The sequence below is a fragment of the Thalassophryne amazonica genome, chromosome 6 (genome assembly GCF_902500255.1).
Source record: "Thalassophryne amazonica chromosome 6, fThaAma1.1, whole genome shotgun sequence".
Taxonomy (NCBI): domain Eukaryota; kingdom Metazoa; phylum Chordata; class Actinopteri; order Batrachoidiformes; family Batrachoididae; genus Thalassophryne; species Thalassophryne amazonica.
In genome coordinates, this window is record NC_047108.1 from 55,301,470 (window position 1) to 55,373,558 (window position 72,089).

Consider the following 72,089-nt stretch of genomic DNA (forward strand, 5'->3'; position numbering starts at 1 on the left):
ATGGTTTTATAGAGGGTGTCGGATCTGACCTGCAGAAAGCACGACTGAAAGACTGAGACTGAGTAATTAAATTGAGACTAATCAATTAACCCTCTGGGGTCCGAAGGCATTTTTTGGACAGTTCACTCGCGTGGCATAAATGTGTTTTTTATTGCTGTTAACAGCTCCCCCTGCATCCCACAATCAAGTTTTATGTCTCTTTTTTCAGGACAACCTGTGCTTTCAGAATATATATGTTTTTGTTGTGTTTTATAAGTGTAATAAAGGTTTACAATGAAAAATAGGCAAGGAAAAAATAAAGCGAAAAATAATTTCCACACACATTTATTCAAAACACACAGCAAACTATAATAAACAACTGTTTTGACACTTTATAAAGGTAATTTGAGGTCTTGTGTCAAAGACTGTACAACAAAAAGGTTCAAACAATAAACACAAATGCACATTTTGAACATTATATACAAAATGGTCTTTGCGTTTTGTTGTCCAGTAACATTCAAATGCAAACTAGTGGAGCAATCCTGATAGTTAGACACTCTTTGTTTGAGCACGTGAGATTGTCATCAGAGGCTCTCCGTCTGATCCTGCTTTCACATTTGCTGTGCGTAATGGCGCAGGGAGCATTGGAATAGTATGTACTCATTGGAGCATGGCTGGCTTGAAAGTCCGCGGAGTTAACCTTTCAGCAAAAAAAAAAAAAAAAAAAAGAGTAAGTTTCTATCTCTCATCATTAAAAAGTTATTTATAATTTAGTAAAGCTTGGTATGAGCCAACGTATATGACGGCGTCAGCCCCAGAGGGTTAATGAATGTTTAAATTAAAGTACCTATGCTTCAAATAGTTGGTGCCTTTCTTCAACGTAAAATTATCCACAAGGGATAATTTCAAATATCCTAAAACACATACTATATTCTTCCTGATTCTGCTACACCCCCATACCATCACAGATGCTGGCTTTTGAACTTTGCGCTGGTAACAATCTGGATGGTCTTTTTCCTTTTTTGTCCGGAGGACACCCATGATTTCCAAAAACAATTTGAAATGTGGACTCATCAGACTACAGCACACTTTTCCACTTTGCATCTGTCCATTTCAAATGAGCTCAGGCCCAGAGAAGGCAGGGGCATTTCTGGATGTTGTTGATGTACGGCTTTCGCTTTGCATGGTAGAGTTTTAACTTGCACTTTTTAATGCAGTGCAGCTTGAGGGATCAAAGATCACGGGCATTCAATGTTGGTTGTCAGCCTTGCCACTTATGTGTAGAAAGTTATCCAGATTCTCTGAATTTTCTGATTATATTGTGGACTGTAGATGATGGAATTAACTGAATGTTGAGAAACATTTTTCTTAAACTGTTAGACTGTTTTTTCATGCTGTTGTTCACAAAGTGGTGATCCTTGCCTCATCTTTGCTTGTGAACAGCTGAGCCTTTTGGGGATGCTCCTTTTATACCCAATCATGACACTCACAATTAGTGTCCTCGGTTCCCAAATGCTTATTGAGTGTAAGGAAAGCTGATGTAGCACACTGGTAAACATACCACTGTTCCAGCTTTTTTGAAACATGTTGCAGGCATCCATTTCAAAATTAGCAAATATTTGCAAAAAAACAATAAAGTTTGTCAGTTTGAACATTAAATATCTTGTATTTGTGGTGTATTCAATTGAATATAGGTTGAAGAGGATTTGCAAATCATTGTATTCTGTTTTTATTTACATTTCACACAATGTCCCAACTTCATTGGAATTGGGGTTGTATTATTATAAAATTTGTCTCTTCTCCAAAGAAAATAAGAGTTACATTTTTCTTTGTACCTACATTTTCTTTGTACCTACTAAGAATACATGGTGGTGCACATAGCTCACATCTGCAGTTTGCTTCATGCGCTGACCCCAGAGTAGAGTGTTCTGTTATGATAGACAATCAGTGGTGGGCACAGCTCCACTAATTTACAAACTGCTAATTAGCAAAGCTAACTTTTTCATTAGCGGATTATCTTTTCAGCTAATTTTGAAAACCATCAGTGGATTAATTAGCTTCCGCTAAATTTAGTTCCACTACCTTTCAGTTCATTAACATTTCTTGGCTGACATAGTGAGTAAGACAGATGCTCAAAAATGTTTGTAAACCCTAAAACTAAACGTTAGTCCAGGCTGTTATAAGGAACAGAACTCTATCCCTTTGCCCTCTCTCAGCAAAAGGAGGTAGGCCAGCTGTCAATGCAGCTGGATTAAAAAACAAAACATCATTTACTTTCAGCATGCAGCAACTTAAGAGAAGATTAGAAGAGTTAAATCAGAAAGTTGTTTTCACTCATGGTCACAACATAACTCTTTACCAAATTAACTACATTTCTTGAACAACAAAAAGACAACAAATATGTAACACTAACAACACTTAAAATAACGCACTACAGTAATAATAATAATAATAATAATAATAATAATAAACAAACAAACTCAGAACTCCCATAATGCATTCTGCAATGCATTATGATGGACAGTGTATGCTTTAAAAGACATGCAAGCTTTTACCTTTTATTAAGTGAAAAGACACTTATTTATGGAGTTAAATTTGTCTCATTGATACCTGCAAATGCACAGAGGGTGATCTACAAATAGTCCTTGATTTACACACGTTTTGTGATCCACAAACACAAATTTCTGATTTGTAACTTGTGTGTTGATTTTTACAAATAGATGTGTATTTCGTAAATATGTCATTTTTTTTCCATTTGTAAAAAACAAACAAAAAAAGCATTTGCAAAACTGAAAATTTTGTTTGTGAAGTGTAACTCAGCATGTTGGCCAATTTTCACACTCCCATCCAGTAGAATGCAATGTTCTATCCATTCTAACGGGACGGAGGAGGGGGGGGGGGGGGGGGGGTTGATAGGATGAGTCTGATTTGCCATAATGCTTTTTGGCGCTTGTGTCAGTTTTAACAATCAAACCTTCTTTACTCTGTCTTCTTCATTACTTTAAAAGTGTGATATTTTCACTTTGTAAAAATGACAGATTTGCTATTAATGTATTGATAAACTGTCTGGAATGAGTCTGTTTATAAATGAAACCATGAGTGAAAGTGTCTTGCATTTTATCTATACTGCCACCGTGAAAGGTAAGCCAGATATTTTTACTGCAGCCAATAGGGTGTTTGAAGACACAAACACTGCATTAAATTTACTCAGAAGCCTCTGTGGTGCTAAAAGGTGCTGATAGTATTGAAAGTTAGCGGTTAGGTGTAACTTCTGCTAATTGTTTTAGGAGTTTATTGGTTTAGTGTGATAAAAGTTAACTTTTCAGTTAGTGGATTAGTGGTCATTTAAGAAAGCTTTAGCTGTGCCCACCACTGTAGACAATGCCAGGATATATTTCACAACTACTGAAACACACACACACACGGCTGTCTAAAGAGCTTTAGATTAAAGTGTCTAGAGAATGCCAAAGCATAAAATAGTTTTGTGTGTGTACTGTATAGTCCTGCCTTACTGCTGACAGAGACAACTCTAACAAGGGTTTCATGCATTTATCCCAGAATTCTAATTAAGAAAGTGTTATGTAGATATTTGTAAATTTATATTTAGTTACTAGCATGATTTACACTGACAAGGCTTTCACCTATGTCAAGGACTCATCATCACACTTTATGATTGTTGCTATGCCAACTGCTGATGATAATTTCTCTGAAAAGCATTTCTGAGCTCCACTGGTGTAATGATGCTGTATGTTTGCATTGTATTGAAAAAGAGTGACAGAGTGTTATGAAGGCTGTAATACTTTAGAAAAGCTATCAGTGAAAATGACCAGTGATGCTGAGGTTTTGGCCCCAGGAAAAAGAAATAGTTGAGATTTTTGCTGTTGCCCTTTCTCTGTACATTACTTCAAAGAATCCAAGATGAATCTGCTGACCTTGGTCACACAAAACCAGTTTATTCTGTTCTTCAACACCAAGTGAGAACTTATATAAACTGGTTTCAATTATTTGATATTATTGCACACACCCGTAGTCATCCATAACCTTCTTCTTCCTTTTTCGGCTGCTCCCATTAGGGGTCGTCACAGCAGCTCAATCATTTCCATCTCACGCTGTTCTTTGTATCTTCCCTTGTCACACCAACCACTTGCATGTCCTCCCTCACCCCATCCATTACCTCCTCTTTGGCCTCTTGCTTCTCCACCTGGCTGGTGGCTTCACTCTTGCACATATTCTTCAGTCACAAATCACTCCTGCCACCTTTCTCCACCCACTCCACCCTGCCTCCACTCTCTTCTTCACCTCTCTACAACACTGTCTATTACTTTGGACAGTTGACCCAAGTATTTAAGCTCATCTACTTTCACCACTTCTACTCCTTGTAACGGCACTACTCCACTGGGCTCCCTCTCATTCACGCATATGTACTCAAGCTTGCGCCTACTGACTTTCATTCTCTTGCTCTCCAGAGCATATCTCTACCTTTCCAGACTCAACCTGCTATCTACTCTCACAACAGATCACAATGTCATCTGCAAACATCATAGTCTACAGAGACTCCTGTCTTTCATCCATCAACCTGTCTATCACCATTGTGACCACAAAAGGACTCAGAGCTGACCTTTGGTGTAATCCCACCTCCACCTTGAATGAGTCTGCCATTCCTACTGTGCATCTCACCGCTGTCACGCTATCCTTGTACATGTCCCACACTAACCTCACATACTTCTCTGCAGTGATGGGCATAATTCTGATAATCGATAATTATCAAAGATAAAATTTTCACTATCAGATTATCTTTATCTTTCGAAAACCATTATCGGACTAATTATCTTCCAATAAATTTTTGTCAGATACTTTTTAGACTGTTAATGTATTAAACAAAAGTGAACAGATGTGTAGTTCCATTCTCTGCAAACAGAGAAGAACTGCTTCTAGAAAAAAACTGCTCTATCCTCTGCAGGCAAGGAAGAAGTCATCACAAAAAAAAAACATTGCTTTTAATCAAATACTGATATGCGGTCAATATCACCCAAGTCATTCAGAGGCATACATTTTTAACTTATGGTTCAAATTTTAACCAAACTTATTTCGGACAAGTTATTTAAATTAACGTCACTTCTAAAATTTTATAAAGTGAAAATATCAGATATATGTTTTAGTTTTAAAGTAATGTGCTCATTTTTAAGGTTTTATTGTGGGCATGCTTTGTCCAGGTGCATTATGGGTGATAGGGTAATCTCAGTACCGTAATCTCAGTACATTGAAGACAGGAGAATGCATTTGAGACACTCTGATCAGGAAAAAAACTAAAACTAAATCTCTCGTGAATATACGAGGTCTGTTAGAAAAGTATCTGACCTTTTTATGTTTTTCAAAAACCATATGGATTTGAATCACGTGTGATTGCATCAGCCAAGCTTGAACCTTCGTGCGCATGCGTGAGTTTTTTCACGCCTGTCGGTTGCGTCATTCACCTGTGAGCAGGCTTTGTGTGAGCACTGGTCCACCCCTCTTGTTGTTTTTTTATTGCGAATAAATGTCTGAACGATTTGGAGCTTTGCTGCATCAATTTTTTTCCAGAAACTGTGAGAGACCTCCAGGTGGACACCGTTCGGAAAATTAATATGGCTTTCAGGGACGATTTTATGGGGATTACACAGATTAAGGAGTGATCCAGACAGTTTAACGACCGCCCACAACTGCTGAGAGCGCGCCACGCTCCGAGCGCCGATCAACAGGCTCAAACCCCGCTGAAACAACCAGATAATTTCCAAGGTGAAGGCTTTGTTGATCTGGGACGTTGTCTGACTTTCACAAAAAGGCAGAAGGCGTGGACATCAGCACGTTTTTGGCACATTCCACTGTTACAGGAGTTTTTTTCATGGAAAGAAAAGCAGAGGGACGCGCCACAGAGCCGTTCATGACGCAGCACAAAACCACCTCCGTGTTGGTCTCACAGGACGGCTTTCAGGTGGATTTCAGACGGCTGTCAGTCGTGTGATTATCCGAGAAATTGAGCATGAGCTGGACATGCCCCAACATGTCCTGTGAGGCTTCATCGCGGCGTTGCTTTGCTCTACTACTCTTCTCTTGGCACCCTGTCATAAGCTTTCCTGTCAAATTTGTGTGTTTTTTCCGTGTTTGCGTGGGCAAAGCAAAACAGAACGAAATCAAATCAAATCAAATCAATTTTATTTATATAGCGCCAAATCACAACAAACAGTTGCCCCAAGGCGCTTTATATTGTAAGGCAAAAGCCATACAATAATTACAGAAAAACCCCAACGGTCAAAACGACCCCCTGTGAGCAAGCACTTGGTGACAGTGGGAAGGAAAAACTCCCTTTTTACAGGAAGAAACCTTCAGCAGAACCAGGCTCAGGGAGGGGCAGTCTTCTGCTGGGACTGGTTGGGGCTGAGGGGAGAGAATCAGGAAAAAGACATGCTGTGGAAGAGAGCAGAGATCAATCACTAATGATTAAGTGCAGAGTGGTGCATACAGAGCAAAAAGAGAAAGAAACACTCAGTGCATCATGGAAACCCCCCAGCAGTCTAAGTCTATAGCAGCATAACTAAGGGATGGTTCAGCCCTAACTATAAGCTTTAGCAAAAAGGAAAGTTTTAAGCCTAATCTTAAAAGTAGAGAGGGTGTCTGTCTCCCTGATCCGAATTGGGAGCTGATTCCACAGGAGAGGAGCCTGAAAGCTGAAGGCTCTGCCTCCCATTCTGCTCTTAAAAACCCTAGGAACTACAAGTAAGCCTGCAGTCTGAGAGCGAAGCGCTCTATTGGGGTGATATGGTACTATGAGGTCCCTAAGATAAGATGGGACCTGATTATTCAAAACCTTAAAAGTAAGAAGAAGAATTTTAAATTATATTCTAGAATTAACAGGAAGCCATTGAAGAGAGGCCAATATAGTTGAAATATGCTCTCTCCTTCTAGTCCCCATCAGTATTCTAGCTGCAGCATTTTGAATTAACTGAAGGCTTTTCAGGGAACTTTTAGGACAACCTGATAATAATGAATTACAATAGTCCAGCCTAGAGGAAATAAATGCATGAATTAGTTTTTCAGCATCACTCTGAGACAAGACCTTTCTAATTTTAGAGATATTGTGCAAATGCAAAAAAGCAGTCCTACATATTTGCTTAATATACACATTGAAGGACATATCCTAACCAAAAAGGACTCCAAGATTTCTCACAGTATTACTAAAGGTCAGGGTAATGCCATCCAGAGTAAGGATCTGGTTAGACACCATGTTTCTAAGATTTGTGGGGCCAAGTACAATAACTTCAGTTTTATCTGAATTTAAAAGTAGGAAATTAGAGGTCATCCATGTCTTTATGTCTGTAAGACATTCCTGCAGTTTAACTAATTGGTGTGTGTCCTCTGGCTTCATGGATAGAAAAAGCTGGGTATCCTGGGTATACTAAGACAAAAAGGCTAGAATACAGATTAGAAATCTGAACAAACTGGCAGCAAAGTGAGGGACTGTGAGGGCTTAAATCATGGCAGGCTAATCTGGGTATGAAAAGAGGAACAGGTGTCAGGAAGGTTCTGGGAGGGGTGTGACAGAGCAAAACAAAGATAAATGCCAGAGAGTGGGGTAAGAGAAAAATGAAGCAGACCAAACCAAGAGGAGTAGGTGACAGAAAAACCCAATGGAGAAAAACATGCTCAGAGACCAACAGTGTAAAAGTGAACAAAACAAAGGGGCTAACTAAGAAAGAAAATGACAATCCTGAAAAGAGAACAACAAGAAAATGAAAGCAGTCTATTACAGGGCCATATACTATAGACAGACAAACTCATTCACAACCGCAAGCACAGCTACAGTCAATGTAAAGAAATTTTACACTGTAAATTTTACACTGTAAAAATTATCAAGGGTGGTTTAAATTCAATCACCCTGATAAATTTTAGGGCCCCTTCACACATAGGATGAATAAGTACAAATCAGGGTGAGTCACGACAGAACAGCTCATATGAGCGAACCATGAAAACATCGAGCCAACGGGCAGGCGTGAATGAACCCACTGCGAACTGCCACAGCTGGAACTCAGTGCAAGGGGTTGGTAAGGTTAGACCTTACTTGTGTGAATCGTCTTGAGGTGACTTTGTTGTGATTTGGCGCAATATAAATGAAAATAAATTGGAAAATGAGCAGCTGGAGCATGTGTAACCACATCGCGCAGCTGCTGTGAAAAAAAAAATACATGCCACCCACGGGATTAGAACTTGCAATTTACAAAAGGTCTGACTGCCAGCCAGAAACTTTACCACTGCACTACTTTCACTGTCAGGCAAAAGGTGCAGAAAAATGCCTGAAATCAACAAGGATATAATGTATTTTTTTTAAAAAAAGAGAAAAAAGCATCATGATAACTGACCAAATGGCATTTCTACTGTATGTATTTCTACTGATGCGTGACTGAAAGTGTTGTACTGACAGTCTATTTCAGCTAGGGCAGCCTGTCGATGTGCACGCTCTCCAGCCTGTCGCAAAAGCGATATATGTTTTATGTATTTACATGTGAGGACAACAAGCACACACGCATGTGTCCGTCAAAACACGGTACATGTTCTGCAGCTGTGACATCCATGACCAGAGTTGTCAACAGCTCCTGCTGTTGGCAGCCTGCCATGCCCCCTGCCCATTCAGTGCACAGAATACGGTGACACTCTGTGATCAGATGTTCGTCTCACCTGCAGGGGGTGCGCGAACCACACGCATGCACGTGTTGGGGCAGTGGGGGGGGGGATGTGCGAAACACATGCATGCATGTGTTGTGGAGGGAGCCGATGCTCTGGCACACCACATGTGTACTCGGCAACTCCACAGTCGTGGGGGCACTTAGACAAATTTCACCGCCAGCTTGAAAGTGATCGTCTACTGACTGTTGTTGTGCTAGTACCATAAATGGCCACACATTTTCTAAGTGCCAAGCAAGCGGTGTTAGATGTTCATGTGTGTCACCTCAAATTTGGCCGACACATCACATGAGAGGGATCGAATGGGCTCTCACAGGGCACAGTCTGTCTTTCAGCTGCTGGTGTGCGCAAATAGTTGTAGCAACAGGTGTACGAGGTGTTGGAGGCAGCTACGATTTTACATGTCTTGCATACGATTCATACTATGTGTGAAGGGGCCCTTACAGTATATCAGTTCAATTTAATTTATTTCATATAGTGCCAAATCACAACAAAGTTGCCTCAAGGAGCTTCACACAAGTAAGGTCTAACCTTACCAACCCCAGTTCAACTAGCCTGAATGTCTTTGGAAGCGGGGGGAACCCAGAGCTCCCAGAGGAAACCCATGTAAACATGAAAACATGTAAACTCCACACAGAAAGGCCCAGGCAGAAAGAAATCCCAAATTATTTGCAAAATCACAATAATAACAATACCAAGAAGAAGAAAAAGAAGGGTTTTGTTTTGAAATGACAAGTCAAACATTTCAAAATGTTTTTCAACATCAAATTACATTTAAAAACAAGCAGTTAAAAAAAAATACAACATTAAACAGATAAAAAGATTAAAAACATTAAAAAGATAAGATAATTATAGTGGGCGATTTTCACATCCACATAGATGCTGAGAATGACAGCCTCAACACTGCATTTAATCTATTATTAGACTCAATTGGCTTTGCTCAAAATGTAAATGAGTCCACCCACCACTTTAATCATACTTTAGATCTTGTTTTGACTTATGGTATGGAAATTGAAGACTTAACAGTATTCCCTGAAAACCCCCTTCTGTCTGATCATTTCTTAATAACATTGCAGAGTAGCTACCTAATCTCTGTGAGTGAGATAGATTATCTCGTCAATAGTTTTACATCCCCATTGAGCACAACTTTGGATGCTGTAGCTCCTCTGAAAAAGAGAGCCTTAAATCAGAAGTGCCTGACTCTGTGGAATAACTCACAAACTTGCATCTTAAAGCAGATAACCCATAAGTTGGAGAGGAAATGGCGTCTCACTAATTTAGAAGATCTTCACTTAGCCTGGAAAAAGAGTCTGTTGCTCTATAAAAAAGCCCTCCGTAAAGCTAGGACATCTTACTACTCATCACTAATTGAAGAAAATAAGAACAACCCCAGGTTTCTTTTCAGCACTGTAGCCAGGCTGACAAAGAGTCAGAGCTCTATTGAGCCAAGTATTCCTTTAACTTTAACTAGTAATGACTTCATGACTTTCTTTGCTAATAAAATTTTAACTATTAGAGAAAAAATTACTCATAACCATCCCAAAGACATATCGTTATCTTTGGCTGCTTTCAGTAATGCTGGTATTTGGTTAGACTCTTTCTCTCCGATTGTTCTGTCTGAGTTATTTTCATTAGTCACTTCCTCCAAACCATCAACATGTCTATTAGACCCCATTCCTACTAGGCTGCTCAAAGAAGCCCTACCATTAATTAATGCTTCGATCTTAAATATGATCAATCTATCTTTATTAGTTGGCTATGTGCCACAGGCTTTTAAGGTGGCAGTAATTAAACCATTACTTTAAAAGCCATCACTTGACCCAGCTATCTTAGCTAATTATAGGCCAATCTCCAACCTTCCTTTTCTCTCAAAAATTCTTGAAAGGGTAGTTGTAAAACAGCTAACTGATCATCTGCAGAGGAATGGTCTATTTGAAGAGTTTCAGTCAGGTTTCAGAATTCATCTTAGTACAGAAACAGCATTAGTGAAGGTTACAAATGATCTTCTTATGGCCTCAGACAGTGGACTCATCTCTGTTCTTGTCCTGTTATCCTCAGTGCTGCTTTTGATACTGTTGACCATAAAATTTTATTACAGAGATTAGAGCATGCCATAGGTATTAAAGGCACTGCGCTGCAGTGGTTTGAATCATATTTATCTAATAGATTACAGTTTGTTCATGTAAATGGGGAGTCTTCTTCACAGACTAAGGTTAATTATGGAGTTCCACAAGGTTCTGTGCTAGGACCAATTTTATTCACTTTATACATGCTTCCCTTAGGCAGTATTAATAGAAAGCATTGCTTAAATTTTCATTGTTACGCAGATGATACCCAGCTTTATCTATCCATGAAGTCAGAGGACACACACCAATTAGTTAAACTGCAGGAATGTCTTTCAGACATAAAGACATGAATGACCTCTAATTTCCTGCTTTTAAATTCAGATAAAACTGAAGTTATTGTACTTGGCCCCACAAATCTTAGAAACATGGTGTCTAACCAGATCCTTACTCTGGATGGCATTACCCTGACCTCTAGTAATACTGTGAGAAATCTTGGAGTCATTTTTGATCAGGATATGTCCTTCAATGTGCATATTAAGCAAATATGTAGGACTGCTTTTTTACATTTGCGCAATATCTCTAAAATTAGAAAGGTCTTGTCTCAGAGTGATGCTGAAAAACTAATTCATGCATTTATTTCCTCTAGGCTGGACTATTGTAATTCATTATTATCAGGTTGTCCTAAAGTTCCCTGAAAAGCCTTCAGTTAATTCAAAATGCTGCAGCTAGAGTACTGACGGGGACTAGAAGGAGAGAGCATATTTCACCCATATTGGCCTCTCTTCATTGGCTTCCTGTTAATTCTAGAATAGAATTTAAAATTCTTCTTCTTACTTATGAGGATTTGAATAATCAGGTCCCATCTTATCTTAGGGACCTCTTAGTAACATATCACCCCAATAGAGTGCTTCGCTCTCAGACTGCAGGCTTACTTGTAGTTCCTAGGGTTTTTAATAGTAGAATGGGAGGCAGAGCCTTCAGCTTTCAGGCTCCTCTCCTGTGGAACCAGCTCCCAATTCGGATCAGGGAGACAGACACCCTCTCTACTTTTAAGATTAAGCTTAAAACTTTCCTTTTTGCTAAAGCTTATAGTTAGGGCTGGATCAGGTGACCCTGAACCATCCCTTAGTTATGCTGCTATAGACTTAGACTGCTGGGGGGTTCCCATGATGCACTGAGTGTTTCTTTCTCTTTTTGCTCTGTATGCACCACTCTGCATTTATTCATTAGTGAGTGATCTCTGCTGTCTTCCACAGCATGTATTTTTCCTGGTTCTCTCCCTCAGCCCCAACCAGTCCCAGCAGAAGACTGCCCCTCCCTGAGCCTGGTTCTGCTGGAGGTTTCTTCCTGTTAAAAGGGAGTTTTTACTTCCCACTGTCGCCAAGTGCTTGCTCATAGAGGGTCGTTTTGACCGTTGGGGTTTTTCTGTAATTATTGTATGGCTTTTGCCTTGCAATATAAAGCGCCTTGGGGCAACTGTTGTTGTGATTTGGCGATATATAAATAAAATTGATTTGATTTGATTTAAACACAAAGATACAACAAAGTAAAGATTAAAGTGTTAGCACAAATAATATGTATATACGAGTTAAAAAACTTTTTTTTTCCTGTTGGTGAATTTATATCTCTGGATTGAAAATATTTATTACATTTTACATTCAAACATGAACCAGAATATTAACTTCAAAAAGTACATTAACTAAATCCAACTGTATCCAACACCACCATAAAAGCTCTGTGTAAAGATTCAAATCACGTCAGGGCCCACAGGCTGCTGTCATGTATTGCTGCATCCACCACACCGCAGAACTGCCTTCAGTCCTTCATGGCAACCACCCAGACAGACTACAGCTGCATCCTCATCTCTTGAAAACAGCCAGGTGAAGTAAAGCGCTACAGAGGTTCTCAACACTGAAGCGCCTGTGTGCTGCATCATGCTTAGAGGAATGTGTAACATGGCAAAATGGTCATAGATACTCCTCATCTGAGCCACCATAAGTAACTGTTTGTTTGAAACAAAGTCAGTTCACCCTATCCAAATCTCCTGCAAAGAGCCCTGCTACCAGAAACATCCAGTCTACAACTTATGCTAGGTGAAAGAAGCAGAAACTGCCCAAAAAAAAAAAAAAAAAAAAAAAAAAATGCAGGACGGCGAAAAATTCCACCTGCTGTCAGGAGGAACACACAGTCGGACAGGTATAAATGATCCTGCAGCGACGGTTTTGTGCCCCTTTTCTACTTTTTCTACTAATAGCCCAATTTCATAGCCTTAAGAGTGCGCATATCATCAATGCTTGGGCTTGTTGGATTTGTGAGAATCTACTGGTACCTTGTTGCCCATGTAAGAATAAGAAATATACTCAAAACCTGGATTAATCTTTTTAGTCACACAGCACTACTATTATTCTGAACATTACTGTAAATCAACAGAAATGTGTAAAGCACAAAATAATGTGAGTGCACAGAACATCATAAGAACAATGAATGTAATGTAATGTTCAAATGTAATGGGCCTTTCACATTGCATACTTCAGGCCAATCCGTCAATGCTTTCCTATCCATCAAGATGCGTTTTTAACGCATCCGACGCATGACGTCAGACACGTCGCTTCGGAAGCGGCAAGGGGTGTGGAGCGGCAAGGAGTGACACCGACCGAGGGAGGACTGACGACTTGGTGGGATATCGATCGAACCGTGACAGCGAGCCAATCCGCACGGAGAAGCCGGCCTTCAGGCATCATCACTGGGCAGAGCGTGGCAGGCAGCTGGGGTGATGGAGCAAACCCACTCAGTCCCAAATCTCCCACTTTTTGGATATATGCGAAGTCCCAGTTTGACCAACGGAGTTTAGTTCTGCTTTACTGAGGTGAGAATAATGTAAAAATAAAACGTGACGTTTACTGAACTGCTGTGAAGGTTTAATGATCGGCTAACGTTAGCTTAGCCTTTTAGCACAGTTGATCTGAGTGAACGCTTTAATTTCTAAATGGTTCAGTCTTTTTTATTTTTACCAAATACAGCTACAGCTTTTTTCAGACACCACAAAAGCTCAACTTTAAATAACTTATTTTTTCGGGCGTTTTTTTTTTCCCATCGTCTTTTTTCCCCGTTTTTTTTTTTCCCTTTTTATATGTAAACTGTTTAGTGTTTCTTTATATTTAAAGAAATATTTTTATTTGTCCCAGTCAGGAACATTTGCTGTGCAGACAACCTAATTTCCATTGATGAGCTGAACACCACAAAGTCCAGTCGAAAGAAAACATCTTTGCTCTTCAGCAACACCACCAGAGTTCAAAGCTGCAGAAGAGACCTTCATCTGGTCCCCAGAATTCAGCATAACCTCACCTGCTTCTAAATACAAGGCTCTTTCAACAGCAACTATTTTATTAATTTTAAAAAAGCTGTTTCATTTTATATTTTAACAATAAATTAATGGATCATTAAAAATGTCCACGAAATCAAAGTCCAAAGACATTTGCACAAGTGGAAGCTCTCCACTTATTGTGCTCAAATTCATATTTTAGAAATGACTCTGTCCTGATAACAACATTAAAGGCAATTACATATTTCCTGTTGTATTTATAATAAACATTTGTATTTATTTACAGTGTCTTTCTGGTTGAAATGAGATATAAATAATCTACCAGACTTAAAAAAAATGTACAAATTTCCATGTTATTTTGTCTAAAAATAAATGTCCTTATGTTAAACAAGAAATTATCTAATCTGAAATAACAGGTGGTTTTAATTTACAGATGAAAGGTTTCTAAAGAACCATTTATTGATTTATTTAGCTTTTTAATTACAAGTGTTCTAAACTTTTTTTTAACAGTAATCAGAAATTCTGAGGTAACAAACAACAACAAAAAACATTTCAAAGGATTTTTCTTCAGAAAACTGCTCCATAAATGAGCAGTCCTGTGGCACGTATGTTTTGCACAGATCAGTGGTTTCTGCACCGATCCATTTTGTACAGATCAGTGGTTTCTGCCACTAGTCTTCCGTGTTTTGGCCCGTCGTTCCTATTGAACAACACAAAGGTACGTCACAGCTCAGAGCATCGAAAGTTGGATTGGATTGAACTTTGACCGGGTCAGCCTGCCGACAAGCGGCAATGCGTGCTCCCGTCAGAAGCGTCGGTTTAGCTTGGCTTTTGACGCGATGCATCTGATGCATCTAAAAAGCAACACGTCTCATTGAAAATAATGCTTTTTAGACCGATTTGTGATGCATTTGATGCATCTGACATATTCAGTGTGAAAGGCCATAAGACAAAACACACACACACAAACACACACGCACACACACACACACAAATACAACCACACGTTTTAATATTTAATTCCTGTTGTAAAGAAAGAATTATCCTCCTCCTGGGCGTACACAAGGAAGTAATGAATGGATGAATTTTTCTTCCTTTTATTTTTTTACACGAATGACCTGATGTGCTCATATCATGATCAAATGAGCCAGCTCCACATGTCCCTCTGTCCAGCATGCACTGAAACATTGCTGACCACTTTCCAAAGTTGATATGTGGTTTTATTTATTACAATGTTGGGAGAGCCCGCTGATGCACGTGTCTCGTGTTGGCATCTCGTTAGGTGATATTCTGCATGGCACGATATGTGTTCCCCAGCTGTGCATAGCGATGACGTCAAGGTCAGGGGTAGCTTTGACTGGATGGTCATCTCCTTGCATGCTGAGATGTAGTTGGGGCGATCCAGTTTGTTTTTATTTTTTCCCATGTCTCATTGTTTGCAGACACATGCAGAACCACACCTTGCACATGGGTGAGTGGAGTACATGTGACAATATGTGCTCCCCAGCTTTATATTGCGCTGCTGCGGCAGTCAGCTGCAATGTGGAGTGGCGCACGCTGTAAGACCACAGCACTGGTCATGGGCAGTGGTCAGCTCCCTCCCTGCTTGATGTTGAATGTCATCCAACCCATGATGTGATTACATGTCAACCATGGTCCCCTGACAAATGCATAACTGTAGTGTGTGTCTGCATGTGTGACCATGTCAATCAATACATGATTGCCATGCGACACGCCCACCTTTCCATTGCAGCAACACACTCACATAGATGGGCTCATGGCTCCAGCCTGTGGGGCAATTGAGCTGACCATGCTGATTTTTCTGTGAGGTTGTCAGCCAGGCTGTGACATAACAGACAGACCATGTGGACGCTGTGATCGCGTGTCACGTGATGTGACTGTCCAGTCAGATGGCACACTGGCACTGTGACATGCAGGCAGGCTGGGTTCTTATTTGTATCTCTGTTGTGGTGGTGTGGGTTTGCGATATGTCATGTCTCATGATGTGTGTGTGTGTGTGGGGGGGGGGTGAGGAACACACTCACACTGCATTCATGTTTGGGGGGCACACACTCGCTTTCCATTTGCATTGGTGGTAGGGCACATGCACACTCGCATGACATTTATGTTGTGGGGGGAGCACACTCACACGCCATTTGTGTTGCTCGGTAACACACTCGTGGGGCACTTGGAAAATGTGGGGCCATTCCCAGCACAAAAGTGATTTCCTGCTCTCTAAAATTACTCATAACCATCCCAAAGACGTATCATTATCTTTGGCTGCTTTCAGTGATGCCGGTATTTGGTTAGACTCTTTCTCTCTGATTGTTCTGTCTGAGTTATTTTCATTAGTTACTTCATCCAAACCATCAACATGTCTATTAGACCCCATTCCTACCAGGCTGCTCAAGGAAGCCCTACCATTATTTAATGCTTCGATCTTAAATATGATCAATCTATCTTTATTAGTTGGCTATGTACCACAGGCTTTTAAGGTGGCAGTAATTAAACCATTACATAAAAAGCCATCACTTGACCCAGCTATCTTAGCTAATTATAGGCCAATCTCCAACCTTCCTTTTCTCTCAAAAATTCTTGAAAGGGTAGTTGTAAAACAGCTAACTGATCATCTGCAGAGGAATGGTCTATTTGAAGAGTTTCAGTCAGGTTTTAGAATTCATCATAGTACAGAAACAGCATTAGTGAAGGTTACAAATGATCTTCTTATGGCCTCAGACAGTGGACTCATCTCTGTGCTTGTTCTGTTAGACCTCAGTGCTGCTTTTCATACTGTTGACCATAAAATTTTATTACAGAGATTAGAGCATGCCATAGGTATTAAAGGCACTGCGCTGCGGTGGTTTGAATCATATTTATCTAATAGATTACAATTAATTCATGTAAATGGGGAATCGTCTTCACAGACTAAGGTTAATTATGGAGTTCCACAAGGTTCTGTGCTAGGACCAATTTTATTCACTTTATACATGCTTCCCTTAGGCAGTATTATTAGACGGCATTGCTTAAATTTTCATTGTTACGCAGATGATACTCAGCTTTATCTATCCATGAAGCCAGAGGACACATACCAATTAGCTAAACTGCAGGATTGTCTTACAGACATAAAGACATGGATGACCTCTAATTTCCTGCTTTTAAAACTGAAGTTATTGTACTTGGCCCCACAAATCTTAGAAACATGGTGTCTAACCAGATCCTTACTCTGAATGGCATTACCCTGACCTCTAGTAATACTGTGAGAAATCTTGGAGTCATTTGTGATCAGAATATGTCATTCAATGCACATATTAAACAAATATGTAGGACTGCTTTTTTTGCATTTACGCAATATCTCTAAAATTAGAAAGGTCTTGTCTCAGAGTGATGCTGAAAAACTAATTCATGCATTTATTTCCTCTAGGCTGGACTATTGTAATTCATTATTATCAGATGTCCTAAAAGTTCCCTGAAAAGCCTTCAGTTAATTCAAAATGCTGCAGCTAGAGTACTAACGGGGACTAGAAGGAGAGAGCATATCTCACCCATATTGACCTCTCTTCATTGGCTTCCTGTTAATTCTAGAATAGAATTTAAAATTCTTCTTCTTACTTATAAGGTTTTGAATAATCAGGTCCCATCTTGTCTTAGGGACCTCATAGTACCATATCACCCCAATAGAGCGCTTCGCTCTCAGACTGCAGGCTTACTTGTAGTTCCTAGGGTTTTTAAGAGCAGAATGGGAGGCAGAGCCTTCAGCTTTCAGGCTCCTCTCCTGTGGAATCAGCTCCCAATTCGGATCAGGGAGACAGACACCCTCTCTACTTTTAAGATTAGGCTTAAAACTTTCCTTTTTGCTAAAGCTTATAGTTAGGGCTAGATCAGGTGACCCTGAACCATCCCTTAGTTATGCTGCTATAGACGTAGACTGCTGGGGGGTTCCCATGATGCACTGAGTGTTTCTTTCTCTTTTTGCTCTGTATGCACCACTCTGCATTTAATCATTAGTGATTGATCTCTGCTCCCCTCCACAGCATGTCTTTTTCCTGGTTCTCTCCCTCAGCCCCAACCAGTTCCAGCAGAAGACTGCCCCTCCCTGAGCCTGGTTCTGCTGGAGGTTTCTTCCTGTTAAAAGGGAGTTTTTCCTTCCCACTGTCGCTAAGTGCTTGCTCACAGGGGGTCGTTTTGACCGTTGGGGTTTTTCCGTAATTATTGTATGGCCTTGCCTTACAATATAAAGCGCCTTGGGGCAGCTGTTTGTTGTGATTTGGCGCTTTACTCGTATAAATAAAATTGATTTGATTTGATTTGATTTGTCACAGTGCGGAGGGAAGGGGGGGGCGGTCTATGATGGTTTTAATGCTTTGCCAAAGTCGCCGGGCATCCCTAGAGTCTTGGAAGAGACTCTAGATTTTTTTTTGCTGTGTGCCCGCTTTGCATCTCTGATGGCATAGTTCAGATTGGCTCTTGCTGACCTGTTGGCTGCCTCATCCCCTGATTTGAAGGCTGCATTGCAGGCTTTCAGCTTTGCTCTTACCTTATTGGTCAGCCAGGGCTTCTGGTAAGCATGGAAGGTGATGTTTTTAGTTACACAGATGTGTTCTATGCATTTCTGTATGTACCGAGATACAGCCTCCACATACTCCTCCACGTTGATCCCTAGTTGTTCTGCGGCTGCTTCTTTGAACACAGACCAGTCGTGCAGCATGTCATCCCCCATCTGATGTTTTGTTTTTTTTCGGGAGGGGGACAATTTTAAGGTAATTTCATGACATTTTAGTTGCATAATCGTGACAACACTGTTACCACGTAATGCAAAAAATGAATTGATCCGTATAAGCTTTGGACGGCCTCTCATGGCCCAATTGATAATTGAGTTTTTCCTTCCCACTGTCGCCAAGTGCTTGCTCACAGGGGGTCGTTTTGACCGTTGGGGTTTTTTACGTAATTATTGTATGACCTTGCCTTACAATATAAAGCGCCTTGGGGCAACTGTTTGTTGTGATTTGGCGCTATATAAATAAAATTGATTGATGATTGATACCTTTGTGCTGGAAGTGCGAATGGCCCCATCTTTTTTTAAGTACCCTGCAAGTGGTCTTGGATGTTTGTGGGTGGCACCTTGACTCTGGCCAAGAGTGGGTCAAATGGGCACTCGCACAGCGTTTGCCGATTTTCGGCCACTGGTGTGAAGGCTGCCTCAATCGTGCCATTTGGCCATGGTTCAACATCGCTGATGAGTTCGTGCAGTTCCTCAGCTGCAGCACAATATGTCCAACCTGTGTATGACATGCCGTGTGAATGCTGCAAACACAATCAGATGGCAGTGTGACCTCATATTGCCCGCCGTTCGAATGGGTTTCCAGTGCGAGCAACATGCAAATATAGAGTGCAATTTAAAATGATGGTAAAATTTTGGATCATTACATTTGTCGTGTTGCTTCTTGCTGTTATTGTAGATTAGTGCAAGTAGTTACATACCTTTACCAATATTTAAACGTTGTCAAGACAAGTCTGGCAGCATGTGCTGATGTAGCGTGTCACATCTATGGAACCATCTTGTATCGTGGATGCTATCCGCCCACTAATCCTACCCTACCGTACCATAGATGATACATGTGCGTTCCCTTACCCTTCTGCGGTACACAACATCAGACCAATAGTCCAACAAACTAATTTGTGTTATCTTAAGAATGAAGTATTATTGGATAATGCTGATGCACATGAGAGCATTTGATTGGATGAAAGGGAGAGTAGAATTGAGGGCTCGTGTCAGGTGTGAATATATATATATATATATATATATTTTTTTTTTTTTTTTTTTTACTGCTTGGCACAGATGTGGCAAGAGCTGTGCTGACCGTAGATATGTTGAAAAATTACTATGTTATTAGCCTGGGGCTATTTGTCAACTGACTGGAACAGCCTGTTTTCACACCCTAGATCTGTGAGCACTCAATTAATGCAAGAATTAATATCGGCCTTGCTACTTTACAACCTATGTTAATTTTTGCAAAGCATTTGATGCAGATACATAGGCTGCTCTCTTGGACATCTTCAGAAATAGCAGGATCACCAAGAACTTGCTGGACATCATAACCAGCCTCATCACATGTTCTGTAAGTGCTGTGTACAGTGGAAGCAAAATCTCAGATTTGTTTTTCCCAGTGAATGTTGGTATTTATATGCTGATATACTTAAACTGCAGATTTTCATTTCAATTGAATGGGAAAGTATGTTCAAACTTTTACCATATATACAGTATATCTGTTCATAAAGCAAGAAACGTCTGTGTGAGTGTGAGAATGTGGCTCACATATCCCTCTGACTGTTTGTCAGATCGGCCTCAGCTTTCGGATATGACTTGAGCCTGGCACGATGATGTGCATCCTTTATTATGAAAATTTTGGGGAATAATTTTCAAAACCTTTATTTTGAAACCTTTATTTTCATTACAGGGTTGCCCACTCAGGAAATGCATTGCTTCTCAAAATGTGCAACGTTAATACATTCAGCGCACCATCTCTTCTTCTATGGTGTTTAGTGGACTAGTTTCATCGGCCAACATTATCTTAGCCTTAGCTGAACAATCAGTGTGTCCCACGATTTACCCAGGCTGACCCAGACTGACTGCAAATATGAGTAAATTAAGTAGTTTTCATTTTTTTAAATTATTTGTTTTTTTTTCTCCCCCTCTAGCTGCCACCTTATCATGGTGGGGGAGTTTGCGTACCCGGATGATCCTAAGAGCTATGCTGTCGGGGGCTTTGTGCTCCCTGTAGGGTCTCCCAAGGCAAACAGGTCCTAGGTGACGGGTCAGACTAAGGGCAGCTCAGAACCTCCATGACCAGTGAAAGATCAAGGACCGAGACGTTGCCCGGTATGGCGGAGCCGGGGTCCCACCCTGGAGCCAGGCCTGGGGTCGGGGCTCGCGCGCGAGCGCCTGGTGGTCGGGCCTTAGTCCATGGGGCCCAGCCGGGCTCAGCCCGAAGGAGCAACGTGGGCCCGCCCTCCTGTGGGTTCACCACCTGCAGAGGGGGCCATGGGGGTCGGGTGCAGAGAGGATTGGGTGGCGGTCGAGGGCGGGTGGCCCGGCGGCCCGGTCCATGCTCACAGCCCTTGGCTGTTGGGACACGGAATGTCACCTCACTGGGGGGCAAGGAGCCTGAGCTTGTGCGGGAGGTTGAGAGATACCGACTAGAGATAGTCGGGCTCACCTCCACGAACAGCATGGGATCTGGTACCCAACTCCTGGAGAGGGGCTGGACGCTTCATTTTTCTGGCGTTGCCCACGGGGAGAGGCGGAGAGCTGGGGTTGCATTGCTTATTGCTCCCCAGCTCAGTCACCATGTGTTGGAGTTCACTCCGGTGAACGAGAGGGTCGCGTCCCTACGCCTTCGGGTCGGGGACAGGTCTCTCACCGTTGTCTCGGCCTATGGGCCGAGCGGCAGTGTAGAGTACCCGACCTTCCTGGAGTCCCTGGGAGGGGTACTAGATAGCGCTCCGACTGGGGACTCCATTGTTCTCCTGGGGGATTTCAACGCCCACGTGGGCGGCGACAGTGAGACCTGGAGGGGGGTGATCGGGAAGCACGGCCTCCACTATCTGAACCCGAATGGTGTTCAGTTGTTGGACTTCTGTGCTAGTCACAGTTTGTCCATCATGAACACCATGTTCGAGCACAAGGGTGTCCATAAGTGCACGTGGCACCAGGACACCCTGAGCCGGAGGTCGATGATCGACTTTGTAGTTGTATCATCTGACCTTCGGCCACGTGTCTCGGACACTCGAGTAAAGAGAGGGGCAGAGCTGTCGACCAATCACCACCTGGTGGTGAGTTGGATCCGCTGGGAGGGGAGGAAGCCGGTCAGACCTGGCAGGCCCAAACGTATCGTGAGGGTCTGCTGGGAACAACTGGCGGAACCCTCTGTCAGGGAGGTCTTCAACTCCCACCTCCGGGAGAGCTTCTCCCAGATCCCGGGGGAGGTTGGAGACATGGAGTCCGGGTGGACCATGTTCTCCACCTCCATTGTTGATGCGGCCGCTCGTAGCTGTGGTCGCAAGGTCTCTGGTGCCTGTCGCGGTGGCAATCCCCGAACCCAGTGGTGGACACCGGAAGTAAGGGATGCCGTCAAGCTGAAGAAGGAGTCCTACTTATCTTTGTTGGTAGGTGGGACCCCAGAGGCAGCTGACAGGTACCGGCAGGCCAAGCGTGCCGCAGCCCGTGCGGTCGCAGAGGCAAAAACTCGGGTCTGGGAGGAGTTCGGGGAGGCTATGGAGGAGGACTATCGGTCAGCCTCGAAGAGATTCTGGCAAACCGTCCGATGCCTCAGGAGGCGGAAGCAGCTCTCCACCGGCACTGTTTACGGTGCGGGTGGGGAGCTGTTGACCCTGACTGGGGATGTTGTTGGGCGGTGGAAGGAGTACTTCGAGGATCTCCTCAATCCCATCGTCACGTCTTCCGAAGAGGAAGCAGAGACTGGGGACCCAGAGGCGGACTCATCCATTACCCAGGCAGAAGTCACTGAGGTGGTTAGAAAGCTCCTTGGGGGCAAGGCTCCTTGGGGTGGATGAAGTCCATCCTGAGTACCTTAAGTCTCTGGATGTTGTGGGACTGTCTTGGCTGACACACCTCTGCAACATCGCGTGGCAATCGGGGACAGTGCCTCTGGATTGGCAGACCGGGGTGGTGGTCCCTCTGTTTAAGAAGGGGGGCCGGAGGGTGTGTTCCAACTATAGGGGGATCACACTCCTCAGCCTCCCCGGTAAGGTCTATTCCAGAGTACTGGAGAGGAGAATTCGACCGATGGTCGAACCTCGGATTCAGGAGGAGCAGTGTGGTTTTCATCCTGGTCGCAGCACACTGGACCAGCTCTACACGCTCCATCAGGTGCTCGAGGGTTCATGGGAGTTCGCCCAACCAATCCACATGTGTTTTGTGGATCTGGAGAAGGCGTTCGACCGTGTCCCTCGGGGCGCCCTGTGGGGAGTGCTCCGAGAGTACGGGGTCCTTTGCTAAGGGCTATCCGGTCCCTGTACGACCGCAGCAGGAGCTTGGTTCGCATTGCCGGTAGTAAGTCAAACCTGTTTCCAGTACACGTTGGCCTCTGCCAGGGCTGCCCTTTGTCACCGGTTCTGTTCATTATTTTTATGGACAGAATTTCTAGGCGCAGCCAGGGTGTAGAGGGGGTCTGGTTTGGGAACCACAGAATCTCGTCTCTGCTGTTTGCGGACGATGTGGTTCTGTTGGCTTTGTCAAATCAGAACCTTCAGCGTGCACTGGGGCGGTTTGCAGCCAAGTGTGAGGCATCCGGGATGAAGATCAGCACCTCCAAATCCGAGGCCATGGTTCTCGACCGGAAAAAGGTGCTTTGCCCTCTTCAGGTCAGTGGAGTGTCCTTGCCTCAAGTGGAGGAGTTTAAGTATCTCGGGGTCTTGTTCACGAGTGAGGGACGGATGGAGCGTGAGATCGATAGACGGATCGGTGCAGCGTCTGCAGTGATGCGGTCACTGTATCGGACCATCGTGGTGAAGAGAGAGCTGAGTAGGGGGGCAAAGCTCTCGATTTACCGATCGATCTACGTTCCGATCCTCACCTTTGGTCATGAGATTTGGCTCATGACTGAAAGAACGAGATCGCGGGTACAAGCGGCCGAGATGAGTTTCCTCCGCAGGGTGGCTGGGCACTCCCTTAGAAATAGGGTGAGCAGCTCGGTCACTCGGGAGGAGCTCGGAGTCAAGCCGCTGCTCCTCCACGTCATAAGGAGTCAGTTGACTTGGCTCGGGCATCTTTTCCGGATGCCCCCTGGACGCCTCGCTGGAGAGGTGTTCTGGGCACGTCCCATTGGGAGGAGGCCCCGGGGAAGACCCAGGACACGCTGGAAGGATTACATCTCTCGGCTGGCTTGGGAACACCTTGGGGTTCCCCCGGAGGAGCTGGGGGAGGTGTGTGTGAATCGGAAGGTCTGGGCGGCTTTGCTTGAGCTGCTGCCCCCGCGACCCGACTCTGGATAAAGCAGAAGAAAATGGATGGATGGATGGATGGATGTTTTTTTTTTTTTGTGTGGAATTTTGTAAATGCCAAAATGTGCTCGGTCATCAAAATGTACCCCTGTGAACAAATCAAATGCACATCTCCAGCGGCTCGACTCCGAGATCCTCCAGAGTGACCGAACTCCTCACCCTATCTCTAAGGGAGCACCTTAGCGCCTGATATAAGTACATCATTACATTGGTTTTCTCCTTTGATATTTTCAGAAGGCATCTTTTATTAGCCAATTATGAGAAAACAAGTCAAAATATGGCAATATACAAAATATAATTATATAATGTATTACATTGTAGAAAAAAATCTGTTATTGGTTTTAAAATGCATTCTATTCATGCCAAATTATGTCATTTTTATTACAGTAACTATGACCTATTTACTACATTATTGACAGGTATTACATTGCCAATAGTTATTACATTATGGACTGCTCCAAGCTCTCTAGCAGACATACCTATATATGTGCATATTTTCGATGACATCATGAATGCTCATGTTCAGATGTTTGCATTCCATTTGTTTGATCAAACTGTTAGGTCTTGTCAGTCTGATTTGAAATACCTATGTAATGTAGATAAGAAATTCAATGATTGTTTGGATGGAATGTTACATTCTTAAAATTTGACACTCATGACCACATGACATAAACTATTAAAGAATTTTTGCACCATTGCCTCACAGCAAGACGGCCCGAGGATCATTTCCCACCTGGTCCTTTCTGTGTGCACTTCCCTGTATTTGCACGGGTTCTATCCGGGTGCTACAGGTTTTTCCCACTTTCAATTTCAATTTATTTTCATTTATATAGTGCCAAATCACAACAGAGTTGCCTCAAGGCACTTCACACAAGTAAGGTCTAACCTTACTAACCCCCAGAGCAGCAGTGGAAAGGAAAAACTCCCTCTGAGGAAGAAACCTCAAGCAGACCAGACTCAAAGGGGTGACCCTCTGCTTGGGCCATGCTACAGACATAAACTCCAGAACAATTCACAAAATGAACATACATTTCTTCTTAAGAAATGTATATTCCACTTCTAAAGAAGTTGACCTGATCACTCTAAATGGACAGTCGGTGTGGGTAAACGTGTAATGTATTTGTCTGTCTACATCAAGCAATAAAATGTCTCATATTCAGTTGCTCCTCAGTGTTGGATGTGCTCCACAGGGGAAACAAGGTTGTTTGGTTGTATCAGTGGAGGATCAGTCAGCCATCTGCATATCTTTTCCTTCCTACAGATCTCTAGAATGAGGAAGCACAAAAAAAAAAAAATGCTTTAGAGGATGCAGTGATAAGAAGCCACTCGAGAGCGGAACAAAAATGCAGTGCAGTGGGACAGAAATCCAACAGTGGCAGCAGCCAGCATGTGTGAAGCGGATTGCAGGGAGCAGCAAGGCCAACAAGGTGTGCAGCAGAAATGCTCAGAGAGCTGGTGGAGAGGGTATACGGCTCATCACTGACTACAGCTTGCAGTAGCACGTTGCTGCAATCGTCTGTACTGACTGAATGAGCTGTAGAGCTTGATAAACTGTAAAGAGGAGACCAGATCTGTGTGCTGGCACACTGTGAGGTATAGCAGGATGCCGACTACTCATGGTAGTGCAGTAGACAAGAGAGACAGGGCAGTTTCATGTGGCATTTATTGAAGAAATTTTGTAAAAATGTAATACCGTCTCTGTTGAATTCGTATTGCTATCTCTTTGTGTCCAAGAAAAGTAACCTGGGAATCCTCAGCTTTTCATCAACCAAGTGACCAGAGTCACCTAATACAGTACCAACAAATACAACCACAAGGTCAAAATTTGGCCTAGTGTTTGTATACACTGTGATATACTTGGGGCCTGTCCAGGGTGTACCCCGCCTCTCACACAATGACCATTCGGAAGGCTCCAGCACTCCTCTGACCCTTAATTACATTCACAAAACTGATTCATTGGATTGGATTTCCATCTAATAAATATATGTAGTCCCAACAAAATTAAATTAAATTATCTTGCATGGATGTGCTTTTTTGAGTTGGGGCTACATATATTGAGATGGAAACTCTGCACATAATTGAATTGAGTTCATCCAATGAGCCATTTTTTTGAGTGTAGAATAAACGGGTATAGAAAATGAATTAATTTTACTATGTGCATAAACACAATGTAGTGACATTTGTCATTAAGTGTTGCTTTCAATTTGTTGTGCTGTGTGCTGTGCTTGACACAATGAATAATCTCATCAAATGTAGGACCTAATTTATCATATTGTGAGAACAAATTGTATCTTGTATGCACACAGTATCAATTTCAGTTTCATATTATTAATTAATGATATTAGTGACCATTTACCATTTTTTGTAGTATGGAGTTAAAATTGTCTCAATATTTGTAAATGCACACAGGGTGGTCTACAAATAATCACTGATTTGAAAATGTGTTCAGATATCCACAAATGCAAATTTCATATTTGTAACACGTAAATTGGTCATTGCAAATAATGTTGTATTTGCAAATATAAAACTTAATTTGTAAAAAAAAAAAAAAAAAAAATTACATTTGTAAAACTGGAAATTGTATTTGTGAATTGAGTTTCAGCATTTGTGGATCACCAATTACATGCGTTCATCACTTTCCTCTGCGACATTTTGAGACATTCTTTTCGCAAACACAGATCCACAAACAAATGCCAACTGATTTACAAATACACACTCATGCACACTGGATATCCACTAGATGGCAGTGTGGTTCCATTCATTGATGTGGCAAGGTGAAACTATATGCTCCCGGATGACTCTTTAATCGTGATCGCTACTGAGTTTTGCGATCACTTGTCGCAGAGCTTTCTTTTTTATGACATCATGCAAGTTTTATAAGTCCGCGGACACTGATCTGTGTAGATAAAAATCAGTTTCCTCGGATCCGCGGAGTTTCGAGAATAAAATGCTACTCAAAGCCTGGCTGTTGCGACAGTTGTCGTAAAGCGGGACTGGTTGGTTGCTGCGGTGACACTGTGTGGTTCCTGTGTGATGAGTGATGTTCCTGTGTGTGATGCTTAGCTAAATGTAGCATGTGGACATCGCAAACGTTTAGAACTTTCAAGTTTTTAAAAGAAGAATTTTGCAGCATGTCTGTGTCACGGAGCACGCACAGGCGCAATGCTGTTTAATACGCTTATTTGAACCACTGTGTTAAAGAGTACAACACTAACACCCCCGCCCCCCTCCCCATGATGAAATCCGCGGACACAATTTAAAAAAATAATTGACCTTGCAGACAATATCACCACATAGATACCCATCCATCAGACGCCTCCATTACGGTAATGGTACATGGACTGCATTTATATAGCGCTTTTTCCATCTGTATCAGACGTTCAAAGCGCTTTACAATAATGCCTCACATTCACCCCAATGTCAGGGTGCTGCCATACAAGGCGCTCACTACACACCGGGAGCAATAGGGGATTAAATTTGAACCCATGATCTTCTGGACTCAAGCCCAACACCTTAACCACTAGACTATCATCTCCCCCTCTCCCCTGAAATGTCGGTCTTCTCTCATCCGGGAGCATAGTTTCAGCCACACCAATGAATGGAACCACACTGCCATCTAGTGGATATCCAGTATGCATGAGTGTGTATTTGTAAATCAATCAATTTTATTTATATAGCGCCAAATCACAACAAACAGTTGCCCCAAGGCGCTTTATATTGTAAGGCAAGGCCATACAATAATTACGTAAAAACCCCAATGGTCAAAACGACCCCCTGTGAGCAAGCACTTGGCGACAGTGGGAAGGAAAAACTCCCTTTTAACAGGAAGAAACCTCCAGCAGAACCAGGCTCAGGGAGGGGCAGTCCTCTGCTGGGACTGGTTGGGGCTGAGGGGAGAGAATCAGGAAAAAGACATGCTGTGGAAGAGAGCAGAGATCAATCACTAATGATTAAATGCAGAGTGGTGCATACAGAGCAAAAAGAGAAAGAAACACTCAGTGCATCATGGGAACCCCCCAGCAGTCTAAGTTTATAGCAGCATAACTAAGGGATGGTTCAGGGTCACCTGATCCAGCCTTAACTATAAACTTTAGCAAAAAGGAAAGTTTTAAGCCTAATCTTAAAAGTAGAGAGGGTGTCTGTCTCCCTGATCCGAATTGGGAGCTGGTTCCACAGGAGAGGAGCCTGAAAGCTGAAGGCTCTGCTTCCCATTCTACTCTTAAAAACCCTAGGAACTACAAGTAAGCCTGCAGTCTGAGAGCGAAACGCTCTATTGGGGTGATATGGTACTCTGAGGTCCCTAAGATAAGATGGGACCTGATTATTCAAAACCTTATAAGTAAGAAGAAGAATTTTAAATTCTATTCTAGAATTAACAGGAAGCCAATGAAGAGAGGCCAATATGGATGAAATATGCACTCTCCTTCTAGTCCCCGTCAGTACTCTAGCTGCAGCATTTTGAATTAACTGAAGGCTTTTCAGGGAACTTTTAGGACAGCCTGATAATAATGAATTACAATAGTCCAGCGTAGAGGAAATAAATGCATGCATTAGTTTTTCAGCATCACTCTGAGACAAGACCTTTCTAATTTTAGATATTGTGCAAATGCAAAAAAGCAGTCCTACATGTTTGCTTAATATGTGCACTGAAGGACATATCCTGATCAAAAATGACTCCAAGATTTCTCACAGTATTACTAGAGGTCAGGGTAATGCCATCCAGAGTAAGGATCTGGTTAGACATCATGTTTCTAAGATTTGTGGGGCCAAGTACAATAACTTCAGTTTTATCTGAGTTTAAAAGCAGGAAAATAGAGGTCATCCATGTCCTTATGTCTGTAAGACAATCCTGCAGTTTAGCTAATTGGTGTGTGTCCTCTGGCTTCATGGATAGATAAAGCTGGGTATCATCTGCGTAACAATGAAAATTTAACCAATGCCATCTAATAATACTGCCTAAGGGAAGCATGTATAAAGTGAATAAAATTGGTCCTAGCACAGAACCTTGTGGAACTCCATAATTAACCTTAGTCTGTGAAGAAGATTCCCCATTTACATGAACAAATTGTAATCTATTAGATAAATATGATTCAAACCACCGCAGTCGGCATTTGTTTGTGAATCTGTGTTCGCGAAAAGAATGTCTCAAAACGACGTTGCAGAGGAAAGCGATGAATGCGTGTAATTGGTGATCCACAAATGCTGAAACTCAATTCACAAATACAATTTCTACTTTTACAAATGTACTTTTTTTTTGTTTTACAAATTAAGTTTTATATTTGCAAATACATTATTTGCAAAGAGCAATTTACAAGTTACAAATATGAAATTTGCATTTGTGGATATCTGAACACATTTGCAAATGATTATTTGTAGATCACCCTGTGTGCATTTACAAATAGAGACAATTTTAACTTCATATTATAGTAACTGACTTAAATGTCAATAAAAAAAAAATGTCCTGAGAAAATACTCGTACAATATTGCAGGCGCCTGCAATCTGAAGAATCTATCACTACCTTAAAAAATGATTTACTTTTACATGATTGGAATCCCATTTATAAGAAGCAAGATGCGAATATAGCATATTCCGTATTTGAAAACATATTTCTCAATATACACAACAAAAATTGTCCAATTATAAAGTATAATAAAAATCATAAATATAAAGTTAACCAATGGATAACAAAAGGTCTTCAAAAGGCTTGTAAGAAGAATATACTATACAGCGAATTCATAAAAAGTAAATCAAGAGGCAGAGATTAACTATAAGGACTATAAACAAACTAATAATTATGCAGAACTGTAAAAAAACAAAAACACTTTAAAAAAATACTAAATGATAGTAAAAAGAACATCAAGGAAACATGGAAAATAGAATAGTATTATTGCAAATAAACCCAAATCAAATAACTACCCAGCATATTGTACTTACAATAATAAAGATGAATACACAGTAACATGAGCCAAGTAGCGAATAGTTTCAATATTTTGCTAATGTTGGGCCAGATCTGGCAGCTGAAATACCACACAGCCCATGGGAAAAATCAGCAATTAATCGCCAGGAATCCGCACACAATGTTTCTTGGCCCAGTAGAGGAAAGGGAAATTATTAATGTAGTTAGTACATGTAAAAGTAAAAAGTCAGCGGATCATAATGAGGTACATATGGCCATAGTAAAACCAAATAATTAGTGAAATCGCAAAACCATTATCATATATTTTTAATGAATCATTTCAAACTGGAATTGTTCCTAATGACATGAAAGTGTTACACCCTGGCTCTTGGAGTGCAACGTAATGGAAGACAAAACTAACCAAAAGGGTTAAACAAATTTATTGTTGCAAACATCTAGGGGAATTATTAAACAATGAGGGTAAAAAGAAGAAAAAGATTCGAGCTGCTGCTGTCTTGCTGCCAGGTGGAGTGTGAGCAACCAAGGGTGGGTTCAAGGCGGGCTTTTATATGCTCCAGGACTCTGCAGGCGGGAAAACCTGGAAACTGGAACAAACAATTACTCTCCCCCATAACAACCCCTTCCATAAGCACGTTGATTTTTATCAACATGCAACATCATGCAAAAAAATGTACGACCTGGATAAAGCATCAGCCAAGATGTTATCACATCCTCTGATGTAACGGATGTCCAGTAAGAAGTCCTGCAAAAACAGGCTCCATCTCATGAGGCGCTGGTTCATGTTCTTCATATGTCCCAGAGCCACCAGTGGATTGTGGTCAGTATAAAACATAACAGGCCAACTGGAAGAGAGATACTTCAAAATGCTCCAGGGCAAGGATCAGAGTTAAGGCCTCCTTTTCTATAGTGGAGTATCTGCACTGATGGACATTAAATTTTCTTAAAAAATAGACCAATAGGCCAACAAAGCCGTCAGATTGTCAAATGCTATCTGACAATCTCAGGACCAAATAAAAGCAACTTTAGCACTAAGCAGGTTAGTGAGTGGAGAAGCAACCATAGCAAAATTTTTGCAAAAACTCCTTTAATACCCTGCCATGCCTAAAAATCGCTTAAGGTCACGTCTAGTAGTGGGAACAGTGTAGTTTACAATGGCTTCGATTTTAGTGCCAACAGAACACACCGTTCCACAGCCCACAATTTTACCCAAATAGGTCACAGTAGCCTGCCCAGACTCACACTTTGCAAGATTTAGTGTTAAATTGGCAGCTACTAGTCATGCAAAAACATCATCAAGTCTTGACAAATGGTCAGACAAAGAAACTACAGATGACCAAGTCATCCAAGTAGGCTTCACAACCATCAGCACCTTTCAGAATCGTATTGACAAGACGCTGAAAAGTAGCTGGTGCATTCCTCATACCGAAAGCTATGACAGTGTATTGACAAAAATCATCTGGGGTAACAAAGGCCGAGATCTCACATGCCCTGGCAGTCAACGGAACCTGCCAATAGCCTTTTAAAAGTTCTAGTTTAGAGACAAAAATGGCAGGTCCTACCCTGTCAATACAGTCATCAAGGCAAGGTAACGGGAAGCAATCAGGCTTAGTCACAGCATTCACTTTTCTGAAGTGAGTACAAAACCGAGGTGACTTATCGGACTTTTCAACCAGCAGACATGGACGGCTCCATGGACTGGAACTGGGCAATACCATGCTGCAGCATATAATGTACCTCTTTTTTCATTATCTGGCGCTTCTCAGGATTCCCTCTGTAGGGGTGTTGCTTTATGGCAGTGATCTCCAAATTATTCCAGAAAGGGCTGAGAGGGTGCAGGTTTTCTTTGCAGCCACTGACTCCAGCAGGTGATTTCACTGATGAACTCATCCCACCTGCTCCAAGTGATGTTAATCAGTGAAATCACAGAAAACCTGCACCCTCTCGGCCCTTTCTGGAATAGTTTGGAGACCACTGCTTTATGGGAACTGTATCATCAACATCAATGTCATGGTGCAGCACACTGGTACAGGTGGGAACATCTGAGAAGAGTCCAGTATGCCTGCGAATAATGGCCACAATGTCAGCACGCTTTTTACAGTCTAAATAGGAAAGATGAGCATCCAGGCTTGACAATAACTCAGTTCGACAATCTTCTTCAGGAACATATGTCTTCCCAACCACACCAATTGTATCCTCCAATTCTGACACTGCAGTAGTCAGCACAGCAACAGATTTCTGACCGGACGAGACATCGTTCCTGTTACAAATAAGGCTTAAGAAGATTAATATGACATAAACGTACTTTCCTCTTCCTATCAGGGGTCTTGACCAAATAATCGGTATCACTGACTTTCTGCTCAATCTCAAAAGGCCCGCTATACTGAGCATGCAAAGCAGACCCAGAAAGTGGCAGTAGAACCAATACTTTATCCCCTGGGAAAACACTCTGCATTTAGCTTTCTTGTCAAATCTGTGTTTCAGCTTTCCTTGAGCCTTCTCCAAGTTTGCCTTGGCAAGCTCACATGCCCTCTGGAGTTTGGATCTGAAACTACACAAACTGCAAGAGACCAGACTGAGCAGATGAGTCCTCTAACCATCTCTCTTTCAAGAGTTTTAATGGCCCATGCACTGTATGACCAAACACGAGCTCAGCTGGGCTAAAACCCAATGACTCCTGAGTCACTTCCCGAGCTGCAAAGAGAAGCAAGGGAACACCATCATCCCATTCTTTCACAAACTCCTTGCAGTAGACTCAACATATTTTTCAAAGTTTGGTGAAACCTCTCCAGGCACCCTGGGACTCAGGGTGGTATGCAGAGGATGTGTAATGTTTGACAGCTGGCAAAGCACCTGAAAGAAATCTTGGACATAAAATTGGACCCTTGGTCAGTCTGCACCACCTTGGGAAGGCCAAACAGAGTGAAAAACTTAAGGGCCTTAGAAATAGTGACGGCTGTAATCCTTCTGAGGGGAATAGCTTCAGGGAAATGAGTAGCCATACACATAACTGTGAGAAGATACTGGTTACCAGATTTTGTTCGAGGAAGAGGTCCTACGCAATCTACCAAGATGTGTTCAAAAGGCTCTCCAGTAACTGGAATAGGATGTAATGGGGCTTTGGGAATCGTCTGATTAGGTTTACCCACAATCAGACAACACATGACAGGTTTTACAATAGTGTGAAACATCAGACTTAACCCCAGGCCAATAGAAGTGTCTCCTCACTATCTAGCGTTTTCTTTACACCCATATGTCCTGCTAAACTATGGTCATGAGCAAGTTTGAGAATCTCAGTACAATAAACTTCAGGAACAACAATTTGATAAACAGAACTCCATCCTCACAGGTCAATGCTGGAGGAGTCCACTTTCTCATGAGAACCCCATGGCTAATAAAATAAGCACAAGGGAGCTTCTTAATTTCACTTTCAGAAACAGCATTGTCAAACAAGGCAGTAAGTCCAGAATCTCTGTTGAGTGGACTTCAGCTCATTGTGAGAAGGAAAATGTTCAGTAAAACCAAAAGTATTTCCTTTGGCTAGGAATGTGTCAGGCAGATCAACCTCAATGTCACTTAGTCGAGAGTTATTTAGACATGGCATGAGTGATCGCACAGGCAGGAAAAGCATCAGGATATTGCTGCTGCATTTCATCTGGGAACTCAATGTAGGAATGGAGACCACCACAGGGGCAGCCAGGACCTTGTCACCGGCCAAGTCATTTCTGAGAATCATAGACACACCCTTCATAGGAATGGAGGAGCACACAGCTACAGGAACATTTCCAGAAACTAATGCAGTGTGCAGGTTAACAGTATGTAGAGGCAAGGTTAAATAGCCCACAAAACCCTGCACAATCGCACTACATTGTAACTGACAGCTCAGAAAAGGGAAGAACATCCTGCAAAATTACTGACTGAAAAGCCCCACTATCCCTCCAGATTTTTATTGGGCGTTTAGTGTTAGGATCTGAAACCAAAGACAAAACCATCCATTAAAAATAAAGAGGAACAGGCCACTTCACTCCTCGACTCGGGCACAACCTCTTGACTCAAACTCGGACCTTACCTTGTTCAGTCTTTAGAAAAGCCAAAGGTTTAGATTTCTTCTTGCTTAGGCTGGGACAGTCAGCAATCAGGTGGCCAGGTTTCTTACAATAGAAAAAGTTTCTCATTTAAACCATTGCCAGTAGTAGAAGTCTTTTTTAAAGCCAGGACCACGAGATGAAGAGTTCAGCCTAAAACATTTCAGTTTAGACTCATTCTTCTCAACATTAAAACTTGATTTATGAGTCAACACAAACTCACTTAGCACTGCAGCTTTGGAAAGAGTGTTAACTTTCTGCTCAGCGACGTATGTGCAAACCACTCCAGGCAAATAGTTTTTAAAGTCCTTTAAGAGAATCAACTGTTTCAACTCATCTACTGATTCAACTTTTTGAGATGAACACCATCGATTGAAGAGTGTTTCTTTCTCTCGCAAATTCAACATATGTCTGGCTTTCAAGTTTACCTAGACCTCTAAATCGCTGACGATATGCTTCAGGAAACAGCTCATAGGCTTGAAGAATAGCATTTTTGACAATGTCATAATTTTCACTTTCTGTCACAATTAAAGATGAATAAGCTTCTTGAGCTTTCTCAACTACAATACTCTGCAAGAGTAAGGTCCAGAAATGCTTAGGCCATCTGGAAATGGTGGCAACACGCTCAAAATGCAGAAAATATTTCTCAACATCTTTTTCTACAAAAGCAGGAACCAATCTTGTGTTTCTAACCACATCAAACTCAGTTTGTTCAGGCATAACATTCAAAGAAGCTCTTAAAATTCAATTCTTTTAAAAAAAGCTCATGGTCTAAATAAATCTGTTTCTCTTTTAGCTGCAGCTCTCATTCTTTAAGACTTAGTTGTTTTAGTCTCACCTCTATTGAGGTGATCAGAAGAGTCTAGTGATGAAATTACAGACTCAACATTTAAGGTCACGTTGTCCACAGAAGGTTGGGCTAACAAGTCTGATGATGGTTCAAACAGGCCTTTCTCAGTAAGTGACGCACAGAGTTTATCCCTAACATTATGTTTGAGACGTTTGTTCCAACCAGACGTATCAATGTTATAATGTACAGCTAAACTTAACAACTGCTCCTTTGTAAACTGCTCAAGTAACTCTCTGGATGGTGACAAAATAAAGTCCTCCAGAGAAGCCATGGTAATTCGCTTACCAAAAGCTAAAAATTACAAAAAGAGAGCACCAAACTCCACTTAAAGTGTCTACACAAAAGCAGCAAACTACAAACGCTCTCAACATACAAGTAGGCCAACACCACAACTACAAAAGTAGCAACCAAACAGTTTACTCAGCAAAACTGCTAGACTACAAATTAAGCCCACACTCGGTCAAGCTACATAGCAAAACACAAAAGTTGCTAACAGTTAGGATCACAGACACCAAAAGCTCACAATACTCACCTAACTAATCAAATTCTCCCCAAAACAGACACTGAGTGTACAACATACAAATGGTCCCCTGGTACCTACCTAACCAGGACTAAAGCCTAAACTATCTTCTGAGGAGTGCCAGGCAAGAGGTGGCTTTAAGAGCAAACATCAGCAACTGCAAGGCCCTGACTCGCTTACCCCTGACAGGGACAGATTCCCTACCCAGGATTTCCTTAAAAATAAAAAAGGCAAAACAACAAATGAATGGCCGAAGGAAAGATGACAAAGTCAATCTAGCTGGCACACTCCCTGGTCTAACCAGAGGGACCAAACCAAAGGGAGACTTACCTGACAGCTAACAAAAGACAACAGCACCTCAACCAAATTACCCCCAAACTAACAAATTTACAATGGGAAAACTAAAAGCCCTAACCCAAGTACAACAAAATCCCAAACGAGTCCCCAATGTTACACCCTGGCTCTTGGAGTGAAACATAACAGAAGACAAAACTAACCAAAAGGGTTAAACAAATTTATTGTCGCAAACATCTAGGGGAATTAATAACAAACAGTGAGGGTAAAAAGAAGAAAAAGATTCAAGCTGCTGCTGTCTTGCTGCCAGGTGGAGTGTGAGCAACCAATGGCAGGTTGGAGGCGGGCTTTTATATGCTCCAGGACTCTGCAGGCGGGAAAACCTAGAAAATGGAACAAACAATTACTCTCCCCCATAACAGAAAGTGGCAAAAGTGATACCTTTATTTAAATCTGGTAGCAAGCAACTTTTTACTAACTACAGGCCTGTGTCTCTATTGTCACAATTTTGTAAGATAATGGAAAAACTCTACAACAGCACACTGAATAAATTTATAGAACATAACTTGCTTGATAAAAGTCAGTATGGTTTTATAGTGAAAAGGTCCACTGCATTGGCATTGCTTGATTCAACAGAAGAGATCAATAAACATGTGGACCAAAGGGAAATAGTATTAGGTTTATTTATTGACCTAAGAAAGGCTTTTGACACAGTTGATCACAATATATTATTTTATAAGATGGAACTGTATGGAATCAGAGGGGTGGCTCTGAGCTGGATTAAAAGTTACTTACAAAACTAGAAGCAGTTTGTTAAACATGGGGACTACTGTTCTTCAGGTCTGGACATCGTTTGTGGGCTTCCCCAGGGTTCTGTACTGGGACCAAAATGATTTATTTTATACATCAAGTTATGTAAAGTTTCAAATCTGTTTAAAGCAGTTCTCTTTGCAGATGACACAAGCCTGTTTTGCTCAGGAGAAAATCTGCAACAATTGTTATCTGATTTAGGAACTAAAATGATAAAGTTAAAAAGATGGTTTGATATTAACAAATTATCATTAAATTTGTCAAAAACTAAATTAATGTTATTTGGAAATTATAAAAAAGACATACAAATGCAGTTAAATATACAAGGGGTAAACATAGAATATGTCAAAGAAAATAAGTTTTTAGGTATCATTATTGATGAAAAAATAGTTGGAAAGCTCATATTCAGCATGTTCAAAAGAAGGTATCAAAGAGTATTTCAGTATTAAATAAAGCAAAGCATGTTCTTGATTGCAGAGCACTACATACTTTGTATTGTTCATTGGTTGCACTCTACCTGACTTACTGTGCTGAGGTTTGGGGCAATAATGATAAAACTACAGTGCAACCATTATTAATTCTTCAAAAAAGAGCATTAAGAACAATTCATAATAATACAATAACATGCAGTATGCATTTTCAGAGGCCCGGCGTGGTGAATATCTGTCATTTTGGGCGACTGGGCGTGAACATCGGGCCTCTGAAAATGCATCCCACATGACAACAGCAAGTTATTTGCATTATTATCACTTTTTACTGAGATACACAACACATAACGCAAACATAAAAAGTAGGCGCACTTAACTTTTGTTGTGTCGGCTGGCGCGCGCTGCTCTCCAAATTCGGCAGTGCATCCTCATCAAGCTGGCTGCTTTAGCTGCTGTTCATTGTCATACTATCCGTGAGAAAATCATCCGGACCAAAACACACTTCTCGCCTTTTCATCTTTTCCTCTGCGGACAGACCCCCCCCTCCCACAGACACTTCTTGGGCTGTGCGCGCTATGACGTCATTTGTTTACGCACAGCAGGCGGGTATAGCCAGGTAGCGTTGACATAAATCCACGATACTGGCCTAGCAACGCCTCGGTAAAGTGATAATAATGCAGGTTATCAAGACCACACCAACCCATTGTTCATTAAATCTCAAATATTAAATCTTCACGATATGATTTTGCTCAAGACTGCTTAGTTAATGTACAAAGCGAAAAATAAACAAGTGCCCTTTAGAATTCAAGAAATTTTTACTGAGAGAGAGGGAAAATATAATTTACGGGGCTTGTATCATTTTAAAATTGGTGGCGCCCGGACGACCAGGAAAGGTTTCTGTGTTTCCATGTGTGGCCCTAGAATATGGAATAACCTGATGGAGGAACTCAAACGATGTCCAAATATCAATCAGTTTAAAAAGTCCTTTAAGATGAAGAGTTTGTAATGGTTGAAAATGGGAGTGGGAATAGTAGGTTTTTTTTTGTTGTTTTTTTTACTTCCCCCCACTCCTTTTGGAATAGATAAATTTATTTTTGGTTAAAGGAGTATAGACGTTATCACCGTAAAAAAATGTTTAGTTGCCTCAACTTAAAAAAAATGAGTGAACTAATTGCATTAATTATTTTGAGTTTTACCTACTCTTCCATTGGTGGTGTCAGCATAAAAAAACCTGTTCAGTATACTAATGCATATTTGTCCCTTCAATTATTAATACGTTTTCCTAACATGTAATACTACGTTTACCCAACAAATACTATCAAGTTTTAACAACTAATATTGAGTTTCCCCCAACAAATACTATCAAGTCTTAACAACTAATGTTGAGTTCCCCCAACAAATACTATCAAGTTTTAACAACTAATGTTGAGTTCCCCAACAAACACTATCAAGTTTAATCAACTACAAATAAGTTTCCCAAGCAAAAGATTGTACAAAACAATACTGCTTAGTTTGTAAATGATGAGAATTTCAAATTTCAAGTTCATTTTATTCAGTATACTTACAACATGACCAAATTCATTCCTCAAAGACACTGTCTGTGTAAGGCCTTTCTTTCAGACCCCAGACCATCAACTTATCCAACAATACAATTACATTCATGGCACATTCAACATTGCCCCACAAAAACATTTTTGGGCTTTAGAACAGTCTGACCAACACTGCTGACAGAAAATTTGATCTGTCGGGTAACATAAATGAGCATTTGAACAAATGACTAGGTTTCAAGTTAAAACATTAACATTCCACTATGCATCCAGCTTGTTCATTTCAGAACGTATAACAGAGTCTGCCTGTGTGTGAGAAGGTGAATGAGTCTGTGAGTGACTCTGTGTGCATGTGTGAGAGCGACTGTGTGTGATCATGTCAGTCTATGAAACAGAACATAAATGAGCATAAACAAACAGGTTGCAAGTGACACTAACATTTAAAAATACAATTATTGAACCGTTCAACTATGCCTCCAGTCAGTGTGCGTGGGTGCGAGTGGGTGTGTGCATGTTCCACTATGCGTGTGAGTCTGAGAGTCTGTGTGTCTGTGAGAGTCTGTGTGTGAGTCAGTGAGTGTGTGTGAGCCTGAGAGTCTGTGTCTGTGTGTGTCTGTGAGAGTCTGAGAGTCTGTTTGTGTGTGAGTCTGTGTGTGTTTTGAGAGTCTGTGAGAGTCTGTGTGTGAGTCTGTGTATGTCTGTGAGAGTCTGTGTGTCTGTGAGAGTGTGTGTGAGCCTGAGAGTCTGTGTCTGTGTGTGTCTGTGAGAGTCTGAGAGTCTGTTTGTGTGTGAGTCTGTGTGTGTTTTGAGAGTCTGTGAGAGTCTGTGTGTGAGTCTGTGTATGTCTGTGAGAGTCTGTGTGTCTGTGAGAGTGTGTGTGAGTCTGTGAGAGGCTGTTTGTGTGTGAGTCTGTGTGATACAACCTCTAGCACAGGACAGAGCACGTACCTCACATATCTTCAAAAAATCAGATCGGTCCTCTTTCAGGAAGTACAGCAGCCTCTGTAAGGCTGCTGCTCTCCTGCACTGGTTTGAATCCTAACAACGAAATAACATAACCATATATTGTGTGTGTCAAACAGTCTAGAGGTACTTCATGGAGACAAACCACCCCCAGGGTGCATTATATTCACTGGTGTTAGTACTATTGACATATATGAATGGGGCAAAAGATGTGCAACAATTTTCAAGATAATGCAGTCCAGTGCACACCACATTCTCTCCCTCTCTCACTCCACCCTTCTGCTCAAGCTATCTCTCTGAACATACTTCTATAAATGAAATTCACAGAAAAATGAAATGTAATACACTATTAATGGGCATTCTCAAGGAAAACCTGTAAAAGAAAAAAAGGCAAGCAAAGCAAAGGCTGAGGTAGAAGCAAGATGTGTGGACCAAGTGTAAAGGGGCTTTCACAGTGGCGTATTCGTAGAGCTGCTCATTACAGCGTATCATCTACGTTGTAATGAGCAGCTCTCCGCCCACTTCACGAGGAGTTTTTCTCTATACGTAACAGTATCTTGAGGGCTACGCGCATAGGATGGAAGAAATTAAACCTGTTTAATTTTCTTCGGCGTACAGCACAGCATGGAGCCTTCACACCAGTACACGCAGCGCCGTGCTACTGTCCGCTACTGTGAGCCCGCCCACGCTTCAACACGGTACTGTGCGCCACTTCACATCTCCCTGTTGTTCTTCTGGAGCTATATAGATACAGATACTGCAAGATCATTGCTTCACTTTATCATATTGGACTAATTATATGACTGTTTCACTGTGTCGCATCGTTTCATAAAAGCGCTCTCTCTCTCTCTCTCTCTCTGTCACAGGGAGAGAGAGAGAGAGTCTGACTCTCCTTAAAATAAAACCGCGCTCTCTCCTCTATCAGACTCCTTATAATAAAATAAAATAAAACCGCTCTCTCTCCTCTATCAGACTCCTTATAATAAAATAAAATAAATCCGCTCTCTCGTGCGCGCACGCTCTCCCTCCCTCACTCTTTCTCTCTCTCTCTCTCTCTCTCTCTCTCTCTCTCTCTGTGTCTAATCGGAGCTGTGACTCTAAAATAAACGCGCACTCGCTGCATGTCGGTGCGCTCATCAAACGCCTTGATCGATCAGTCTGATCAAAGCTGAAAAACTCGCACTCGCTGCATAATAATAATAATAATGCGGAGTTACATGGACGACGTAGCAAGCCTACTGCAAACAGCGCCATGTACTGCCAGACTCTTAAGGAGGTTCGAAGAACTCCTCAGATGGGCGAGAATGAGGATCAAGCCATCAAAGTCCCATAGTCTGTCGATCCAGAAGGGAGCCAGGAATGACCTCATCTCCTTCACAGTGGATGGAGGAAAGATTCCATTGTTGGCTGATCAACCAGTCCGAAGCCTGGGAAGGCTGTATACGGCGGAGCTGTCTGATACTCATATGCCTGCCACCATCATGCAGCAGCTTACGGATGGGCTGGAGAGGATCGACAAGTGCCACGTCCCAGGGAAGCTTAAAGTCTGGTGCTATCAGTTCACCTTTTATCAGCGCCTGATGTGGCCCCTGAAGCTGTGTGACATCACCTCATCCACAGTAACAAAGATGGATGCTAAAGCCAATAGCTTCATATGCAAGTGGCTTGGACTACCTCGAAGCCTTTCCAACACTGGCCTGTTTGGGAAGACCACGCTGCAGCTGCCACTGAAGTCTATTAACCTAGGCTATAGACAAGAGAAAGCCAGGCTCGTGCTAGAGATAAGAGACTCAACTGACCCGTTTGTAAGAAACACCAAGGCACCAGTGCGAACAGGGCGCAAGTGGAAGGCAGAGGAGGCTGTTGACCAGGCCATTAGCAGGCTTGAGCACAAAGAAGTGGTGGGCAGGATACAGTTAGGGAGAGCAGGCTTGGGGTGGGGAACAGCCCCCAAGTTTTGGTCCAAGGCTACAAGAAAGGAGATGAAAGAGTTGGTGAACGAGGAGGTGGTCAGGCACAAGGAGGAGCAATACAAGATCAAGGCGCTCAGCCAGCCACAGCAAAGGTGATGGACAACTTGGGAAGGAGTCATCAGCAGGACCATCAAGTGGTCCGACTTGTGGAAGATGCCTCAAGCAAGGCTTAGTTTCCTCATTTGGGCCACTTATGACACCCTCCCCAGCCCAAGCAATGTGAGCCAGTGGTACGGCACAGAGGAAAGCTGCCAGCTCTGTAATGCCCCAAATCCAAGCCTACAACATATCCTGTCTAGTTGCAAGACAGCTCTGGCGCAGGGTAGGTATAGTTGGTGGCACGATCTGGTTCTGCGGAAGCTGGCAGAAGTCCTTGAAGCATGGAGAATGGAAGCAGCCAAAGACCCTCCTTCTAAGACTCGGACGTTCATCAGCTTTGTTAGACAAGGGGCCGGAGCTCAGACCATCAGCCAGAGGGAAAGATCACTGCTAACACCTGGATGCAACTGGAACTTAAGGGTGGATCTTGATCGGCAGCTCAAGTTCCCCCCAGAGATTACCACCACCTCCCTGAGGCCAGACGTCATCCTGTGGTCCTCTGATGTCAAGACAGTGATCCTGGCAGAGCTAACTGTCCCTTGGGAGGGAGGAGTGGAGGCTGCCTGTGAAAGGAAGAGAGACAAATACATCGACCTGGTAGCCGAGTGCCGGGAAGCTGGATGGTCCACAACTATCTACCCTGTGGAGGTTGGCTGCAGGGGGTTCAGTGGAACATCCATCCAGTGCCTCCTCAGGAAGATTGGAGTGTCTGGAACAAGGCAGAAGAGGACATCTAGGGACCTGGCAGAAGAGGTGGAAAGAGCCAGCTTCTGGTTGTGGTTGCCTAGGAAGGACAGGTCGTGGGGGAAAGAGGGGTCCTAGGGGTGACTGCAGGGGGCGGCAGGGAGACGTCCCTGCTGTTGCTCCACCACCGTGAGATGTTCTGGGATTAATGGAGCGAAACATCAACGAAGGGTGGCTCCCGGCTGATGACCCTGCAGTTACCCCGTTGGCACCGGCGGAGGTGCGTCAGGCGGAAGCGCCATGCAGGTAGAGCTTACCTGTGCTTCCATCTATAATAATAATAATGTTAAATGACTGTTTTTGAGCCGCACCACACCATGCAGTAGAGAACAGAGCGCACTTCCACAGAGGCAGAAAATAGCACTGAAACTGGTGCAGCATGGCACACGCGACTGTGTGCACATATTAAAACGTGAACACACACAGCTGCAAGTATGAATGAACACTGTTAAAGGCTGAGTACGCGCGTATTTCGGGCATATTTAAATGAAACACAACGCTGCAATAAGCAGCTCTATGAATACGCCACTGTGAAAGCCCCTTAAGTAGTCCAATTACAAGTTGCATTAAGCTTACATTCCTCAACAGACTATCCATCAACTGCTGAAGCTTCTGGTCAGCCTCAGACTTTCGATCTGTGTACAGTTCAAGGAGGCGGGGCATGTGCTGGTCTAGGCCATCAAAGAAAGCCCTCTTGAGGTCAACGGAGACCAGTCTGGTAAACTCAAGTGCAATCTCAAAGACAAAAATAAACAGGTAGAAGCAACACTTTAATCACTAATACAATTTAATGAATGCATTTGCGCCATCATACAACTGGGATGAATTTCAAAAGGAGGACACAACATACATACCTGTGTCTGTGTGAAGAGTGCTGGCCATCTTGTTTTGATATGTGATACCTGTGGCTCTTCCTCCACTACTTCTTTCCTCCTCATGGAAAATGTGGCTGTCATGGCGTTGTCAATCAATGCCCAGTTGGGATGTCTCTTCTTGACCTCACTCTGTATGAAGTCCCTCTCCTTTTCTTGACTTGATGCTGTCATTCCCTTTGGCGACATCGGAAGAAAGTTGGTTTCAGATCACCTTGGTTTTTTCAGTTTATACTTCTTTCCTCCCATATCTTGTGTATTTTTATCACTGTTCACAGAAAGCTCAGGACACCCTGCAATGCGAAGTCTCTGTCTGAAGTTCCCCATCTTAAACTTCAAGCTTATAGTCCATCCATAGTATCCATGAGCTGCCCCTGGCTCCTTCAGGCAGGGATGCCTTTCCACTAATGCCTGTGCAACTGCTTTCAATTGAGAGCAAGTGGGATATGCAGAGTAGGTGTAGATCTTAGAAGCAAGTTTTTCCAAGACATCAGCCTTGATGTCCTTGGTCACAACCATCAAGGAACCACCTTCTTCAAACTTCCTATCTGCAGCTTCACGTTTGAGGGCAATATCATGTCTGAATGTAGGTGTAATAAATTCTGCTGGCCAGGATCCAGATCTGCTTGACACAGATGATGAACACATGGTTGCAGAATCACCAGCAGGGGCATTAGCAGGATTATCTGAAACATCCTCAGCTGGAATGGAAGCATTTCTGAAAATAAACTGTAGTGTGGCTTTCTCTGGGGGAAGAAGACTAATGTTGGTCAGGTTACCAAGTTCAAATCCAAACTCAGGATCTTGATATTGAATGGTGAAGGCTCCTTGGATTCCAAGCTCGCTTGCTAGCACATTTTGTCATTCATCAACAGTTGCAGGAACATTCATGAGGTTAAGACATCTGATATCATCAGCAGCAATGATGACACGCAACAACATCTTCACTGTGAACAGCAGCTGGGAAAAGAACAAGGAAAGAACATGTTTAACAAGGACACAAGGGACACAAAGTCGAGACATCTATAGAAAGAAACATAGAAATATATGCATGTGGAAAACAGAATTCATCAGACAATGACACTAAATGACAAAGGGCTGGACAATTATGGCAAAAATACTAATCACGATTATTTGGATTGATATTGAAATCATGATTATTAATAGTTCTGAAAAAGCATTTATGAAACAACCAGAACTCGACTTTAAATATAATTGAACAGACTAACCAGAAATAAATTAAAATCAGCTAAAAAATATGATAAACATAATAAAAGCAACATGTAAAAACAAGTTGCACCTGCTGCACCTGAAAACAAAATTGCTACAAAAGTTACAAAGCAACAATATTAATGTTACGTTACAGGCGAGTCATGTGGCAATATTAATGGGCTGTCACCGAGAGGCTCGCTGCCACTGCCTGTCTGCAAACAGCAGCACAATGCAGAAAAAACTTGCAGCCTGTGATATGTCCTGTACAAAATTAGACTGTTGTGATGATATGAGATAGTTATCAGGATCTGCAATTAAGAGTAGGTTAGTTATTTTACAAATGTCGCCCAGACACTGCAAAAAAATAAGGGGAGGACCAAATCCTGGACTCACTGATTGTGCATCTATGACAGAAAAAAGATGAAAACACACCTGGAAAGTGAAATATAAATAAAATATTTAAATGTCCATAAAACCCATGTACAGGGCTCCAGACTACCCCTGAAATTTGAGACAATGCAAATTAATTTTGCATCTACTTGCGCTTTTTTTTTTTTTACATTAGTGAAATATAGAAGGGTCAATTCAAGGAATCTGTAATCTGTCATTACAGCTGACAGGCATCATGGATGAAAAGGAAAATTTTGATTTGGGGGCCACTGTGCACCTAGTAAAAATGGTAGTTTGGAGTCCTGATGTAGTAATTAGTAGCAGTACCTTTGCTGTAGTAATAAAGTCCTCGGTACAACACAGAGACGTCCACCAACAGTGTACCCAGAGAGAGGAAGATGTCCGTTCATTTCTTGAGTCTTGACCAGCTGAAGTGCTGATGCTGGGATTCTGACAAGTTCATAGCACCTCATGTGTTCCAAGAACCACGCAGAATAAGGCTGAACAATAAATACTGCCTTATTGGAGATCAGTACTATTTTTACAATTTGGCTAAAGTCAGGCAAACATCCTGTAAGTCCCTTGGAAATAAACATCCCTTCTTTAAACTCTGTGCCATCAATGAATACTTTTGTTGCAACAGATACACTATCAAGCCTGAGGTATTTGGCCTGAATAGCCACTTTCAAATGCAGATCTAGACTCTCAATGGGGAATACAGCTGTCCAACCTCAATAGTTGGCTTGAATACTGATGGCATATCAAGAAGGTATGCTAGAGTTAACTGATGGTGGTTTCTCAAGGTCAACAGAATGTTCTTACAATTGTATGTATCTCGTACAGTCTTCTTAAAAAAGCTATGTTTAGCCTCAAAACAAATTGTCTAGAAATCAATCAGTGCTCCAAAAGAACGGATAAGGTGGGGATAGTGTTCGATATAATGATGTTTGAGTCTCACATCAGGGAATTCCTCTTTGAGCAGGTTCCTGTGATTGGATATCTTTGAGTCCAGGTAGCACAGAGTTTCTTCAGTAAAACATGAAGATGCGAGGATGTCAACAATGTCTTTCAAAAGCATAAGGATCTCCCAGGTCCTGTAATTCTCTGGAATCTTGTCACCAATCATCAAGGGCAAAAGTCTCAACAACGTCCAGTTTTCGTGGCCATTGCCACCAAGTGACCCCTTCAACTGTGAGGACTGTATAGTCTGTTGTGGTTTATTTGTTTTGTCACAAAATTTGTATGGAAAAGACTTAATTGCAAAATTAAGTTCATCCAAGTTAATGTATTTCTAATGACCTAAAACACAAACTCAGTTCTACTGATACAATCACTTCGAACAAATCATAAAGGAGGTCAGGAGGAAAACCTTTGATTGTCTCAAAATATTCAAGTCTATTAAGAACACATTCATCTTTAACACCATCTATGGCCTGCAGTGGTTCTGTTCTTTTAACCTGTTGAACAGTTCTATTGTGCTCCTGTACTGTTCTAAGGGGGAAAACCCCTTGTCTCACCTCAAAGGTTTGTATGTCCTTACAGCTTGCATGGCAAAATCAACAGGGTTTATCAACAATAAAACTCTCTTGGAAACCAGCTATAGAGTGGGCACCTAAATTGTCAGCAGACACATAAAGTACAGTCCCTTTAATGCTGTTGCCCAACTTCTCTATTTATAATCCCTCCTGCTCAAGAACCTGTAGATCTCTTATTAATGGATCTAGAATAGGCTCATAGCCATGTGTGCACAGATCACCACTGTTACATAATACTGCTAGATAAATGGAAGAAAGTGTTGCACGAAATTTGGTCGGAAGATTTGCGATAACCCAGTAAACAGCACAAACTTTATGTTTCTTGTGAGAGGTCCCTAATGGGCTGCAAATTTCGAATTCATCTATATACAAGCCAAGTGCTAAATGCTGTTCTTCTGTGTTAAGTAGTGGGTTTTCTTTGAAGTAAAGACAGTCTTTATATGACTTGTAATAGCCTAACTGTGATGCTGGTTCAGCATGCAGGACTTTGCCTAGGATGTCACTGCAACCAAGAAACTCTTTTAAGACTTTCAGGACAAGGAACATAAATGAAGTTTCTTTTAAGTGCAGGATTGGGTAAGTATTCAACAGGTTCTACAACAGAATAATGTGTTTTGAAATCCGAATTTCTTTTGCAAGTTGTACTGAGATAGCCATCCACTGTCAGCAAATGGAAGGGATTTAACTTTTTGTAAACATCAGTTATTGCAGTGACAATACTGCAGTCTGTGCTGCAATTGTGATTTCTTAGTATGTCCTCAATAGCGTTTTTAAAAGCCTATTTGGATTCTGTGCCAATCTGGCCCAGTTCTTCTACAATGTCCTGCACAGCTGATTTAGCCACATACAAAGTAGTTTGCATATGAAGAAATAGTGAGCCAAATCTGCATTCATAAGACTCATCTATTTCTTCGTCAACATCACTACCATATGACACACTACGATCATTTGAACATGGTTCAGTTCAGTTGTATATGTTTCTTTTATATCTGTTTAGCACTCTTCTGGTTGTTAAGTGTATCAACTCTGAACCTTATTTAACTACAGTCCTGTTGTGAATCCCTAGCGGTTAGCTTATGTTAGCTAGTTTGACCCCCCCCCCCCCCCCCCGCATTTTTTAAATACTTCTGTTACTTTTTTAGTGTAACTATTGTGGATTTGAGTTTTTTTTTATTACTGTTCCTACAAGTCTAATACTTCTGCTACTTTTTCAGTGTAACTGCTGTGAATTTTAATTCATTTATTTACGTCTGTGTGAATCCTGTGTGAGCCTTAGGAGTGGTAAGCTTATCCATTATTGGTTAGCTCTTGCTTGCTTGGCTATACTCTTGAATTTCTTAGTGCACAAAGTACACTACTTTACACCCTTCGCAAATCCTGTGTAATGCTGGAAGATAGGGTGGCTCTCTTAGAGAGCCGTGTCCGTAAGTTAGAGCAGCTTCTTAGCTCAGTGGAGTTAGATGTTACGGGCTCTCTAGATGAGGTTAATGATGGGCCGGCGACTGAGCCCATTAGCATTAGCTTAGAAATGCTAAATGTGGAGGACAGCTTTCGGACTCTGGCTAGGAGGAGGAAGCCCCATAGGGCTTAGTGTCCGGTTGTGGTACCCCGATCACACTCGCCAGTGCAAACTGTGAATCGGTTCTCCCCCTTGGAATTGCCTGATGTGAATTCTCTGAGCCCACAAGTGACTTCCACTCCTGTCTCCAGGCCGAAACACCGGACTTTAGTGATAGGGGCTTCTATCACCCGCAAAGTCAGGTTACAGACGCTGGCTGACATTAAATGTATTCCTGGGGATAGAGCTCCCGACATTGTATCCCATCTTAGGGTGCTGATGCTGCAGAAGGGAAGACAGACTAAGGAACATGACATGAGATACAGTCACATAGTTATTCACGTTGGCACCCATGATGTAAGGATGAAGCACTCAGAGGTCACAAAAATGGACATAAAGAGGACGTGTGACCTTGCCAGAAAGATGTGTCAGTATCGATTAATAGTCTCTGGTCCCCTCCCCTCCCGGGGTACTGATGAGGCATTTAGCAGGCTGACATCATTAAATAGGTGACTGGCGCAATTTTGTACACAGCAAGGCTTTAGCTTTATTGATAACTGGCCTTCATTCTGGGGCCGCCATGGCTTGCTGATGCTGGATAGCCTCCACCATACTGGGGAAGGTGCCGCCATCTTGTCTGCGAACATAGATAGAGCTCTACAGGGAGGGAAACATTAGGTATTTACAGCAGGCCATGGAGCAGGTGATTAGAGACCCTGTAAGGCTTATGACAAATGTGGATGTGGAATCCATTAGCTTAGTGAGGAAATTAGTGCAGAAAATCCTCTATGGTGATAGTGCAGCTTATCTGCCAGGGAGGTCAATTCAACAAGTTGAGTCTGTGGCCTGCTTCCGTAGATGTGTCCATAAAAATCACAGAGGGATATGCTTTGCAAACTTAATACCCATTACTACATTGGATGACGTTGAAATTGAGGATGGCCTAGTGGTTGTTCAGACAATAGCAAAGATTTCGTGTCTGCTACCTACAGCGCATGTGGAATGTCTCAAACCTAAAGCTACTTCAAGGCATCTTATATATGCTACTCTGGAACTACCCCTAAATCCAAACAGTTCAACTGTCAAACCCCACTGAGGTCCTTAGTCTGGGTCTCATTAACATAAGATCACTGTCCTCAAAATCATTGTTGATTAATGATCTAATTATTATCATCGCTTAGATATGATTGGGTTATGTGAAACCTGGCTTAAACCTACAGCTGCCCCCCCCCCCCTTAAATGAGGCCGGCCCACCAGCATATACATTTAGTCACGTCCTTCGTGCTGTGAAGCAAGGCAGGGGTGTTGCTCTTATTTATAAATCTAGGTTTAGCTTATTAGCTGTTGGGGGTCATAAATATAACTTGTTTGAGCATCTGATTCTCTGCTCTGCTCAGGATATTACGCATTGCCAAGGTCAGAAGAATAAAAATCAGCTGTATTACTTTGTCACTGTATATAGGCCTCCTGGCCTATATTCTGAATTTTTAGATGAATTTGGTGCGTTCACCTCTACCTTGTCCACTAGTGCAGATAACATTCTGATCATTGGTGACTTTAACATTCTTATAAATAAGCCTTCTGATCCCCTCTCTCAAGTCATTTATGGAAATTGTGGATGCATTAGGATTTCAGCAATGTATTCTGGTCTCAACGCACATTAGTGGAAATACCCTGGATCTGGTTCTCACACGTGGTATTGCTGTCACGAATATTGACATCATGCCTCTTACGTCAGTGGTCTCTGATCACTCACTTATTAAGTTTACAGGTTCACTGCCATGTTTAGTGGAACAACAACCTTATATATCACTACGACGATGCATCAACTCCTCAACTAAGACTGAACTCAAAGCTAGACTGCCTGATGTCATAGCTTCATATTTGGCAAATACCCAGTCAGTAGACAGACTTGTGGATAGTTTAAACTCAGTACTTAAAACTACACTCGACATGCCACCTGTGTTAAAACCGCACTACACCAAATCACAGTCATCTTGGTTCAGTGATTACTTGCGTGACCTCAAGCATAAGGCAAGAGGTCTAGAACGGAAATGGCATCGTTCAAAATTAGAAGTATTCCACCTTACGTGGCATGATGCTATCTATAAGCATGCATTATTGGCTACAAAGCGGGCCTATTACTCTGATTTGATCAACAAAAACAAGCATAACTCAAAGTTCTTGTTCGACACGGTGGCAACACTTATTCATGGACAACCACCTGTAGTTCACTCTCCTTTTACAGCACAAGATTTCCTGGATTACTTTGAGAAGAAAATTGAAGAGATTAGGTTAAACATATCCCAGCATGCCTTAACCCAGCCACTACACCCTGCTATTGAGGTGGGCGCCATTACTGAGGTATTACCTACATTTACAGAATTTGATAGTATGTCACTCTGCATGCTGACGAAACTCATAATGTCAACAAAAAACACAACCTGTTTATTTGATCCTATACCAACAAAACTGTTTAAGGACCTGTGGCCCACTCTTGGGCTGACTGTGCTGGAAATTATGAATCTTTCTTTAACATCTGGATCTGTTCCTAAATGTTTCAAATCTGCAGTGATTAAACTATTACTTAAGAAACCTAACATTGACCCTAGTGTATTGAAAAACTATCAGCCGATATCAGAGCTATCATTTTGCTATAAACGTCTGGAAAAATTGGATCTTACTGAGAATAATCTGTTTGAGCCACTGCAGTCTGCTTTTAGAAACTATCATTCCACAGAGACGGCTCTCACTAAAGTGGTGAATGATCTTCTGCTTACAATGGATTCGGACACCACTACGGTTCTGGTGCTGTTTAATCTCAGTGCTGCATTTGATACTGTGGATCATCATATTCTACTTGATAGGCTGGAAAATCATTTTGGGATTACTGGGAATGCCCTTGCATGGCTGACATCATACTTGACCAGTCGTTCTCAGTGTGTTTTGTACAGTAACACTACTTCTAACCTTAGCGACATGAAATTTGGGGTTCCACAGGAGTCCGTCTTAGCCCCTCTGCTTTTCTCCCTTTATACGAGGTCTGTTAGAAAACTATCCAACCTTTTTATTTTTTTTAAAAACTATATGGATTTGAATCATGTGCGCTTGCATCAGCCAAGCTTGAACCTTCGTGCGCATGTGTGAGTTTTTTCACGCCTGTCGGTTGCGTCATTCGCCTGTGAGCACGCTTTGAGTGAGCAGTGGTCCACCCTCATCGGATTTTTATTGTGAGGAAAATGTCTGAACGATTTGGAGCTTTGCTACATCAAATTTTTCCAGAAACTGTGAGAGACAGCCAGGTGGAAACCATTTGGAAGATTCAGACGGCTTTCAGGGACGATTCTGTGGGGATCACACAGATTAAGTAGTGTTACAACTGGTTTAAAGACGGCGCACAATGGCGGAGGGCGCGCCGCGCTCCGAGCGGCGATCAACAGGCTGAAACGACCAGATCATTTCCAAACTGAACGCTGTGTTGATCCGGGACGTCATCTGACTACTACAGAAATGGCAGAAGATGTGGACATATTAAATAGATAAAAAAATGCACACCAAGATCCTCCGCTGAGGTGCACATGCAGAAATACTAACTCAAATATAAAGAAAAAGCATAGCACACTCAAAATATTGATGTCTAGCCGCTGTTTTATTTCATAATAATTACGTTTCAGCCAAAAGGCCTTCGTCAGATAGCAGCTTCCGTTGGACCAAGAGTTCAAAATTGTTTGACAACCCAGGTGCTTAAAATCCCCTCCAACGAGTGGGAGGTCCCAAGAGTGATGACACCCACTAATTTCAGCCCATTCTAAAAATAGAAGACAAGATTATGAAATGTTCAAAAGAAAAAACATCAGTATAAACAATACATGATTGCAAAAACATAATCACAAAAAACATCTTAAATCAAAGTCAATATTGAGTCCATGAGGAGTAAGAGTCTTCAAATGGTAGATCCAGAAGTGCTCTCTTTTTGACAGTAGCACTTCCAGGTTCCCTCCTCTTGGTGGCAGCTTTACATGTTCAATGCCAATATATCTTAAGAGATCGGATGACTGAACTCCACAAAATGAGCTGCCACAGGATAATTTAAGTTTTTGCATCTTATTGTGCTCCTATGTTCTGCAATTCGTGTTTTTACAAACAAAAAACTGTCAAAAAGATAGCACTTCTGGATCTACCATTTGAAGACTCTTACTCCTCATGGACTCAATATTGACTTTGATTTAAGATGTTTTTTGTGATTATGTTTTTGCAATCATGTATTGTTTATACTGATGTTTTTTCTTTTGAACATTTCATAATCTTGTCTTCTATTTTTAGAATGGGCTGAAATCACTGGGTGTCATCACTCTTGGGACCTCCCACTTGTTGGAGGGGATTTTAAACACCTGGGTTGTCAAACAATTTTGAACTCTTGGTCCAACGGAAGCTGCTATCTGACGAAGGCCTTTTGACCGAAACATAATTATTATGAAATAAAACAGCGGCTAGACATCAATATTGTGAGTGTGCTATGCTTTTTCTTTATATTTGAGAAGATGTGGACATACCACTTTTTCGGCACATTCCACTGTTACAGGAGTTTTTGTCATGAAAAGACGTGCAGAGGAATTCGCGCATCGGGATGGAGCTGCATGGCGCAAAGCAACACCGTGATGAAGCCTCACAGGACATGTTGTGGCATGTCCAGCTCGTCCACAATTTCTCGGATAGTCACACGACTGAAAAGCCACTAAAAGCCGTCTGAATCTTCCGAATGGTGCAAGAGCTAGACATGTTACAACATGTCCTGTGAGACCAACACGGAGGTGCTTTTGTCCCGCGCCATTAGCGGCTCCGTGGCGAATTCCTCCACTCCTCTTTCCATGACAAAAACTCCTGTAAATCAAATCAAATCAAATCAATTTTATTTATATAGCGCCAAATCACAACAAACAGTTGCCCCAAGGCGCTTTATATTGTAAGGCAAAAGCCATACAATAAGTACAGAAAAACCCCAACAGTCAAAACGACCCCCTGTGAGCAAGCACTTGGCGACAGTGGGAAGGAAAAACTCCCTTTTAACAGGAAGAAACCTCCAGCAGAACCAGGCTCAGGGAGGGGCAGTCCTCTGCTGGGACTGGTTGAGGCTGAGGGGAGAGAATCAGGAAAAAGACATGCTGTGGAAGAGAGCAGAGATCAATCACTAATGATTAAATGCAGAGTGGTGCATACAGAGCAAAAAGAGAAAGAAACACTCAGTGCATCATGGGAACCCCCCAGCAGTCTAAGTTTATAGCAGCATAACTAAGGGATGGTTCAGGGTCACCTGATCCAGCCTTAACTATAAACTTTAGCAAAAAGGAAAGTTTTAAGCCTAATCTTAAAAGTAGAGAGGGTGTCTGTCTCCCTGATCCGAATTGGGAGCTGGTTCCACAGGAGAGGAGCCTGAAAGCTGAAGGCTCTGCCTCCCATTCTACTCTTAAAAACCCTAGGAACTACAAGTAAGCCTGCAGTCTGAGAGCGAAGCGCTCTATTGGGGTGATATGGTACTCTGAGGTCCCTAAGATAAGATGGGACCTGATTATTCAAAACCTTATAAGTAAGAAGAAGAATTTTAAATTCTATTCTAGAATTAACAGGAAGCCAATGAAGAGAGGCCAATATGGATGAAATATGCACTCTCCTTCTAGTCCCCGTCAGTACTCTAGCTGCAGCATTTTGAATTAACTGAAGGCTTTTCAAGGAACTTTTAGGACAACCTGATAATAATGAATTACAATAGTCCAGCCTAGAGGAAATAAATGCATGAATTTTAATTTCTAATTTTAGAGATATTGTGCAAATGCAAAAAAGCAGTCCTACATGTTTGCTTAATATGTGCACTGAAGGACATATCCTGATCAAAAATGACTCCAAGATTTCTCACAGTATTACTAGAGGTCAGGGTAATGCCATCCAGAGTAAGGATCTGGTTAGACACCATGTTTCTAAGATTTGTGGGGCCAGGTACAATAACTTCAGTTTTATCTGAATTTAAAAGCAGGAAATTAGAGGTCATCCATGTCTTTATGTCTGTAAGACATACTTGCAGTTTAACTAACTGGTGTGTGTCCTCCGGCTTCATGGATAGATAAAGCTGGGTATCATCTGCGTAACAATGAAAATTTAACCAATGCTTTCTAATAATACTGGCTAAGGGAAGCATGTATAAAGTGAATAAAATTGGTCCTAGCACAGAACCTTGTGGTAATCCATAATTAACCTTAGTCTGTGAAGAAGACTCCCCATTTACATGAACAAATTGTAATCTATTAGATAAATATGATTCAAACCACCGCAGCGCAGTGCCTTTAATACCTATGGCATGCTCTAATCTCTGTAATAAAATTTTATGGTCAACAGTATCAAAAGCAGCATTGAGGTCTAACAGGACAAGCACAGAGATGAGTCCACTGTCTGATGCCATAAGAAGATCATTTGTAACCTTCACTAATGCTGTTTCTGTACTATGATGAATTCTAAAACCTGACTGAAACTCTTCAAATAGAGTTTGAACAGTGGAATGTGCCGAAAAAGTGGTATGTGCCGAAAAAGTGGTATGTCCACCTCTTCTGCCATTTCTGTAGTAGTCAGACGACATCCTGGATCAACACAGCGTTCAGTTTGGAAATGATCTGGTCGTTTCAGCCTGTCGATCGTCGCTCGGAGTGCGGTGCGCCCTCCGCCATTGTGCGCCGTCTTTAAACCGGTTGTAACACTCCTTAATCTGTGTGATCCCCATAGAATCGTCCCTGAAAGCTGTCTGAATCTTCCGAATAGTTTCCACCTGGCTGTCTCTCACAGTTTCTGGAAAAATTTGATGCAGCAAAGCTCCAAATCGTTCAGACATTCTCCTCACAATAAAAATCAGACGAGGAGGGTGGACCACTGCTCACTCAAAGCGTGCTCACAGGCGAATGATGCAACTGACAGGCGTGAAAAAACTCACGCATGCAAACGAAGGTTCAAGCTTGGCTGATGCAAGCGCACATGATTCAAATCCATATAGTTTTTTAAAAAAATAAAAAGGTCGGATAGTTTTCTAACAGACCTCGTATAGCACCCCTTGGGCACATATTGCGGTGTTTTGGGATTACCTTTCACTGCTATGCTGATGATACTCAGTTATACATGCTGATAACTGCTGGTAATCCCGTTCACATAAAATCTTTAGAATATTGCCTTGCATCAGTGAGAGGTTGGATGTCTAGAAACTTCCTACTTTTAAACTCTAACTGAACTCTGACTGACTGAAATGATGGTTCTTGGTCCAGTGAGACATCAGCATCGATTTGGCCAGTTAACACTCAGCCTAGGCTCGTGTGTCATACAACACACTGACAAAGTGAGGAATCTCCACATTAGAAATATTACGAGGACTGCTTTCTTCCACCTGTGAAATATAGAAAAGATTCGTCCCATCCTGTCTATGGCTGATGCTGAGACCCTGATCCATGCATTTATCTCTTCTAGACTGGACTACTGCAATATTCTATTTTCTGGTTTACCACAGTCTAGCATTAGGGCTCTCCAGTTGGTTCAAAATGCTGCAGCCACACTTTTGACACGAAGCAGAAAGTTTGACCACGTTTCACCGATTTTGGCATCCCTTCACTGGCTTCCTGTCCCAGTGACATCAGATTTTAAGATTCTGCTACTAGTCTATAAAATTGTTCACAGACTGGCACCTCCCTACCTAGCTGTCCCTAGGGTGAATAAGAAGTCTGCAGGTTATAGAGCTTTCTCTTATCGTGCTCCTGTTCTGTGGAATGATCTCCCTGCATCAATAAGATAGTCAGATTCTGTGGAGACTTTCAAGTCCAGTCTTAACACACACTTATTTTCCCTTTTGTATGGCTAGCATACTGGTGTAGTTTGTTTTACGCTTTTTACTCTTTTAATTAATTTTATTAGGAAATGGAGCATGCCACGGCCTCAACTTTATCTAAATTCTGGGTCTTTTAGTGAGGCTTGGGGCTAGTGGCCAGCGATCACCTTAGTATTTCTTCTGTTTTCTTGTTGTTTAATGCTGGAAAATTATACAGTATTTCTTGTCTTTCTGATGCCTGATTCTGTTTTTTGTCTCTGTTTAAGGTGCAGCTCCATCCAGAGATGGGGGTTGTATTTGTGTTGGCGACCCTCCTGTCCTGTGCACTCACAGCATTTCCTGTATATTCGTTTTGTGAATTGTGCTATAATCTATGTCTGTAGCATGGTCCAAGCAGAGGGTCACCCCTTTGAGTCTGGTCTGCTAGAGGTTTCTTCCTCAGAGGGAGTTTTTCCTTACCACTGTTGCTCTGGGGGTTAGTAAGGTTAGACCTTACTTGTGTGAAGTGCCTTGATGCAACTCTGTTGTGATTTGGGGCTATATAAAATGAAAATAAATTGAAAATTAAAAATTGGCTTCAGGACTCCTTGTCCCTTAAGACAAGGGTTGGGACCAACTGTTCAGTACATGAAACTGACAATAACATCAGGTGGAAAACAATAAAGTCACTTGCACTGTGTTGTGCACTGCGTTTTAATGAAGTAATTTGATTATCTTCGATTTTATTCAGTGTAAAATCCTCAGGTTCTCTTGCGTGTGCTTTCGTCTCTCTCAAAGGTTCTTTTGCATGTGCTTTCGTCTCTCTCAAAGGTTCTTTTGCGTGTGCTTTCGTCTCTCTCGAAGGTTCTTCTGCATGTGCTTTCATCTCTCGAAGAAGGTTCTTCTGTGTGTGCTTTCATCTCTCGATCAACAGAAAAACATGAGCGCGCACCCGCTTTGACAAGGGAGGGGGCAGACTAATTGGAGTCTTGAGCCAGTGGGGAAACAGTGTTTCTATTTTGGCCTATAAGAGGCCTTGATTTACAGTTTTAAAAATAATTGATGTTACCATAAATGGTATTCTTCTTTTGGGCACTAAAATAATAGTTTTCTTCTTTTGGGCACTAAAACCCACTGGGTAACACCCTCCCCTCTTAAATCACATGAACGTCCCTGTGCATGGCTCCGTTGCAGTCAGCATCATAAGCAAGGGAGTCAACGAAAGCTTTGTTTAGCCCTTGCAAGAGGTGATTTGTCGACCTTTATAAGAGGGTTACCCAGCTGTGGGTAGGTAAGTCTGTGGGATGGTTGTCGATTTCTCTCAGATCTTCTGACTTGTGTTTCATTATGCAAGGTTTCAGTTTCAATGTCTTTTTCAATTTCAATAACAACGTTGCCACTTTTAGCATGTGTTTCAGGTGAGTTAGGACAAACAGTTGTGTTTTCCTTTGAAGGTGCATTCAATGAACTTTCTGTATCATCTCCAGGTTTTGTTTCAAGCTCACTTGTGCTGTTTCGATCACTTGTCACGGGCGAATTAATTTTACTTTCAGTTTCGATTTCAGGTGAGTTAGTTCCAGTTTCGTTTTCCTTTCCCATTTCTGTTGACAATTTTGGTAGGCTGTCATCTCCGGTTTTCTGTGTCACATCCAGGTAAGTTGTCATCTCCAGTTTCCTTGTCACATCCAGGTAAGTTGTCATTTCCAGTTTCCTTGTCAAATCCAGGTAAGTTGTCATTTCCAGTTTCTGTGTCACATCCAGGTAAGTTGTCATCTCCAGTTTCCTTGTCACATCCAGGTAAGTTGTCATTTCCAGTGGTATTGCAATTTCCATGTCTCTCTTTGTTTTTTTCAGGCCATTTGGTGTGATTGATCACCTTTGTTGTTCGTGGCTCACATATCTCAATGAAATGTCTTTCTTCTACTTGTGGTGGGTCAGAGTAACAAAACTGTTCAAGTCATTTTCAAGTTCTTCTGCTGCATCTTGCCTTGTTTGTGGTTTGCGACGTTTAGTGACTCGTTCAGGTTCTGGTTCTGTTGGGGAGAAGAACCCACAAGGGTGTAAAAGGTCCCTATGAAGAGTTCTTGATGGTCCATCACCCTTTTCTGGTTTGACAATGTACACAGGTAAGTTTTCTATTCGTTTGGTGACGACATAGATTGTGTGTTCCCATTTGTCTGCCAGCTTGTGTTTTTCCCTCAAGCGAAGGCTCCGCACTAAGACTTGATCTCCCACATCCAGTGTTGACTCACGTATGACTTTGTCAAATATTTTCTTGTTCCTGTCTGCAACTTTTTGAGAGTTTTTGATGGCAATTTCATAGCTTCACTCGAGGTGGCTTTTCAATTGTTTGACATACTGTGAGTGAGACAAGGGCTGATTGCGTTGTTGGGGCAGACCAAAGGCGATGTCGATGGGAAGGCGAGGTTGTCTACCAAACATTAATTCGTAGGGGCAGTATCCTGTTACATCATTTTTTCGTACAATTGTAAGCATGAGTGAGTGGTTTCACATAGTCTCACCAGTGCTATTTTTCAGTGTATTTCAATGTACCAAGCAAGTAAAGTACGATTGTAGCGTTCAACGGGATTGCCCTGTGGATGATAAGGACTTGTGCGGACTTTGCAAATACCAAGCAGCGAGCAGAGTTCTTTGATGGTATGGGACTCAAAGTCTCTTCCCTGATCGGCATGACTATATCTGGGCAAAGCAAACAAGTTAGTATCACTGCCCTCTCCTTGAAACATCTCAGGAACAGCTGCGGCAGACATGGCAAGAGACTGGACAAGAGTGCAGGAAGATTCATGCTGGACAAGGGTGGTGTGTCTTTGGCAAGTGGCTATTACAGTATCAGCATGAATTTGGAGACAAGACAAGAGATGGGCTCTGAACTTATCAATGCGCTCACACTCTGCGCTGAAAACAGGATCTTGCTCAGGCTTGTCATGGGGCTTCCTAGACAGACCGTCTGCATCCAGATTTTGTTTGCCAGCTCTGTACTTTATGTCAAAGTTGTAGAAAGACAAAGCAGTAAGCCAACAGTAAGATGTAGCATAAAGCTTTGCTGTAGTGAGGAGGTAAGTCAATGGATTATTATCTGTGATGACAGTAAAAGTGTTTCCATACAGATAAACATGGAACGTGTCTGTTATGGCTCATTTTAAAGCCAAGAACTCTAATTTGTGTACAGGATATTGGGATTCGCTGCTTGAGAGACCTCTACTTGCATAGGCTATAACTTGTGTTTTTCCATTTTGCACTTGATAAAGTGCTGCACCAAGTCCAGTTGTACAAGCATGTGTGTGCAACAGATAAGGGAGCCTTGGATCTGCATAGCTGAGAACAGGTGAGGTGGTGAGTTTTTTAATTATGTTTTCAAAAGCATTTTGACAGTTTTCGTTCCAGCGTTCACCAAATGGTTCTTTGGGATTCAGATACCTTGTGTCATTGTGGGTATTCTTGCAGCCTTTTCATCTTGGTGGATAGCCGACCGTGAGGGATGTGAGGGGCCTGACTATCTTGGAGTAATCTTTGACAAATCTCCGGTAGTAACCAGTAAAGCCCAAGAATGATTGGAGTTCTTTCAATGTTTGGGGTTTTGGCCAGGTTTTGAGGGCCTCTGTTTTCTCAGGGTCTGTTCTGACACCATCTCTGGAGACTATGTGGCCAAGATAACGAACGGAAGTCTGGAAAAAGCAACACTTGTCCACTGAAAGTTTGAGGCCATACTCTCTGAGACGCTCAAGGACATGGATGAGACGGGCTTCATGCTCTTCAAGAGAACTAGAAAAGACAATCAAGTCATCAAGAAAGACCAGGACTTCTTTGAGGTTTATGGCTTTCATGCACTTCTCCATAAGCCTCTGGAAGGTGCTCGGGGCATTTGTTATTCCCTGGGGCATACGGTTAAATTCTTAAAAGCCAAAAGGGCACACAAAGGCTGTCTTGGGTTTGTCTGATTCGCACATCTCTATCTGATAATACCCCGATTTGAGGTCCATCACAGAGAACCACTGATAACCCGCAAGAGCAGAGAAAGACTCCTCTAGATTGGGCAAGGCATAAGCATCGTGAATAGTCTGCAAGTTAAGTTTACGATAGTCAACACATAAGCGCACATCGCCATTATTTTTGCGGACCACCACTATCGGTGAACAGAATGGACTTTCAGATTTGCGGATAATGCCTGCATCTAAGAGGGCTTTTAAGTGTTTCTTGACTGCCTCGTAGTCATGAGGGTGAATTGGGCGAGATCTCTGTTTAAAAGGTGTTTCGTCTTTCAAAGTGATGTGGTGTTTAATGTGTGTGGCATGGCCAAAGTCAAGATCATTGTGTGGGAAAACATCAGAGAACGTGTTCAACTTTTCTGTTATCTGTTGCTTCCACTCTTCAGACAGTGGTGAAGTGCCAAAATCAAAAGAAAGAGGAGGTTTCGAGTTAGTGGTCTGCTGCTGTGACTGACAGGTAACAGAAACCTTTGGATCAGTTCTCTCTGGCTTTTGGCAAGGTATGACAGAATCAGGAACATGTAACTCAGCAAGGACACAGTTGGTGGGCAAAGTAATGTCGTGGTTGTTTCATTTCTCAAGAGCACTGTAACTTTGTATGGCTCATTTCTTGGCAAGTCAATAAGACAACAATCTACAAACACACCACCAGGCAAGGATGAAGTGGTAGGTTGTTCAGTGAGTGCACACCGATAAGACTTGGCGTGGTTAGTGTGCACAAAACCCTCGAGTAGGATTTTCTCATTAGCTGGAAGGACTTCTTGGACTCTGCCTTTAAGTTTAAGTATACCGATCTTGCCGTTGTCACTTTGCTTTTTTCTGATTTCAAGAGTTTTTAACACTTGCTGATAACCATATGGGAGTGCCTTGTGATTGGGGTAGGTGTCTTCACAGAGCTTCTCATACAAGGGATCAAATGTGTTGGTGCCAATTAAGAAGGGTGTGTCTGAGTTGGAGTGGAGGTCAGGTACAAAAAGATCAATCAGGCTCGGTCTGAAGAAAGTCTTTTGGAAACTTCATACGGGTTTCAGTATACCCAAAGTATGGTACTGTCTGACCATTTGCCCCTTCAACTTCAAGAAGGTCACTGATGGGCTTTATGGCATGTTCAGAAAGATGTTCTTGGTAGAAAGATTTTGCAGTAGTTGTCACCTGAGAGCCTGTGTCAAGCAAGCAACTGCAATCTACTCCGCTGATGGTAATCCTGGCTGTACGTTTCCTGCCCACAAGTCTTTTTGGAAGTTTGAGTTCTGGATTGATGTTTGCAGCTTTGCAAGGGGCTTTCTTTGTCCTTTTCTCTATGGGACGTTGTTTGTCTTTAGCACCTGTCTGTCCCACGATAGGTGCTTTCTCTAGTTTAAATCAACATAGTGTGTGACTTTGTGGAGCATGTCCCATTCTCTTTGTTTTTGTCTCAGAGCATTTCTTTTAGCTGCTATGAGGGCAGGATTTGGGTCATTGGTGCAGTTGGAGGAGATGTGGCCATCCTTGCCACATTTGAAGCAATATCCAGGCTTTGGTTTGGGCAGCATTGCATTTATTTGTTGGATTTCTTTGAGCTCACTTTGACTGTTAGCATTTGGCTTTCTTTTGGTTTCTTTGAGGGGGTTCTTGGTTCTTTTCCCTGTCTTGTCAGCCTTGAGTTGTGCAATTTGCGTCTGAAGATCTGCAATTTGTTCCTGAATGTCCATTTCCTTGTCCATGTCATGCTCGTAACTGGTCCTACCTTGGGGGCACGTTTGTGTGTTGGAATAAACTTGTGTTCTTTGGATCCCCAGGTGCTGCTTCATTTGTGTCACTTTACTTGTCTGCTTGCCTTCCTCTGTTCTTAGTTGCAATAGTAGTTCTGCAAAATGGGGTGGATCACTTTTCTTTTGCTCCAGCTGGAGATTGGAGATTAGCGCACTGTCCCAACAGCCCCTGCAGAACTGACTGAGAAGCTGTTTGTCTGAGTCAGTGGGGGCAAGGCCGTTTCTGCTGATGACTGAGCTCAAGGCAATATGTAATCTTTGCAGGAAGTCTGAAGGTTTCTCATCGACATTTTGATTAGTGTTGAGGAAGCGGGCAAAGAGTTCATCGCCATCTTCAACCGTGGCATAAGCAGAGTCAAGCAGTTCAAGATAAGTTTTGGACTTGATTTCGGCCCGAGACTTCTGACAATGTTTGCTGCAGGCGGTGACAAACTTTCAACAATTTTACATACAACTTGAGTGTCAGTGAATGAAGGATCAGTCAAGAAAAACTCTACGCTGTTGCGCCAAGTGCCGTAGTCAGTCTCAAAGGAAGGGTGTGGAACTCTGCCAGAGAAAGGTTTCAGCTTGTAATGAGAGTTTGAAGGAGGTGCAACTTCACTACTTCTAACAATGTGCTCTACAATGACTCGCTGGACTTCAGGAGTACTCAAAAGATCAGCAGGAATGTTTTGTGTCTGCTTAACAGTTTCTAAAATTGGTTGAGAGTCACTTAAGACGGTGGCATCCGACTTAGCTGGTGAAGGAGGAGGTGACAGAAGAGGCAGATGACTGGAGGGCACTGGTTCTTGTTCAAGGGGTTCAGCAGATTCAATTGTTCTCTCCCCTCCCAATGACCTCTCAATCTTGGCTAACTCCCCCCTCAGAATGTCTTCAAATGATCTTTTACTTTGATCAGCTACATCTTTTAACCTTGACTGATAAGTATCAGTAGCTGAGGCACTAATTTCAATGCTATAAGCGCTGGCTAGGTTTTGAATATGATGGATAACATCTGGTTTTGCAACACAAGGTCTGTGACAAGGTAATTGTTTTGCAAGCTCTTCAACCGTAGCTTAATGTACATACTCTACAATGACCTTATCACTACTTTGTAGTTCAACAAGTCTTTTGACAGGAACAAACTGTTTTAGAAACTCAAAAACTTCATTGTCAATTGCAGTTTTAGTTAAACCACTGACCAACACAGCTTGGTTGACTTTAACATCCTTAGATCTCACAATATCCATGTTTAGAATAGGAAAGTACCAGCAAATAAAAATAAAACAATAATCTGTGAAGCTCCAGAAACACTGAAGTTAGTCACCAATATTTTGGGGTGGCTAACGACTCTACAAATGCTTAAAACTCTCCTGGCTGGCTAAGCCAAGATTTTAACGCTGTAATCAAGATCTTGTGGTAATGACGTAATTACCGTATAATTGATTAAGATGGACCAGAGACTAGGTTCGGGAGGGAGGGTAAGGAGACAAGAGTAAGAGTCAAAACAGTTACTGGAGCCACAGATAAAGTTTAGATGAACTGTATTGAACACATTTTGATTAACGTAACTGTTAAAATCCAGTTGACATTCATTGATGGAATAAACAAAAACATAAACCCCAGTGTCTCTAGGTGAGCTCAAAACAATTATTAGTCCTGCTGGCTTAGTCAGTGTCTTAGTCAGTCAAGTCAAAACTCCTTTATGGGGTTCTTCCTACCACACTCCAATTGTCTGTGTTGCTGGGAGAGCGACCTGCTCTCTCAAAAGGCCAACTCCGGTTCGGTTCAGTTCAACAGGGTAGGCGCCATCTCCCTCGCCAGGGAGAATTCCAGATCCAGGAGATAGAATAAGGAGGAGAAAAAACAACAACAACACAAAAAAAAAAAACAGCCTGTGGAAAACAGAACTGTTACTACAAAGCTCACATTTCTAAATCACAATGGCCATATAGTTAATGTAAGTGCTTAACTTTTACACACTAGCATCAACAATTAATATTTCAAATAATCATGTTCAAATATTTTTCCCAATGTACTAATAATCATGGGATGCAAAACATATCCCATAAGCATACAGTACAGTATATAATAACAATTATTCATATTTCATCACATAGTGTAATAAACCATAAACCATGGTAAACCCTTAGAATGTACTGTGTAACTTCAAAATATTACATTGAAAATATATAAAAAACATTCAATTTCTCAACTCTTTCACAGTGCAACGTGAGCTTAGTACAAAAGACAACGGTGACGTCACAGCAACGCTCTCTTTGTAAGTGCAAAAATAAAATATTTCTCAAATCTTTTTAATAGTTTAGCTTTACTGTGCATTTGTATTGTTCTCGTGGCATATTTTATCAGAAAATGGCAGTTAATAATTCATAAGCACCTAAGGTGAACATGCTCTTGCAAAACACACAGCAGCTCCCCTGGAGACCCCGTCCATTTCTTCCCCACAGTCCAAAACATGGTTATCTTAGCATTAGCTGCTAAATTAGCTGCTAACTAGCTCTCTCGTTTGCTCCGCTCCAAGCCACTCACCGAGACGCTTCTATCGTTATTCTCATCAGAGTCCAGTCCTCCAGCCCAGTTCCTCGCAGATCTAAGACAGTGAGTTTTAATTTTTTTTTTTAGCTTGACAGTAACTTTTAGCTGCTAGCTCCGAATTTCTCCGTGTCGATCCACTCACCAAAGTGTTCCAATGGCTTTCAAATTGCAGTGGTGGGTCGGGTCCGGTCCTCCGATGTCTCAGGTCCAATGTGGTGTCGTTCAGATGAAGTAATTTGATTATCTTCGATTTTATTCAGTGCAAAATCCTCAGGTTCTTCTGCATGTGCTTTCGTCTCTCTCGAAGGTTCTTTTGCGTGTGCTTTCATCTCTCTCGAAGGTTCTTCTGCGTGTGCTTTCATCTCTCTCGAAGGTTCTTCTGCGTGTGCTTTCGTCTCTCTCGAAGGTTCTTTTGCGTGTGCTTTCGGCTCTCTCGAAGGTTCTTTTGCGTGTGCTTTCGTCTCTCTCGAAGGTTCTTTTGCGTGTGCTTTCGTCTCTCTCGAAGGTTCTTTTGCGTGTGCTTTCGTCTCTCCCGAAGGTTCTTCTGCGTGTGCTTTCGTCTCTCTCGAAGGTTCTTTTGCGTGTGCTTTCGGCTCTCTCGAAGGTTCTTTTGCGTGTGCTTTCGTCTCTCTCGAAGGTTCTTTTGCGTGTGCTTTGGTCTCTCTCGAAGGTTCTTCTGCGTGTGCCAATGGGGAAACAGTTTTTCTATTTTGGCCTATAAGAGGCCTTGATTTACAGTTTTTAAAATGATTGACGTTACCATAAATGGTATTCTTCTTTTGGTTACTAAAATAATAGTTTTCTTCTTTTGGGCACTAAAACTCACTGGGTTACACTTTGCACAGGATGGAAAATCAGGCCTGAGATGTGTTGGATGGCATGAAAAGTATCAGCAAGAAAAGCTTCACCAGGAGCTTGACAGAAATAATGGCGTAACACCATTCTCATGTCACATTTCAAGTATTAATGAAACAGCTCCCTAGTCGACATCGCCTGCACTGTCACACTGTTTAAATTATATTTGTCAGTAACAGAATAGAACCATTGATCAATCAATCAATCAATCAATCAATCAATCATCAATCCGACATGCAGTTCAAACAGCAGCTACCAAGCCAGTACCACACAGTTTTGTGTTTGAACCTATGTATGATTTTCTCCATCTTTCTCTGACTTGCATCACATCTCTGCAACATATTCATATCCCCACAGAAGCTATGAATAGACATTCTCCAAGGGGTACTTTGAGGTGAACCCCAGAGAAATAGCTTTGTGAATATGCATAAAATTTCTTCAGCAAACAAAAAGAGAGCTAGGCAGTACAGATGTCCTCTGTGGCTTACACCATTTGTACCCTTTTGTTTGATGTTTCAGTTTAGAGTGTGGATGTTTGGGAAGTAATCATACCGATTACTCTGTGTATGTGTAAGTGCTGTAATAAACCGGTTTGTCTTAAAGTTTCTGTGTGTTCATAAATTATACATGTTGCAGATTCCCAGTAGAATTGCAATGCTTATTTATTATTTTGGTAATATAAATTATTCAACAATTTTCATTTTTGCAAATGCAGCACTCAAAATGATGTGAACATTACAGTTACCACAATTTTCTCTCACTATGTGGCTGAGGCAACACAAATAATTTAGTTCCCATTCAAAACCAATGTCCAAGGCCCAGTTTTATGTTGCCTTGGGAAAAAGCAACAAAAAGGAAAAGTGAGACATTTTCTTAACAGACAAAATACTTTTAACATTGTACAAAGCATTTCACTTGTTTTATGTCTCACAAGAATTGGCTGGAAATTTCAAGGGTAAGAAAAAGTGACAGTCTCATCAACAAAATATAAATTAATTATTTTGCCAATGAATTTATCCCATGTCTCATGTTGAGTTTAGCATAGACCATATGCATATACACAGACAAAATGACCTCACAATTAGTCAGACCTACATGCCTGCCCTGCAGGAGGAAGCTCAAGCATGACAATACATGCAAATTGTTTTGTCTTGACAAGCAACTTTGAGTTTATTGCATTTATTTGCCACAAAACAGGAGGCCACCGTAATGGCCATGTCAGTCTGTTTATCTGTCTATGATGACATTTTCTAAATGCAAAGAGCAATTTCAATCAGATTTGATGGATGTATTCAGTGGACACCCCCCCCCCCCCCCACACACACACACACTTTGCATTACAGCTCATATCAAAGTCCTACCTTAAAGGTCAAGGTCAAAGTCAAAGTCATTGTCTGCTGTCTGTGGGTACATTTTCAAAAGTCAATTTCAATTGATCTTGGTGGACAAACTCAGTGGAAATCCTCCTCTCAGTGGACATCCACATCACAGGTCATATCAAGGGCATATGTAAAAGGTCAAGGTCAAATCAGAGTAAATGGACTGCATTTATATAGCGCTTTTCTATTTGCATCAGACGCTCAAAGCACTTTACAGTTATGTCTCTCATTCACCCATTCACACAGACACACACACACCAATGTCAGGGTGCTGCCATGCAAGGCACTCATTAAACACCGGGAGCAACTCAGGGATTAAGGACCTTGTCCAAGGGCCCTTAGTGATTTTCCGGTCATGCTGGGGTTTGAACTGAGGATCCTCTGGTCTGAAGCCCAATGCTTAACCACGAGACCAAGGGTGGGCAATGAGGGCCGGGGCACAGGTTTTCCTTGCAACCAGTCACCTCAGCAGGTGGGTTGCTGATGAGCTTCTTCCCTGAACATAAACACCTGATCATTAATGAAATCACTTGCTGAGGTGATTAGTAGCAATGAAAAACGGCAGTGTCTCTGCCCTTCATGGCACATGATTGCCCACACCCAATAAATGTAAACCAGACTGGAAAGACAAAGTAATAAACAATAATTTGATACCTTGGCACACACCAACCACAGAGAATATTGTCATGCTGTCTGATGCTGCTTTGGGTTTCACAGGGCTTTGTATTTGCTGAAATTTTCAAGTTCCACAAGTTTGACATGATGGTCATTAAACATTTGATTGCCATCATCACATTTGTTTTTCTTGTGTCAGCTCATCTGTTGAGATCACATTCAGAGCTGTCTGCTGTAGTCACCCTACTCCTCCTTGTCTGCAAGACTTCATGGTCACACTCCCCCAAAATCAAATAGTCTTCTGAGGCTTTCTTGCATTTAATATAGAGGTTGTTGTAATTCAGTGCGGAACATTATATATTGATTATTTTGTGGACAAAAAAAAAAAATCTTTTCAATGGCTAAACAGCACAGAAAATTATGTCATTATCTCAGGTTAGGATTTTAGAATTAATTCTGAAGTTTCTTTAAAGTGTTCATTTTACATCATCAAGCAATGAAATGTCTCATATTTAGTTGCTCCTCAGTGTTGGATGTGCTTCACAGGGGAAACAAGGTTGTTTGGTTGTACCAGTGGACGATCAGTCAGCCATCTGGTTATCTGTTTTCCTTCCTGCAGGTTTGACGGGACATGGTGGCAGTGTCTCGAGTATGAGGAAGCACAAAAAATACTGCCTTCAGAGGTTGCAGTGATAAGAAGCCACTTGAGAGCGGAACAAAAATGCAGTGCAGCGGGACAGAAAGCCAAAAGTGGCAGCAGCCAGCATGTGTGAAGCGGATGGCAGGGAGCAGCAAGGCCAGCAAGGTGTGCAGTAGAGATGCTCAGAGAGGTGGTGGAGAGGGTATACGGCTCATCACTGTGACTACAGCTTGCAGAGACACCATGTTCCAGCCGTCTATAAAGGGCTGCATGTCAGGTAAAGGCATTGGGGAGATGGCTGTCATTATATCATCAATAAATGCACAAGTTTACATTGATATTTTGGACACTTTTCTTATCCCATCAATTGAAAGGATGTTTGGGGATGATGAAATTATTTTTCAAGATGATAATGCATCTTGCCATAGAGCAAAAACTGTGAAAACATTCCTTGCAAAAAGACACATAGGGTCAATGTCATGGCCTGCAAATAGTCCGGATCTTAATCCAATTGAAAATCTTTGGTGGAAGTTGAAGAAAATGGTCCATGACAAGGCTCCAACCTGCAAAGCTGATCTGGCAACAGCAATCAGAGAAAGTTGGAGCCAGATTGATGAAGAGTACTGTTTGTCACTCATTAAGTCCATGCCTCAGAGACTGCAAGCTGTTATAAAAGCCAGAGGTAGTGCAACAAAATACTAGTGATGTGTTGGAGCATTCTTTTGTTTTTCATGATTCCATAATTTTTTCCTCAAAATTGAGTGATTCCATATTTTTTTCCCTCTGCTTGGTCTAAAAAAGTAACCGTTACTGACTGCCACAATTTTTTTTCCTGATTTCTTATAGTGTTTCTTAAAGCCAGAAAGTTGCCATTTGAAATGACTTTAGTTTTGTGTCATGTCTGTGATCTGCTTTTTTTCTACAAAATTAAACAGCTGAATGAACATCCTCCAAGGCCGGTGATTCCATAATTATTGCCAGGGGTTGTACATGACTGAGAGAGCCACAAAGAGAAAAACATGAGGGACATTTTTTTTCTTTGCTAACTGAAATTATATATTCTTTCTAGAATGAAAGCCATCATCTGGTTATGCCAAGCTCCTGGGTGATCGGTCAGCCCAGCAGAGATCTTTCCTGGACAATATACAACAGCAGCATGAGAGGAATCTGGAAAGAGAAGAGAGACTTCTTTCCAGCTTTATGGAAGAAAGTATCCGCTCAACTGAAAGCATTATAGGGCAACTTTTTGATGGTCTTCAGGCTCTCCTTTCTCAGTCCTACTCATCAGCTCCTCATTTACATGAACAAAGTTAGTCTAGGACCTAGCAGAGACAAGCATGTAAAATGACCACTCGTTCTGAGTGTTACTTCAAATACAGCTGGATTTTCTAAACTGCAGCAGCTATAGATTTTCCAAGGTACTCAATATGCTGAGAATGACCAGTACATGTTTAGAAGGGTCATAGAAGAGTGTAAAATTTCTATTTTTGATATTTTAAGAAAAAAAATTAGGTCAAATGACCTACATACAGTCTGGAATCACCACATATTTAGTATCTTAAACTTTCTGTTGTGGATGTTCCTGATAATCTGTAAAGCATTTGAGGCCTCTAGATACTGTTGTCTGCCAAAGATAGAAGGTTTGTTTTGTATTTTCCACTTTAAATGTTGTGAAAGTGTAGGTACACGGACCCACAACAGGGGGCGCAATGAACGGACAATGGAGGAAGGTGAATAACAAGGTTTACTATTGTGAAACGAGCACAATGAATACAACAATCACAATTTGGGGTCGAATCCGCTGGTGTCGTGTGGGCAGGCTCGAAGGTAGGAGACGTCCGTCTCAGTCGAACCGAAACCACCCAGATCTCCTCTGCCACCGAACCCTGGAAATACTGGAACCGCCAAGTCCCGAAGTCCCAGGTGGCCACTGCCTCCGCTCGTCGGATCCGGTACTGCTGGCGGGAGAGAGCAACAACACAGGCGTGGATGCGACAGCACCCAGTAACGGAGAGGGGAGAAGCCGCCTCCACCTCTAGTCACAATATGGCAGGCAGGTGAGTACTTATCCAAGCAATTTAGCTTTCAGTAATCAGCAGTCCTGAAAAGGTTTAACAAGTCTTTTAATCAGAATATAAATGCAGAGTACGTTACCTCAGTCTAAAGGCGATATCTCGGCACTGAGGTGGAGACGCCGTCCTCCTGATATACCTCTGTGCTGAGTGGAACAGCTGTGTCCAGTGATGGGTGACAGCTGTCACCCAGGCTGCTCCCATAAGGCGGCAGCGCCCTCTGGTGCCTGGAGCCCGCACTCCAGGCAGGGCGCCCTCTGGTGGTGGTGGGCCAGCAGTACCTCCTCTTCAGCGGCCCACACAACATTAAATGTATGTTCCATTGATAACAGTAGGACTGAAAATAAAAATTGCCTATTTGAAAAATGTTCATTTTCTTTGGATGTGTGGTAATACGTTGACCCACTTATTTTAGCCATTTTCTCTTAAAATATCAAAATAGAAATTTTACAGTTTTCTTTGGCCCTCCCAAAGATGTACTGGTCATTTTCAACACCTTTGAAAATCTCTAGTTGCTGCTGTTTAGAAAATACAGTTGTATATGAAGTAACACTTGGGATGTAAAAGGGCGTGGGCATTTTGGGCTGTTAGTCCTGGACAGAGATTTTGGAACATATCCCAAGTTGTTCATTGGGGTCATATTAGTCTGGAACAGGTGCGTTAACCTCTCCTAAATGATGTGCACGCATCTCAGCTAGGTCCTCTACTAAGTCCACTATTTCATCACGAATCACAGCGAGCCACCTGACCACCCGACCCAAGTTACCACCTGCCACATCTGCACACTCGGAATGATCAAAATAACAGTGGAAACATTGACTACAGCCTACACAACATGTAGAAACTGAATGTAAGAAACTGGCCCTGATGTTTAGTTTCTCGTTATTTTGCTGACAAAGAGCCACCTTTAGGGTTTGGTTTTATGATCTGACTTCACTGTAACACCAGTCTAAGAAGTAATGCCAAGCTTTGATGTAAGTGAATAAAAGTTTTTAGCACTATTTTTATTTTTAACCAGATTGTTGTGGTCCTGCCAGGTTTTTAATTTTATATATGTGTACTGAAGAAAGCTGTATTCACTTTAATTAAAAAAAAAGAGAGAAAATGTGTTTGTCATTTTTTTAAAATTATTATTTTGTTAATGGAGATGACCATTTCAGAGAGGGACGTGATTGAACATGTACTCCTTAAATGCCATCGTTGTCCTGCTCCCGCCGGAACGGCTCTGCATCCAGACTTGTGGTCCAGCCTGAGGAAAGATGCCATCAAAGTGACCAGCGTTCTCCAACCAGTTGTTGCTTGCCTTGTTCCTCTCATTTTGACAAATTATGATGTGCAGAGCAGGTTGTTATCACAACTGGTGTAAAGGTGAAGTGAAAATCTCTTCAGTAGCACCCTCCACCTCAACTTCAAAATCCTTAAAGTGTTTTCTACTGTCACACAGAGTGAGCTGAGCTCACATTAACAGATTTCTCCTCTGGGGTCATATGTGTAGAATTTATGAAGCCTTTCAGCAACCAGTCGAGGAGTGGATCTGCAGGGTCACCACTGATTCGTAATAATGTGTAGTCTTCTCCCTCAGTCCGTCAGTGTTTTTCACACCCTAAAACAGAAAATGGTTGTTTTTTAAAATTTTTGTTTAATGAGTAATTATATCCTTAAGAATAAATCAGGGAAAAAAGCACAGGGTGTAGTGGATATTACTTTTTTTTCTCTTAAAAGTTTGAAAGGTACCTTTGGCAGTTGATGACGACAGACGTTCAGAAATAACCTACCTGCATGTGTCCCGTCAGTTATTTGAGCGATATCATGTGTTTCCTCAAAGCGCCGTCTGATGTCCAAGGCTTCATTTTCAGTTGGCTCGTAAATCAGCTGTTTAATCCGTCGGTGTTTTCATTACGGCTTTACTAACCGTGCTCCGTGCTACATCACGTAAAAACACATTTCACTGCGCTCGTCTCTTTCTGAACAAGTCCTGAAGAAGAAGCATGTTCCTCTGATGCTGCAGTTTCAAAAAAACATGCAAAGAATAACAGTAATCTTAATTACTCCAGAAAACAAATCCATTGTTTATACGGGTGGGCTTCCAGGTACAACTCATTTGCGTATATCACAAACAGCAGATGTCACAATGCAAAGCATTATGGGATTGCTCCACTGACTGAATCGGATCATAATCACGGTGCATGTAAACACGCACAGCAAGCGGATCACTTTAGGGCACGTTCATGTAAACAGGACAATCTGATCCACCGATCGGATAGAATTCAATCGGATCAGAAATAAAGTGTCCATGTAAACATAGCTAATGTGACTCACTGATTTGAAAATGCAGCTCTTTCAACCAGACGTGGTGCCGTGACGTCAATCATCTGTGTCAATCAGATTTCAGGAACGTCCAATGAAACCCTGGCCTCCGCTCTAGCTCCACCCATGCCAGGAAGTGTTTGACATTTGAACATTTCTTGTTTCACTGTGAGTGAGAATTTGGCACTTCCTGTTTGAGT